This window comes from Rattus norvegicus, chromosome 7, assembly GCF_036323735.1.
Source record: "Rattus norvegicus strain BN/NHsdMcwi chromosome 7, GRCr8, whole genome shotgun sequence".
NCBI classification, from domain to species: domain Eukaryota; kingdom Metazoa; phylum Chordata; class Mammalia; order Rodentia; family Muridae; genus Rattus; species Rattus norvegicus.
Genome location: NC_086025.1, coordinates 108,571,675 through 108,642,108, shown reverse-complemented (window position 1 = coordinate 108,642,108; position 70,434 = coordinate 108,571,675). Strand labels below are relative to the sequence as shown.

Below are 70,434 nucleotides of genomic sequence, written 5' to 3'. Positions count from 1 at the left end.
ATTGGTGGGAGAACTGGGCTCTGACGATGCCAAGTAGTCCTGGATTCTGTTGCTGAGTATCCTGGGCTTGGCTCTTGCCATCTGGTTGTCTCTGGTGTTAGCTGGTCTTGCTGTCTCTGACAAATCCTTGTTCCTCTTGTGAGCCTGTGTGTCAGCACTCCTGCAGACATGTTTTCTCCCAACAGTTTCTGGGTGCAGAGAGCTGTGTAACAGGGTCAGCTGTGGGTGCAGGTGGAAGCCAGAAGGATCCTGTACCAGACTGCTCCTCAGTTCCTGTGACCAGAGGGCTCCAGGCGGGTTCCTCTTGGGCCAGGAATGTGAGCAGAAGTGGTGGTCTTCCCTGAGCCCTCAGGATTGTCTGTCCATCTGAAAATTCAGTTCTCTTTCCCAAGGGATTTGGCTATAGAGAGCTGTGGGACCGGGTCACCTTCGGGCACAGGCAGAAACCCTACCTTTTTTTTTTTTTTTTTACATTCCAGGTGTTACCCACTCCTTGTCCACCCTCCTACAGTTCACATCTAATTCCTCCCCTCCACTGTCTCCAAGAGGATGCCCCACCCTTGCCCTGCATCCCCACTCCCTGGGGCCTCAGGTCCCTCAGGGGTTATGCTCATCGTCTCTGAGACCAGACCAGGCAGTCCTCTGCTGTATATGTGTCAGGGACCTTGCAACAGCTGGTTTATGCTGCCTGGTTGGTGCCTCGGTGTCTGAGAGATCTCAGGGATCCAGGTAAATTGAGCCTTCTTGTCTTCCTATGGAGTACTGTCCTCCTCAGTTTCTTCCAGCCTTTCCCTAATTCAACTACAGGGGGCCCTGGTTTCTGTCCTTGGTTGGGTATAAGAACCTGCATCTGTCTTCGTCAGCTGCTTGTTGAACAATGCTAGGCTCATGTCTGAAAGCACATAAAAGCATCAGTAATAGTGTCAGGCTTAGAAACCTCCCCTTGAGATTGCTCCCAAGTTAGGGTGGTTACTGGACCTCCTTTCCCTCATTCTCTTCCCCATTTTTGTCCTTGAAGTTCTTTTAGACAGGAACAATTCTGGGTCAGAAGTTTTGACTGTGGGACCGCAACCACATACTTCCACTTGATGCCCTGTTTTTCGAATGGAAACTCTACAAGTTCCCTCTCCCCACTGTTGGGCAATTATGCTCAGGTCACTCCCTTTGAGTGCTGAGAGTCTCTCCACTTCAAGGTCTCTGGTATATTCTAGAGGGCTCCCACCTCAAACCCATTCTTTCTGCTGGCTCTCGGAGCTTCTCTCCTGTTCCTGTCCCAACCCTCAATACTCATCATATTACCCCTTCCCCCTGCCCTTCCCTCTCCTACCCAGATCCTTCCCTCCCTCCCTCTGCCTCCTCAAAATTAAATGAATGATTCCTTAAAAATGTTTTACACAAAAGCCAATGGTAGAAAAACCTTAGTAACCATTGGTTGGGTCCTTGGGATAAGGCAAGTGTTGCCCGAAGGCATACAATGTTAGTCAGCAGAGAGGATAGATTTACAGAATGTCGACCTGTGCTGTAGTGTATTTTGACAAATTGACAAACAGCAGACTAAGTTCACACTACAAAAACAGTTGTATGTGAATTAAGTGTGTGTGGTAGCCAATTCTCTTGTTATACTTTATTAGAAGATCTTATAAAAGCAACTTAATGGAGGGAAAACCATTTCCGTTCATGGCTTGAAAATTGTTTTAGCTTCATTTCTGTTGCTGTTATAAAATATTCTGACACACAAGAAAATGAAACTTAGGGCATAGAGGGTTTATTTTAGCTCAGAATTTCAGGTTGCAGTCCATCACTGTGGGGAAGTCAAGGCAGGAACTTCAAGCAGCTGGTAAATCACGAGAAAAAAAAAAACAGATGCTATACTTAATTCACTTGTTTGCTTCGCTAGCTCATCTTGATTTATGCAGTTTTATACAGTGCAGGACTCTCTGCCTTGGTCATGGTTCTTCCCACAGTAGACTGGTTCTTCCCACATTATTGAACCTGAGAAAGACGTTCACCCATAGATTAGCCCACAAGCCAACTGAATTCAGAAAATCCCTCATTGAGATCCTCTTTATAGCTGACTGTAGATGTTGGCAAGTTGACAAAGCAACTCTCTCAAGGGCTAATGTTCACTGTGGTAGGGAAGACATAGAAACAGATGACACCATGGGGGCAGGAGCTCAAGGCTTGGCTCTTTACCTCTTTACATCTGGATGGAACAATAACTGAAAACATGCATAAGACACAGATGGTCCACGCTATAAATCTTAATACCTTTCCTTCACATAGCCTCTTTCTCTAGCGAGGCTTTACCCCCCCCCCCAACATTCTACAACCTCCAAATCCAGAGCCATGAACTGAAGACCAAGTGTTCAAATACATGAGCCTGTGGAGACATTTAACAGCCAAACCATAACACTCTGTCCCTGTCTCTGAAAAAGCCCATAGCTCACAAACGAAATGTTTGCATTTCACTTTAAAAGTCCCTGCGACTCAGCAGTCACAGTGCTGTACAAAAGCTCAAAGTCTCTTCTGGGACCCAAGACCATCTCTTAATTGTGATCTCTTATGAAAATTAAGCACCAAGTGATACACTTCTCACGTACAAAGGTTCAGAGTAACTGTCCCTGTTCTGAAGGGAGATATTCAGGCTGCCTTAGTTTCATTTCTGTTGCTGTGATCAAATAGCCTGACCAAAAGCAACTTGAGAGGGAAAGTGTTTACTTGGCTCTCAATTCCTAGTTACAACTTTCCATTGAGGGAATGGACTTAGGGTAATCACATCATATCCACCATCAAGAGCTGACCCATGGACACGATTGTTCACTTGCTTTCTGTCAGCTTGATCTCTTCACAATTTTGGCTTCCTGCCTAGGGAGTAGTACTGCCCACCGAAGTCTGGGCCTTCCTGTATCAATGAATTTAATCAAGACACATTCAGCCATAGATCTGCCCACAGGGCAATCACATGTGCACAAGACCTCATTGAGATCCTCTTCTCAAGTGGTTTCAGGGAGTGTCAAGTTGGCAATTATAGGTAAACACCACTGGGACGCAGTTAATGTAGATCAAGCCAAAGCAAGAGTAGTATTCAGCAGGGTAAACATCAAATACTAAGTTGTATATTTGGTTGGCATCTTTAGCTCATGATGACATCACCTGGGCTTAGCGGGCCTGGCAAGCACCACTTCTCTAGGTCTATCGACTGTAGTACATGATCTCTACTGACCAGGCTCTACTCAGCACCTGTAGCTTTCCTTGACAGACCTTGACATTTCTGGTATCTCTTATATCCTGAGGTTGCCACTCTATTGTGGAATTCCTCCTCACTGTTTCCTGAACAGCTCACTCAAGAGTTTCATATTGTCTGGAATCAGCAACTTTTTGGAAACGTGGCACCGTCTCTTTTACCTTCATACTGGTACATGCTGCATGCCTACTAAATCAGCATCTTGCCAAAGTTCTGCTGCCAGCTTGAGGTAGAACCAAGGTTCCCTTTTATCCCAGCTATAATAGTGTCTGAGCATCTCCCCGCATGGAAACTGGAAACTTTTCCCTAGATGATCTCCTGGAGAAGGATGCTCTGGGAACCCTCTGTAGAGTCCCGTTGGTTTGGAGTGAAAGCCTCCAAATGAGTTTGCATCTATCCCGAGTCTCAGAAAACACTGGACTTTTAAGCTCTCCAAGGGTTGGGTCTTAGCCTCTAAATGCTGCTCCTATTCTTCAAAAGCAAGAGTGAGGATTCTCCTGTGTGGATCTCTAACAGGCATGTGTGTTCTGACCAAATTAAACTTGTCTCCCCTGTGCGCGACATTAACTCCAATTATGCCCCTTTCTTTCATCAAAAACAAAATTTTCACATTTTTTCTTCTTCTCGTACTGGAACTCCAAGAATAGTGAGCAACCTACCCAGCCTGGATGCTATGCTGTCTTGAAGTCGCTTCACTGGACAACTTAGTCTATTACTCTTGATTTGGTTACCTTCAAATTTCCAAGCCATGAGTAGAAATAGCCATATACTTCCTAGAACACATAATACAATAGCCTCTGACTTCAGTCACAGCAATACCATGGTCTTCTCCAGAGCCTCATTAGCTTGGACCTCATTACCCTTATACTAGAGAACATGAGACAGGTTTTATTTTAACATTCTGCAGGAGTGTTACTGTACCGGAAATATAAGAGTAACGGGCATCAAATTGTGCTTTCTATAGTCCCTAAACCAAAATCTATTCCTACTGTCTTTTATCCCAAAAGGGTAGTACACCAGAGAGTTATGAGCATCCCATGCTGGACCAGCATAGCCCGATACCCAATGTCCTGACCTCTGGGGCTGAAGATTCCCTCCCTCCCTTCTTGGCCTGCAACTCTTCAGTGCTAAGATGAACTTCGAGCAGCTACCCAGGCAGACAGCGGGCGCTAGCTAGGGACGTCAGGAAGCTAGCACCTCCCACTTATTTGTGATTCTCTGATGGGTTCTAAATGTATCTCGTCTTGCAAGCAGGCCATAAAGAGTCACTTCTGGTTTTAGTAGAGAAAACCCAGACACCAGAGTGGTTATGGTTGTGGCTTTAAGTGGGGAGATTGGGGAAGCGACAGAGTCAGGTCAGAAGACAAGAGCTGATGTCACTGGAGCTGAAGGGGAAATTGAGGCTTTCCTTCACAAGTCTGGAGAATGGCTCCATCAGAATCTTAAAGTAGGATGAGAGAGGCAGCTGTGACATGCAGGAGGTGGGGCTGAAGGGGGGAGTCTGAAAGGGAACCTTCAGAGACACCCCCTGAGCAAAAGAAAGGCCTGACTTCTAAAGGTTTCAGAGTGGAAATGGGAAATAGCACTGATGAACTCTGCCAAGGACCCAGATACTGGACAAGACGACAGATTGATCTTGCAGCTCTGAGGGAGAGGGTCAGGGCTTGCATGACTCCCGTCTTTTACTGGAGCTGAATGCTCTTCCAGAGTAGCAACGTTCTTTCTCCTCCCCAGGGTGAGAGTCCTCACATGCACATATTTACTTTTATTGTGGAGCCTTGACTGATTCATCCTGACTTAGAAATCACTAGCCATATACGGATGGTGGGATTTTCTAACTGTCCCGATTTATATTTAAGGGTCAGCTCCTATATTTTTTGAGGAACCCGTTTGCCTCAGGGGCATAGCTTAATCTGTCTGGGAGCAGGGTAGCTACACCATCTGTGATCTAATGGAGCCTTGCAGTAAGCAGCTTAAAACGTAGCAAGCAGCCAGGTCCACAAAGCAAGTTCCAGAACAGCCAGGGTCACACAGAAAGTCCTCGTCTGGCAAGAACAACAACAAAAATCTCTTCTTTATCAGAAACATCAGAACATCAGAAATGTGTTTGCAAATACCCATGTATACACATATGTGCTTGTGTGTGTGTGAGCAGGTGTGCACATGCGTGTGTACATGTGTACATTTGCTGTCGGAAAGCTCTGGTATCTGTCCCTCTCGGCTCTCACAATGCTGGGCTTAGACTCCCACATTAATGGCCTAGCTTTTTACAAGACTCTGAGAGATCTGGACTCAGGTTCTCATAGTTGACCAACTAAGTCATCCTCTTACCCTATGGCAAATGGAGTTCATTGTTATTTCTCAATTTGAAGAGAAATGAGAAATTCTAAAAGCCAACACTTAACCGTAAATCACGACAGTGAGTAAAGACCCACTCCCTAAATCTGGCTAGGGAATTTTAAACTAGGATGAATCATTCAAGGTTCCACAAAGGGAAAATATGTGCATCTGACGGCTCTCACCATGGGGGAGGAGAAAGAAGGCTCTGACCACCATTGGACTATTTTTGAGTGTTAAAGTAGAGTCTGCACCCTCCCACCCACCAGCAGGCATTGCAGAGGTAGGAAAAGGGAGAAAGCCTCTACCTCCAGAAGAACCATCAGCTCAGTATACATTTCTAGGGCAAGTCCAGGGACACATCCTGCAGTGACATTATCAGTCAGCGATTTATATCCTCAAGACAAGATAAAAGGCCACGGACTAAACACAGGAAGAGAGGAGGATGGCAATGGCTCTCAGGGTGACAGCAGATGTGTGGCTGGCAAGACCCTGGCAGTGCCTGCACAGGACGAGGGCACTGGGCACTACGGCAAAAGTGGCCCCCAAGACACTGAAGCCCTTTGAAGCCATACCACAATACTCCAGGAACAAGTGGCTGAAGATGATACAGATCCTGAGAGAGCAGGGCCAAGAGAACCTACACCTGGAGATGCACCAGGCCTTCCAAGAGCTGGGGCCCATTTTCAGGTAAGGGCTTTCCTTCCCCATAGCCAAGCACAGATATAGCTTGCTGTCCTCTGGTTGCCCAGGCTCTGCAGGGTAGGAGGTGCTGCATTCTCCTGTAGGCACTCGGCATTCCTTCTTTAGGAAGACAGGGAGGGAGAACAGGAGGTTCTGGGACTGACTCGTGGGCTCTCCACAGGGACAGAGAAAGGCACTTCTCACTGCTGAGAGGACAGAGTGCTGAAGTGGAGTGCAGACACTGGGAGAGTCCTCCTGTGGGGGAAGCAAGGGCTAGGAGAGGATGAGATGAGAGAGCACACTGACAGGGCTGGCTGTGCAGCGAGCTCAGGTGGAGGACACTCCACTTACAGCAGGGCTGTGTGCTTCACCGCAGGCACAGTGCAGGGGGAGCACAGATTGTGTCTGTGATGCTGCCTGAGGACGCTGAGAAGCTGCACCAGGTGGAGAGTATCCTCCCGCATCGGATGCCCCTGGAGCCGTGGGTGGCCCACAGAGAACTCCGTGGCCTGAGATGTGGTGTGTTCTTGCTGTGAGTGGACATTGGGAATGAGGAGGGAGGTGAGATTGGAGTCCTGAACACAGGATGCAGAACTGGCTGGGGTGGATATGAAGACCAGTCTCTGACAAGCATAAATTTGTAGTATGTCATGAGGTTTTGAGGGGTCTGGGGAGGAGGGAGATGGCCAAACAGCACTTGCTCTCAACATCCCTTTCCCAGTCTCCTTCCCTTAGGTCAAAACACTGCTCCAGGAAGGTGGGGGTAAAAGACCCCTGGATGAAGGTCACAGCCAGCTTCCTCCATAGCCTGATATCCAACAACATGGATTTGTTTCCCTAGGGGATGCTTTACTCACAGAGATTTGGGCTAGACGGTCCTGGGGACGAAGGGGAGGAGAGAGGGAGTTGGCAGCTCTTGTGGGCTCACAATCAAACATTAAATAAGGTGGTGAGAGAGGGGCTCCTATTGGCTTAGTCTGTGTGAACTGCAAAGGTGTCCTTCCTGCTGAGAATGAAAAAGGAGGTGATGGACAGCTACCCGAGACCACATAAAGAGCAGTGTTTTCTCAGTAATGGCTAGAGAGATGAGGACCTTGGAACCTTGTCTGAAATCACCCGGAAGCATGGAAATGCTCAAGAGGCACTGGGGACACGAATGTGCATGTGTCATATATGTTGTATACTTGGGGTACTTGACTTGTATTTTTTTGAAAGCGTGACCCTGTGACGTGTCCAGATATAGAACTTGACTCTCTAAAGGAATATGTATGGCTGCTCAGAGTACTAGGATGTTCACACATATTTTTGAGGTCACGTGTGGCTGCACACACAGATGTACATATGGTCACTGTAAATGGTTGCAGGCTTTAGCACACAAACGTACATGCTTCCTGCTTGTGGGGTTCAGTGTGCAAACTCCTGCCCACTGTGTACTGGAGAATCTTCATGGGAGTCCAACAGCCTGGACCTCATTTTGTGGATGTTCTTAGTGGTCCTCTGCGGAGGTTTCTGCCCCAGGGAAGATGGGATCCCTTAGCTGAGTCAGGCACAACTGACGTCTCAGAGACCACACACTACAGCATGGCAGGGCCAGTGAGCTCAGCTAGGCTTCTCTTCTGTGGGGTGGTAGTGTAGGCCAGGTAGGCAGAGCTCTACAGCAGAGTCTCTTTTCTACCTTGCTATGGATGTGCTAATCCACTTCAGACTTAGTGATATCTGCCCCAACACAGGGAGGCTGCTTTGGAAGAAAGGAGTGGGGTCAGGACCTGCAGAGCCTGCCTCTGAGACCAACACTTCTTTTCCTGGATTTCTTTGAGAGTCAAGGAGATGGACATAGGCTTGGGGCCAGGTCTTCCCATGGAGGTGTCTGTAGCTCTGCTCTGTGTTCTGCAGAAATGGGGCAGACTGGCGCTTCAACCGACTGCAGCTGAATCCAAATATGCTGTCACCAAAAGCCATTCAATCTTTTGTCCCCTTTGTGGATGTGGTAGCAAGGGACTTTGTGGAAAACCTGAAGAAGAGAATGCTGGAGAATGTTCATGGAAGCATGTCTATAAACATTAAGTCCAATATGTTCAACTATACCATGGAAGGTATGTATGGGGAAGGCTCCAGCTTGAGAGAGGCAGGGACGGCAGAGGCCAGGAAGGAGGAAAAATATTGAGAGCAATGACTGCCTTGGTTCATTGATAATATTCTCTCTGCAGCCAGCCATTTTGTTATTTCCGGAGAGCGTCTGGGCCTCACAGGCCATGACCTGAAACCTGAGAGCGTGACATTCACTCATGCTCTGCACTCAATGTTCAAGTCCACCACACAGCTCATGTTCTTACCCAAGAGCTTGACTCGTTGGACAAGCACCCGGGTGTGGAAAGAACACTTTGATTCCTGGGATATCATCTCTGAGTATGGTAAGGACCCCTGCCTTGAGCTCAGCCACGGGCAGTGGACGATGGTCCCCTGAGACCCCGTTCACTAACTTCAAGAGCTGTGGCTGCTCTTGGAGGAATTAGAGACAAAGGGAGTCAGGAACCCTTTGTGTGGTTCCACTGTGACTTTAGGATTGCCTAACCCAGCAATGGTAGAACAGCACCAGGAAGACTGAGGTTCTGGGGATACAACATCTGGGGGATGAAGCAGTGGTTTATCCCAGGATTATGACTCCACGTTTCCTCTTCCGCAGTCACAAAATGTATCAAGAATGTGTATCGCGAACTGGCAGAGGGTCGCCAACAGTCCTGGAGTGTCATATCCGAGATGGTAGCACAGAGTACTCTGTCAATGGATGCCATCCATGCCAACTCAATGGAACTTATTGCTGGAAGTGTTGACACGGTCAGGATCCCAGGGTGCATGAATCCTACAATGACACCCCAGAGTGTTCCCCAAAGCGCAGTCACTCACAGTTCCTCCCTCCCCAGGGCCATCTAATACGATTCCTCTATTGTGTTTGTTTGCTGTGATGCTAGTAAAATGTCTGAGCAAAAGGAAAGGGGTGACCTGACTAGATAGTGCGTAGACAAGGCCTGCATATCCAAGATCCAGGCACAAGTTAGGTGACAGGCAGCAGCTTACCCCTCATGTCCCCCAATGCATGAGCATGCTGTGGGCCAGGAAGGCTCAGGGTCCTCTCTATTGGACTGTAGAGCAGGCCTCCAGGTCAGTGTGTACTCGAGGCCGATCAAAGGAAAGACAAAACCAAAGGAGTGATAAGCACTCAGGGTAACCAGTGGAGCAGAAGGGAGAATATGGCTGTGCAATTTAGTAAGGAATGTGGGCCCAGGTCAGTTTTCCTGCCTGTCCTTGGGTCTAGGCTGTGCTAAGCTTTTTGATTAGGAACAGAGGCCTCAAGTTCTAGAGAAGAATGAATAAGGACAGAAGCGACTGTGCTCCTACCATGGAGTAGTACTTGAGAGAGGATGAAGACCAGCCTAAGGCCTTGGGAATGAGAAGCCAGAGGCATGGGAACAGTGCAAAAAGGGACCAGGGAGCCCATGAAAGGGAGTCTGACAAGTGAGAATTGTATGCCTACACTCCAGGGCAGCAAGCTACCTGAAGCAGGGACACACGGCCAGATGAGGCCAACAAGAATCTGGGCCCCATAAGGAAGGGCCATGTACCATGTCCAATGCCAATCAGGCAGCATAAACCCAGGTTGATATGTTCAGTGTACAGCATAGAAACCTAATGGTGACTTGAGAGAGAGAGAGAGAGAGAGAGAGAGAGAGAGAGAGAGAGAGAGAGAGGGAGAGAGAGCTCTCAGAGACTGTTTTGTGGATCTAGAGGCTCAGGGCTTACACAGGTCAGGAGGGGTCAATGTGAAATGTTGTGACCAATTAGAGATATGGACCATAAGGGCAATTCCAAGGGGCATATGGAAGGCCAAGTCCCTCTTAATGGGCACCAGATCAGGTCTAAATCACAAAAACTCTGAAGTTGCTGAGGTGTTGGTGGGGAATACCATGTGAGGGATTTTTTCCCCTCAGGATGTAGGGCAAGGAGTTCAGGTGAATATTAGAGTGGGTCAGAGTCCCACTTTGCTATGCCCATGCTCTTTCCTCAGGGGAGGGCATCTTTGTAGTAGCAATGCCCTTTGTGAGGCTGTCTGAGATTGCTCTCTGGCTCCTGCAGACAGCAATCTCCTTGGTAATGACCCTTTTTGAGCTGGCTCGGAACCCAGATGTTCAGCAGGCCCTGCGGCAGGAGAGCCTAGCAGCTGAGGCCAGCATCGTTGCTAATCCCCAGAAGGCCATGTCAGACCTGCCCTTGCTGCGGGCTGCCCTTAAAGAGACCTTGAGGTAGGTGCTGACTGCCCTTCCTTCCCTGCTGTCCAGTATTCTCTATTATCTGGGGCAGAAGACTGCCATGTTCTCTACACTCCTTCCTGTGGTTGGTGCCGTTGTTCCTTTGGAGGTTGGCTGAGCTCCACAGAAGTCTGAGCCACACCTCTCAAGGATCTGAGGGAGGAAGGTGCAGATGTGGGCAGGAAAAGCCCTCATTTCTGAGGCCTTTGCTGCTTCTCCTTCATCTCCAGGCTCTACCCTGTTGGTAGCTTTTTAGAGAGAATCGTACACTCAGACCTGGTGCTTCAGAACTATCATGTCCCTGCTGGGGTGAGTGATCTTCATGCCCTTACCAACTGCCCTTCCCTCTATCTCCTCAAAAAAGCAGCTGAACTTACCCTTGGCCTCTGCCCACAGACATTCGTCATAATTTATCTGTACTCCATGGGCCGAAACCCTGCAGTGTTCCCAAGGCCTGAGCGCTACATGCCTCAGCGCTGGCTGGAGAGGAAAAGGAGTTTCCAGCATCTGGCCTTCGGCTTTGGGGTGCGCCAGTGCCTGGGGCGGCGCCTGGCAGAGGTGGAGATGCTGCTCCTGCTTCACCATGTGAGCACCTCTGGGTGGGCCTGTGAGTTTCAGGGTGCTGATGGGCAGTATTTGGAACAAAAGCATAGGCCTTCAGGCGTCTATTTGGTCTTCCTGTGTTTGGTGAACTCTCTAGAGCAGGACTGGACCCTCAGACCTCCACAGGAAGTACTAGTTTCAGCATGGTGGCTGCACTAAACAATTTAGCAGTAGATGGGCCAGTGCTCTGCCCTGCTGAGGAGGCCATAAGGACCCCCCTTTGTGTTCCAGATGCTGAAAACCTTCCAAGTGGAGACACTGAGACAAGAGGATATGCAGATGGTTTTTCGCTTTCTTTTGATGCCCAGCTCTAGTCCTTTCCTTACTTTCCGGCCTGTGAGCTAGTCACCTTACATCTGGGGCCCTAGTCAGTCCACCAGCCTACCTCTGTCCTGACACCCAAGGTCACACTTCTCTGCCAGCAGAATTTTTTGTGGGGAGGAGGTCACACTGTCATCATTCAACACAACTGTACACAGTTTACAGCTGAAGACCTCCAGCATCAGGTACAAGCAAGGCCAGGGAAGAGATTAGGACTATCTTCAGGGCAATAGGTAGTCTCTCCTGAGCGGTCTTCCCCATTCTTTCCAACGGTCACTCCAGGTGGCCACGGCCTTTAAAGGGTCTCAGAGTAAAGCCAGAAGTCAACTCCTCCTTATGTCCTCATTATTATGACATGACCCACCAAAACATTTTCACACACAGATGGGAATTTTTGGGCAAAAGATACATAGATGATAGATAGATATATGATATATTACATATGATAGATGATAGATAGATAGATGATAGATAGATAGATAGATAGATAGATAGATAGATAGATAGATAGATAGATGATGGATGACCAGTCATTTATGTCTGTGTTTTGTTTGAAGCCTTTCACAGTGGAGCTGGCACATACGAGCTGGTGAGTCTACAGTGTTTTAAGAGTAGACACAGCTGCACTTGCTAAGGACTGGGTGGTTGTGGTATCAGAGATGCAGGCAGGAGGACCTGCTGGAACCCAGATACTGTGTGAAGTCCCCACAGGGACAGTGGTCTTCCATGAGGTCAAGGTGTTTCCTGACTTCTGCCAGTGCATGCTGCTTGGGCAAAGGTAATTCTCTTGACTTGTGAAAGTGGCCCAGAGCATAAGATTTTTTCAGGTCTCCTTTCAGCTGCAAGTCGGTAGGGCGAAAAGTTTTGGCCAAGAACAACCACTTCACAGGGTCTCCTGTGCTCAGCACTAAAGCACAAATCTACTGGAGATGTGTGTGCCAAATTCCAAGGTCTTAGACCTTTGAGTGTGAGGCAGTATAGAGTCAGGGCCTTTAATGATATAATTCGTGTGAAATGAGATTACTGGGTTGTGCCTACTCCAGTGCCCAGAGAGCCTCCCAAGAAGAGAGTGAGGTGCCAGGTCACAGAGACAGACCCAAGTGGAAGACAGGAAGTCAGACTTCTGTAAGCGGAGGAAAGCAGTTGGAACTCCTACAGTCTTGGCTCCATCACTCAATCACTTCCCTGGCTGTGAAAAATAAACTTGAGTTGTTGAAGTCCCGGTTTGAAGTCTTTTGCCATGATGGTCTGTTTTATGGGGGTATAGCTCAGTGGAAGGAAGCCTGGTCTTCACTGTTGTGTTCTTGATGGGGCTGTAGGATCCAGGACTCAGCTCTTCCATTTCCTGAGACCACAATGTGAGCTCCCTCCTCTGCCTGTCCCCCGCTTAGAACATGCTGTCTCAAGGCAACTGGCCTATTGCTATATTGATTAATTCTTCAAGATTAATACCTTTTAAGTCAGTACGCAAAGCATTGACTGCATTGTGATGTCCTCATACGTGGTTGACCTCAGTCTCCACTGTGAGATGCGGCTCTATACCTGGGAAAACCCCAGAGACTTCACACAGCTCTGAGCTGATCGTTGCTTCTAGGAGTCTGACAAGAAGAGTGTGCATCGATTCTTAACTTCCTCAGGCAAAAATCACAATGACTTTTCACTCACAGTCATTCACAATACCCCTTAGCAATACAGTAGCCAGGGAAATGAAAACTGACAACAGTGTAGATTACATAAAAAGTTGAAGAGAAACCAAGGTCAGTGATCTGCTCGTAGATTTCCCTCTGGGTGTTGATTTCGTTCCTCACTGGGTTTACAATGTTGTGTTTTCATTTCCTTCCAGGTTAGACATTTTCTGACTTCCCAGCTCCTACATTTAACTATTGTGGTCAAGTGTGCTTTGAATATGTTATTTGTGTTTTAGGAATTCTATCCTCACCTGCAGCACTCACTCCTATCCTGATTCTCTGTGTCTATAAAGAGGTTTCCGTAGACATCAGTGTTCTTGACCTTGGAATGTTCATCAGCTGAAGATGTCATCCACAAATATCTAGTTTAAATCTCCTGGCCCATGAATTTTGTGAAACAGCATATACAAGCTACTATGTCAACTGATATGCATGCCATGTGGTAGGGGAACAGAAAGCAAAATGAATCATTTCCCTTCCTCCCTTGTCATCTGGGCACTGATCCATGGTTCAGTGACCATAACCAGTCACTTCAATCTCATACTTCTCCATAGGAACCAGACAACACAAATTGAATTCACAAACAAAAGTATAGTAAACTAAAAACACCTATAGGATCACAGGGAACCGACCAAAGGCTGTAGAGACAATCTAGAGACTTGAAGAAAAATAGAAGCAAACCACATGCCCTATATCCTCACATAAGACACATCAACACACACACACACAGTCACATACATACATACATACACACACACATACACACACACACACGCACACACACACATGCACGCGCGCACGCACACACACACACATGCACGCGCGCACGCACACACACACACACACACACACACACACACACACCTCTTCCAAAGTATGACAGCCTCTAAAGGCAGCACAGTCAACTGGGGACCCAGTGTTCAATCAACTCAATTAGCAGGAAAACAAAGGAGAGAGTTAGCAAATGGGAGAAAGGTCTGAACAGATAGTCTTAAGAGAAAACACACAAGTCAGAGAGGGGACATAAAGGACATTCAACCCTACTAGTCATCCAGACTCAACCAACTGTGAGAAACATCTGATGTTGGAAGAATGGCAAATGAAAAAATGATAATAGACCAGAAACACCGAGAAGGGAGGGAGGAGGTAAGAGGAACCTCTGAACACAGTTGGTGGGAAACCAAATTGTCACTGGCACAAGGAAGAGCAGGAGGACCTCAGAAAGTAAGCCCATGGCTTGCTCTCTCAATCATGTGCTGGTCTCACAGTTTACACCCAAAGGAAACAAACTCTTTATATCAAAGGGAGCTCTTTCTCCACCATAATTGTAGCATAGTCACAGAGCGAAGATGCTCAATCAAACTCGTCAGTAGAGAAAATAATCCAAGCCAGACAATAGGTGACACAAGCCTTTAGTCCCAGCCCTCAGGAGGCAGAAGCAGGAAGATGTCTGTGGGTTTGAGGCCAGCCTGGTCTACAAAGTGACTTCCAGGACAACCGGAGCTGTTACACATAGAAAACCTGTCTCAAGAAACCAACCAACCAAACTGACCAGGCAACAAATAAATAAGTAAATAAATAGATAAATAATAAAAGTGGTCCACACATTAGGGAATACTACGTACCCTGAGCAAAGAGGGAAGGAAGCATAGCAATTGTGTCAACTGGAAGGACCTAGGGGGTGTTATATTAGGTAAAGCGAGTGAAGCACAGGGAAACTAAGAGTGGGCAGGTGAGTTGAAGAAAGCTACACTTAAAATAGCAAAAGGTAGAGGACTTGAGAGATAGCTTAGCAGTTAAAGAGCACTGACTGCTCTCCCAGAGGTCCTGAGTTCAATTCCTAGCAACCCCATGGTGGCTCACAACCATCTGTAATGGGATCTGATGCCCCCTTCAACTCTGTCTGAAGACAGCTACAGGGTACTCATGTACATAAGATGAATAAATAATTTTTAAATCCTTTTTAAATATTGATATTTTTAGTTTACATTTCAAATGTTATCCCCTATCCCCCACCTAACCACCTACCACATCCTGCCTCCCTGCCCTGACATTCCCCTACACTGTGGGGTCCAGCCTTGGCAGGACCAAGGGCTTCTCCTCCCTTTGGTACCCAACAAGGCAATCCTCTGCTACATACACAGCTGGGGCCATGGGTCTGTTCATGTATAGTCTTTGGATGGTGGCTTAGTCCCTGGGACCTCTGCTTGGTTGGTATAGTTGTTCTTATTGCAAACCCCTTCAGCTCCTCCAATCCTTTCTCTAACTAAACTAGTGGTTGAGCTTCTCAGTTCAATGGTAGGCTGAGAGCATTCGCCTCAGTATTTGTTATACTCTAGCAGAGCCTCTCAGGCAACAGCTATAGCAGGTTCCTCTCAGCATGCACTTCTTGGCATCAGCAATATTATCTGGGTTTGGTGGCTGTATGTATATGAGCTGGATTCCCAGGTGGGGCAGGCTCTGAATGGCCATTCCTTCAGTCTCTTCTCCAAACTTTGTCTCCATACCTTCTTCTATGAATTTTTCTTCACCTTTCTAAGAAGGACTGAAGCACTCACACTTTGGTCATTGGTGTATGGAGTGTATGTCTGGTAATCCAAGCTTTGGGGCTAATATCCACTTATCAGTGAGTGCATACCATGTGTGTTTTTCTGTGATTGAGTTACCTCACTCAGGATAATATTTTCCTGTTCCATCTATTTGCCTATGAATTTCATAAAATCATTGTTTTTGATAGCTGAGTAGTACTCCATTATGCAGATATACCACATTTTCTGTATCCATTCCTCTGCTGAAGGACATCTGAGTTCTTTCTAACTTCTGGCTGTTATAAAGAAGTCTGCTATGAACATAGTGGAGCATGTGTCCTTGTTATATGTTAGAACGTATTTGGGTATATGCCCAGGTGTTGTATACCTAGGTCCTCAAGTAGTACTATGTCCAATATTCTGAGGAAACTCCAGACGGATTTCCACAATGGTTACAGAAGCTTGCAATCCCACCCAAAATGGAGGGATGTTCCTCTTTCTCCACATCCTTGTCAGCATCTGTTGTCACCTGAGTTTTTGATCTTAGCCATTCTGACTGGTGTGAGGTGGAATTTCACCACTGTTTTGATATGCATTTCCCTGATGACTAAGGATGTTGGACATTTCTTTAGGTACATCTGATAATCCTCAGCTGAGAATTCTTTGTTTAGCTCTGTATCCCATTTTGTGATAGGGTTATTTGATTCTCTGGAGTCTAACTTCTTGAGTTCTTTGTATATTTTGGATATTCGCCCTCTACCAGATGTAGGATTGGTAAACATCTTTCCCAATCTATTGGTTGCTGTTTTGTCCTAATGACAGTGTCCTTTGCCTTACAGAAGCTTTGCAATTTTATGAGGTCCCATTTGTCCATTCTTCATCTTAGAGCATGGTGTTCTAAAACATTGGTGTGCTCTTCAGGAAATTTTCCCTGTGCTCATGTGTTTGAGGCTCTTCCCCACTTTTTCTTCTATTAGTTTGAGTGTATTGGTTTCATGTGGAGGTCCTTGGTCCCCTTGGACTTGAGCTTTGTACAGGGCAATAAAAATGGATCAATTTGTGTTCTTCTCCATGCTGATCTCCAATTCAATCAACACAATTTGCTGAAAATGCTATGGTTTTAGCTCCTTTGTCAAAGATCAAGTGAACAAAAGTGTATGTATTCATTTCTGGATCTTCAATTCTATTCCATTGAGCTACCTGTCTGTCTCTGTACCAATACCATGCAGTTTTTATCACTGTTGCTCTGTAATACATTTTGTGGTCAGGAATGGTGACTCCCCCAGAAGTTCTTTTATTGTTGAGGATAGTTTTCACTATCCTGGGTTTTTTGTTATTCCAAATGTATTTGCAAATTGCTCTTTCTAACTCTATGTAGAATTGAATTTGAATATTGATAGAATCACATCAAATCTGTAGATTGCTCTCTACCGTATGGCCATTTTAATTATATTAATCCTGCCAACCCATGAGCATGGGAGATCTTGCCATCTTCTGAGATCTTCTTCAATTTCTTTTTTCAGAGACTTGAAGTCCTTGTCATACAGATCTTTTACTTGCTAGGTTAGAGTCACACCATATTATTTGTGACTATCGTGAAGGGTGTCATTTACCTAAATTCTTTCTCAGCCAATTTATCATTTGAGTAGCGGAAAGCAACTGATTTGAGTTAATTTTATGTCCAGCCATTTTGCTGAAGTTCATTATCAGCCTTAGGAGTTCTCTGGTGGAAATTTTGGGACCACATAAGTATACTATCATATCATCTGCAAATAGTAATATTTTGAGTTCTTTCTTTCAAATATGTATCTCTTTGACTTCCTTTCGTTGTCTGATTGTTCTGGTTACGACTTTGAGTGCTACCTTGCATAAGTAAGGAGAGGGTGGGCAACCTTGTCTAGTCCCTGATTTTAGTGGGATTGCTTCAAGATTCTCTCTATTTAGTTTGATGTTAGTTACTGGTTTGCTATATATTGCTTTTACTATGTTTAGGTATGGACCTTGAATTCATGATCTTTCCAAGACTTTTACCATGAAGGGGTGTTGAATTTTGTCAAATGCTATCTCAGGATCTAATGAGATGATCATGTGATTTTTCCTTTGAGTTTGTTCATATAGTGGATTACATGGATGGATTTCCATATATTGAACCATCCCTGAATCTTTGGGATGAAGCCTGTTTGATCATGATAGATGATCATTTTGATGTATTCTTGGACTTGTTTTGCAAAATTTCTATTGACTATTTTTGCATCAATATTCATAAGGGAAATGGATCTGAAGTTCTCTTTCTGTGTTGGGTATTTGTGTGGTTTTGTACTAAGCATAATTGTGGCTTCATAGAAGGTATTGGGAAATGTTCCTTGTGTTTCTATTTTGTGGAGTAGTTCGGACAATGTTGCTATGATGTCTTCTATTAAGGTCTGAGAGAATTCTACGCTAAACCCTTCTGGTCCTGGACTTTTAGGTTGGGAGACTTTTAATGATTGCTTCTACTTCTTGAGGGGTTATAGGACTGTTTAGATGGTTTATCTGATCCTGATTTATTCCTCCCATATTTATTACCTTTGATATTTCTTATTTACATTTCAATTGCTATTCCCTTTCCCAGTTTCCGGTCCAACATCCCCCTATCCCCTCCACCTCTGCTTCTATATGGGTGTTCCTCTCCCCATTCTCCCCCCATTACCAACCTCCCCCCAACAATCATGTTCACTGGGGGTTCAGTTGTGGCAGGTCCAAGGGCTTCCCCTTCCACTGGTGCTCTTACTAGGCTATTCATTGCTACCTATGCAGTTGGAGCCCCAGGTCAGTCCATGTATAGTCTTTGGGTAGTGGCTTAGTCCCTGGAAGATCTGGTTGGTTGGCATTGTTCATATGGGGTCCCAAACCCCTTCATGCTCTTTCAGTCCTTTCTCTGATTCCTTCAACGGGGGACTCATTCTCAGTTCAGTGGTTTCCTGCTGGCATTTGCCTACGTATTTGCCTTATTCTGGCTGTATCTCTCAGGAGAGATCTACATACGGTTCCTGTCAGCCTGCACTTCTTTGCTTCATCCATCTTATCTAATTTAGTGGCTGGATATGTATGGGCCACATGTGGGGCAGGCTCTGAATGGATGTTCCTTCAGCCTCTGTTCTAAACTTTCTTCTCTATTTCCTCCCAAGGGTATTCTTGTTCCCCTATTAAAGAAGGAGTAAAGCATTTCCATTTTGGTCATCCTTCTTGAGTTTTATGTGTTCTGTGCATCTAGGGTAATTTGAGCATTTGGGCTAATATCCACTTATCAATGAGTGCATACGGTATTTGTTTTTCTGTGATTGGGTTACCTCACTCCGGATGATATTTTCCAGTACCATCCGTTTGCCTATGAATTTCATAAAGTCATTGTTTTTGATGGCTGAGTAGTATTCCATTGTGTAGATATATCACATTTTCTGTATCCATTTCTCTGTCAAAGGGCATCTGGGTTCTTTCCAGATTCTGGCTATTATAAATAAGACTGCTATGAACATAATGGAGCACATGTCTTCATTATATGTTGGAGCATCTTTTGGGTATATGCACAAGAGTGGTATAGCTGTGTCCTCAGGTAGTTCAATGTCCAATTTTCTGAGGAACCTTCAGACTGATTTCCAGAATGGTTGTACGAGTCTGCAATCCCACCAACAATGGAGGAGTGTTCCTCATTCTCCATCCACATCCTCGCCAGCATCTGCTGTCGCCGGAGTTCTTGAACTTAGCCATTCTGACCGGTGTGGGGTGGAATCTCAGCGTTGTTTTCATTTGCATTTCCCTTATGACTAAAGATGTTGAACATTTCTTTAGGTGTTTCTCAGCTATACGGCATTCCTCAGCTGTGAATTCTTTGTTTAGCTCTGAACCCCATTTTTTAATAGGGTTATTTGACTCCCTGTAGTCTAACTTCGTGAGTTCTTTGTATATTTTGGATATAAGCCCTCTATCAGTTGTAGGTTGGCAAAAATCTTTTCCTAATCTGTGGGTTGCTGTTTTGTCCTAACAACAGTGTCCTTTGCCTAACAGAAGCTTTGCAGTTTTATGATATCCCCTTTGTCCATTCTTGATCTTAGAGCATAAGCCATTGGTGTTTCGTTCAGGAAATTTTTTCCAGTGCCCATGTGTTGGAGATTCTTTCCCACTTTTTCTTCTATTAGTTTGAGTGTATCTGGTTCGATGTGGAGGTCCTTGATCCACTTGGACTTAAGCTTTGTACAGGGTAACAAGAATGGATCGATCTGTATTCTTCTATTATGCTGACCTCCAGTTGAACCAGCACCATTTGCTGAAAATGCTCTTTTTCCATTGGATGGTTTTGGCTCATTTGTCAAAAATCAAGTAACCATAGGTGTGTGGGTTCATTTCTGGGTCTTCAATTCTATTCCATTGGTCTATCTGTCTTTCTCTGTACCAATACTGTACAGTTTTTATCACTATTTCTCTGCAATACTGCTTGAGTTCAGGGATAAGGATTCCCCCAGAAGTCTTTTTATTGTTGAGGATAGTTTTAGCTATTCTGGGTTTTTTCTTATTCCAGATGAATTTTTCTTATTCCAGATGAATAAGCACACACTTCATAGAGTTGCAAGTCTAACTCTATGAAGAATTGGGTTGGAATTTTTGATGGGGATTGCATTGAATCTGCAGATCGCTTTTGCTAAAATGGCCATTTCTACTATATTAATTCTGCCAATCCATGAGCATGGGAGATCTTTCCATCTTCTGAGATCTTCTTCAGTTTCTTTCTTCAGAGGCTTGAAGTCTTATCCTACAGATCTTTTACTTGCTTGGTTAAAATTACACCGATGTATTTAATATTATTTGGGACTGTTATGAAGGATATCATTTCCCTAATTTCTTTCTTGGCTTTTTCTCTTTTCTGTAGAGGAAGGCTACGGATTTATTTGAGTTAATTTTATACCCAGCCACTTTACTGAAGGTGTTCATCAGGTTTAATAGTTCTCTGGTGGTACTTTTGGGATCACTTAAGTATACAATCATATCATCTGCAAATTGTGATATTTTGACTTCTTCCTTTCCAATCTGTATCCCTTTGATCTCCTTCTGTTGTCTGATTGCTCTGGCTAGAACTTCGAGAACTATATTGAATAAGTAGCCTTGTGTAGTCCCATATTTTAGTGAGATTTCAAGTTTCTCTCCATTTAGTTTAATGTTAGCTGATGGTTTGCTGTATATGGCTTTTACAATGTTTAGGTATGGGCTTTAAATTTCTGTTCTTCCCAAGACTTTTATCATCAAGGGGTGTTGAACTTTGTCAACAGCTTTCTCAGCATCTAATGGAATGATCATGTGGTTTTGTTCTTTCAGTTTGTTTATATAATGGATCACGTTGATGGTTTTCCGTATATTAAACCATCCCTGCATCCCTGGAATGAAACCTACTTGATCATGGTGGATGATTGTTTTGATGTGCTCTTGGATTCAGTTTGCAAGAATTTTATTGAGTATCTTTGCATCGATATTCATAAGGGAAATTGATCTGAAGTTCTCTTTCTTTGTTGAGTCTTTGTGTGGTTTAGGTATAAGAGTAATTGTGGTTTCATAGAAGGAATTCGGCAGCACTGCATCTGTTTCAATTTTGTGCAATAGTTTGGATAATATTGGTATGAGGTCTTCTATGAGGGTCTCATACAATTCTGCACTAAACCTCTCTGGACCTGGGCTCTTCTTGGTTGGGAGACCTTTAATGACTGCTTCTATTTCTTTAGGAGTTATGGGGTTGTTTAAATGGTTTATCTGTTTCTGATTTAACTTCAGTACCTGGTATCTGTCTAGGAAATTGTCCATTTCCTGCAGATTTTCAAGTTTTGTTGAATATAGGCTTTTGTAGTAGGATCTGATGATTTTTTGAATTTCCTCTTATTCTGTAGGTATGTCTCCCTTTTCATTTCTGATTGTGTTAATTTGGACACACTCTCTGTGTCCTCTCGTTAGTCTGGCTAAGGGTTTATCTATCTTGTTACTTTTCTCAAAGAACCAACTTTTGGTTCTCTTGATTCTTTGTATAGTCCTTTTTGTTTCTACTTGGTTGATTTCAGCTCTGAGTTTGATTCCTGCCTTCTACTCCTCCTGGGTGTATTTGCTTCTTTTTGTTCTAGAGCTTTTAGGTGTACTGTCAAGCTGCTGATATATGCTCTCTCCTGTTTCTTTCTGCAGGCACTCAGAGCTATGAGTTTTCCTCTTAGCACAGCTTTCATTGTGTCCCAGAAGTTTGGGTATGTTGTACGTTCATTTTCATTAAATTTTAAGAAGTCTTTAATTTCTTTCTTTATTTCTTCCTTGACCAGGTTATCATTGAGTAGAGCATTATGCAACTTCCATGTATATGTGGACGTTCTTTCCTTATTGTTATTGAAGATCAGCTTTAGCCCATGGTGGTTTGATAGGATGCATGGGATTATTTCTATCTTTCTGTATCTGTTGAGGCCTGTTTCATGACCAATTACATGGAGAAAAGTACCATGAGGTGGTTAGAAGAATGTATATCCTTTTGTTTTAGGATAGAATGTTCTATAAATATCTGTTAATTCCATTTGGTTCATGACTTCTCTTAGTCTGTCTATGTCTCTGTTTAATTTCTGTTTACATGAGCTATGCATTGATGAGAGTGGGTTGTTGAAATGTCCTACTATTATTGTGTGAGGTGCAATGTGTGCTTTGAACTTTAGTAAGGTTTCTTTTATGTATGTAGTTGCCCTTTTATTTCGAGCATAGATATTTAGGCTTGAGAGTTCATCTTGGTGGATTTTTCCTTTGATGAATAAGTAGTGTTCTTGCTTATCTTTTTTGATGACTTTTGGTTGAAAATCGATTTTATTCAATATTAGAATGGCTAATCCAGCTTGCTTCTTTAGACCATTTCCTTGGAAAGTTGTTTTCCAGCCTTTCACTGTGAGGTAGTGTCTGTCTTTGTCTCTGAGGTGTGTTTCCTGTAGGCAGCAAAATGATTAGTCCTCATTGTGTGTCCAGTTTGTTAATCTGTGTCGTTTCAATAGTCCACTGATGTTGAGAGATATTAAGGAATAACGATTGTTGCTTCCTGTTGTATTCGTGTTTGGATGTGAGACTATGTTTGTGTTTGTCTTCTCTTTGTTTTGTTGCAAAATGATTAGTTTCTTTCTTTTTCTAGGGTGTAGCTTGCCTCCTTGTGTTGGGCTTTACCATTTATTATCCTATGTAGGGCTAGATTTGTAGAAAAATATTGTGGAAATTTGGTTTTGTCATGGAATATCTTGATTTCTCCATCTATGTTAATTGAGAATTTTGCTGGATAATGTAACCTGGGCTGACATTTGTGTTGTCTTAGGTTGTGTGACATCTGTTCAGGATCTTCTGGCTTTCATAGTCTCTGGTGAGAAGTCTGGTGTAATTCTGATAGGTATGCCTTTATATGTTACTTGACCTTTCCCCTTACTGCTGTTAATATTCTGTCTTTGTTTTGTGCATTTGGTGTTTTGACTATTATGTGATGGTAGTAGTGTCTTTTCTGGTCCAACCTATTTGGAGTTCTGTAGGCTTCTTGTATGTTTATGGGCATCTCTCTCTTTAGGTTAGGGAAGTTTTCTTCTATGATTTTGTTGAAGATATTTACTGGTCCTTTGAGTTGGGAGTCTTCACTCTTTCTTCTATACCTACTATCCTTAGGTTTGATCTTCTCTTTATGTCCTGGATTTCCTGTATGCTTTAGGCTAGGAGCTTTTTCCGTTTTACATTATCTTTTACAGTTATGTCAGTGTTTTCTATGGTATCTTCTGCACCTAAGATTCTCTCTTCCATGTCTTGTAGTCTGTTGATGATGCTTGCATCTATGTCTCCTGATCTCTTTCCTAGATTTTTCTATCTCCAGGGTTGTCTCCCTTTGTGATTTCTTTATTGTTTCTATGTCCATTTTCAGATCCTATATGGTTTTGTTCAATTCCTTCACCTGTTTGGTTGTGTTTTCCTGTAAATCTTTTTTTTTTTTTTTGGTTCTTTTTTTTTTCGGAGCTGGGGACCGAACCCAGGGCTTTGCACTTCCTAGGTAAGCGCTCTACCACTGAGCTAAATCCCCAGCCCCTTCCTGTAATTCTTTAAGGGATTTTTGTGTTTCCTCTTGAAAGGCTTCTACTTGTTTACTGGTGTTGTCCTGTATTTCTTTAAGGGAGTTATTTATGTCCTTCTTAAAGTCGTCCATCATCCTCATAAGTTTGATTTTAAACCCAAATCTGGTTTTTCTGGTGTGTTTAGATATCCAGTATTTATTGGTGGGAGAACTGGGCTCTGACGATGCCAAGTAGTCCTGGATTCTGTTGCTGAGTATCCTGGGCTTGGCTCTTGCCATCTGGTTGTCTCTGGTGTTAGCTGGTCTTGCTGTCTCTGACAAATCCTTGTTCCTCTTGTGAGCCTGTGTGTCAGCACTCCTGCAGACATGTTTTCTCCCAACAGTTTCTGGGTGCAGAGAGCTGTGTAACAGGGTCAGCTGTGGGTGCAGGTGGAAGCCAGAAGGATCCTGTACCAGACTGCTCCTCAGTTCCTGTGACCAGAGGGCTCCAGGCGGGTTCCTCTTGGGCCAGGAATGTGAGCAGAAGTGGTGGTCTTCCCTGAGCCCTCAGGATTGTCTGTCCATCTGAAAATTCAGTTCTCTTTCCCAAGGGATTTGGCTATAGAGAGCTGTGGGACCGGGTCACCTTCGGGCACAGGCAGAAACCCTACCTTTTTTTTTTTTTTTTTTTTACATTCCAGGTGTTACCCACTCCTTGTCCACCCTCCTACAGTTCACATCTAATTCCTCCCCTCCACTGTCTCCAAGAGGATGCCCCACCCTTGCCCTGCATCCCCACTCCCTGGGGCCTCAGGTCCCTCAGGGGTTATGCTCATCGTCTCTGAGACCAGACCAGGCAGTCCTCTGCTGTATATGTGTCAGGGACCTTGCAACAGCTGGTTTATGCTGCCTGGTTGGTGCCTCGGTGTCTGAGAGATCTCAGGGATCCAGGTAAATTGAGCCTTCTTGTCTTCCTATGGAGTACTGTCCTCCTCAGTTTCTTCCAGCCTTTCCCTAATTCAACTACAGGGGGCCCAGGTTTCTGTCCTTGGTTGGGTATAAGAACCTGCATCTGTCTTCGTCAGCTGCTTGTTGAACAATGCTAGGCTCATGTCTGAAAGCACATAAAAGCATCAGTAATAGTGTCAGGCTTAGAAACCTCCCCTTGAGATTGCTCCCAAGTTAGGGTGGTTACTGGACCTCCTTTCCCTCATTCTCTTCCCCATTTTTGTCCTTGAAGTTCTTTTAGACAGGAACAATTCTGGGTCAGAAGTTTTGACTGTGGGACCGCAACCACATACTTCCACTTGATGCCCTGTTTTTCGAATGGAAACTCTACAAGTTCCCTCTCCCCACTGTTGGGCAATTATGCTCAGGTCACTCCCTTTGAGTGCTGAGAGTCTCTCCACTTCAAGGTCTCTGGTATATTCTAGAGGGCTCCCACCTCAAACCCATTCTTTCTGCTGGCTCTCGGAGCTTCTCTCCTGTTCCTGTCCCAACCCTCAATACTCATCATATTACCCCTTCCCCCTGCCCTTCCCTCTCCTACCCAGATCCTTCCCTCCCTCCCTCTGCCTCCTCAAAATTAAATGAATGATTCCTTAAAAATGTTTTACACAAAAGCCAATGGTAGAAAAACCTTAGTAACCATTGGTTGGGTCCTTGGGATAAGGCAAGTGTTGCCCGAAGGCATACAATGTTAGTCAGCAGAGAGGATAGATTTACAGAATGTTGACCTGTGCTGTAGTGTATTTTGACAAATTGACAAACAGCAGACTAAGTTCACACTACAAAAACAGTTGTATGTGAATTAAGTGTGTGTGGTAGCCAATTCTCTTGTTATACTTTATTAGAAGATCTTATAAAAGCAACTTAATGGAGGGAAAACCATTTCTGTTCATGGCTTGAAAATTGTTTTAGCTTCATTTCTGTTGCTGTTATAAAATATTCTGACATACAAGAAAATGAAACTTAGGGCATAGAGGGTTTATTTTAGCTCAGAATTTCAGGTTGCAGTCCATCACTGTGGGGAAGTCAAGGCAGGAACTTCAAGCAGCTGGTAAATCACGAGGGAAAAAAAACAGATGCTATACTTAATTCACTTGTTTGCTTCGCTAGCTCATCTTGATTTATGCAGTTTTATACAGTGCAGGACTCTCTGCCTTGGTCATGGTTCTTCCCACAGTAGACTGGTTCTTCCCACATTATTGAACCTGAGAAAGACGTTCACCCATAGATTAGCCCACAAGCCAACTGAATTCAGAAAATCCCTCATTGAGATCCTCTTTATAGCTGACTGTAGATGTTGGCAAGTTGACAAAGCAACTCTCTCAAGGGCTAATGTTCACTGTGGTAGGGAAGACATAGAAACAGATGACACCATGGGGGCAGGAGCTCAAGGCTTGGCTCTTTACCTCTTTACATCTGGATGGAACAATAACTGAAAACATGCATAAGACACAGATGGTCCACGCTATAAATCTTAATACCTTTCCTTCACATAGCCTCTTTCTCTAGCAAGGCTTTACCCCCCCCCCCAACATTCTACAACCTCCAAATCCAGAGCCATGAACTGAAGACCAAGTGTTCAAATACATGAGCCTGTGGAGACATTTAACAGCCAAACCATAACACTCTGTCCCTGTCTCTGAAAAAGCCCATAGCTCACAAATGAAATGTTTGCATTTCACTTTAAAAGTCCCTGCGACTCAGCAGTCACAGTGCTGTACAAAAGCTCAAAGTCTCTTCTGGGACCCAAGACCATCTCTTAATTGTGATCTCTTATGAAAATTAAGCACCAAGTGATACACTTCTCACGTACAAAGGTTCAGAGTAACTGTCCCTGTTCTGAAGGGAGATATTCGGGCTGCCTTAGTTTCATTTCTGTTGCTGTGATCAAATAGCCTGACCAAAAGCAACTTGAGAGGGAAAGTGTTTACTTGGCTCTCAATTCCTAGTTACACCTTTCCATTGAGGGAATGGACTTAGGGTAATCACATCATATCCACCATCAAGAGCTGACCCATGGACACGATTGTTCACTTGCTTTCTGTCAGCTTGATCTCTTCACAATTTTGGCTTCCTGCCTAGGGAGTAGTACTGCCCACAGAGGGCTGGGCCTTCCTGTATCAATCAATTTAATGAAGACACATTCACCCATAGATCTGCCCACAGGGTAATCACTCATGGACAAGACCTCATTGAGACCCTCTTCTCAAGTGGTTTCAGGGAGTGTCAAGTTGGCAATTACAGGTAACCACCACAGGGACACAGTTAATGAAGATCAAGCCAAAGCAAGACTAGTGTTCAGCAGGGTAAACATCAAATACTAAGTTGTATATTTGGTTGGCATCTTTAGCTCATGATGGCATCACCTGGGCTTAGCGGGCCTGGCAAGCCCCACTTCTCTAGGTCTATAGACTGTAGTACATGATCTCTACTGACCAGGCTCTACTCAGCACCTGTAGCTTTCCTTGACAGACCTTCACATTTCTGGTATCTCTTATATCCTGAGGTTGCCACTCTATTGTGGGATTCCTCCTCACTGTTTCCTGAACAGCTCACTCAAGAGTTTCATATTCTCTGGAACCAGCAACTTTTTGGAAATGTGGCACCGTCTCTTTTACCTTCATACTGGTACATGCTGCATGCCTACTAAATCAGCATCTTGCCAAAGTTCTGCTGCCAACTTGAGGTAGAACCAAGGGTCCCTTTTATCCCAGCTATAATAGTGTCTGAGCATCTCCCCGCATGGAAACTGGAAACTTTTCCCTAGATGATCTCCTGGAGAAGGATGCTCTGGGAACCCTCTGTAGAGTCCCGTTGGTTTGGAGTGAAAGCCTCCAAATGAGTTTGCATCTATCCCGAGTCTCAGAAAACACTGGACTTTTAAGCTCTCCAAGGGTTGGGTCTTAGCCTCTAAATGCTGCTCCTATTCTTCAAAAGCAAGAGTGAGGATTCTCCTGTGTGGATCTCTAACAGGCATGTGTGTTTTGACCAAATTAAACTTGTCTCCCCTGTGCGTGACATTAACTCCAATTATGCCCCTTTCTTTCATCAAAAACCAAATGTTCACATTTTTTCTTCTTCTCGTACTAGAACTCCAAGAATAGTGAGCAATTTACCCAGCCTGGATGCTATGCTGTCTTGAAATAGCTTCACTGGACAACTTAGTCTATTACTCTTGATTTGGTTACATTCAAATTTCCAAGCCATGAGTAGAAATAGCCATATGCTTTCTAGACTACATAATACAATAGCCTCTGACTTCAGTCACAGCAAGACCTTGGTCTTCTCCAGAGCCTCATTAGCTTGGACCTCATTACCCTTATACTAGAGAACATGAGACAGGTTTTATTTTAAGGTTCTGCAGGAGTGTTACTGTACCGGAAATACAAGAGTAACGGGCATCAAATTGTGCTTTCTATAGTCCCTAAACTAAAATCTATTCCTACTGTCTTTTATCCCAAAAGGGTAGTACACCGGAGAGTTTCGAGCATCCCATGCTGGACCAGCATAGCCCGATACCCAATGTCCTGACCTCTGGGGCTGAAGATTCCCTCCCTCCCTTCTTGGCCTGCAACTCTTCAGTGCTAAGATGAACTGCGAGCAGCTACCCAGGCAGACAGCGGGCGCTAGCTAGGGACATCAGGAAGCTAGCACCTCCCACTTGTTTGTGATTCTCTGATGGGTTCTAAATGTATCTCGTCTTGCAAGCAGGCCATAAAGAGTCACTTCTTGTTTTAGTAGAGAAAACCCAGACACCAGAGTGGCTATGGTTGTGGCTTTAAGTGGGGAGATTGGGGAAGCGACAGAGTCAGGTCAGAAGACAAGAGCTGATGTCACTGGAGCTGAAGGGGAAATTGAGGCTTTCCTTCACAAGTCTGGAGAATGGCTCCATCAGAATCTTAAAGTAGGATGAGAGAGGCAGCTGTGAAATGCAGGAGGTGGGACTGCAGGGGGGAGTCTGAAAGGGAACCTTCAGAGACACCCCCTGAGCAAAAGAAAGGCCTGACTTCTAAAGGTTTCAGAGTGGAAATGGGAAATAGCACTGATGAACTCTGCCAAGGACCCAGATACTGGACAAGACGACAGATTGATCTTGCAGCTCTGAGGGAGAGGGACAGGGCTTGCACGACTCCCGTCTTTTACTGGAGCTGAATGCTCTTCCACAGTAGCAACGTTCTTTCTCCTCCCCAGGGTGAGAGTCCTCACATGCACATATTTACTTTTATTGTGGAGCCTTGACTGATTCATCCTGACTTAGAAATCACTAGCCATATACGGATGGTGGGATTTTCTAACTGTCCCGATTTACATTTAAGGGTCAGCTCCTATATTTTTTGAGGAACCCGTTTGCCTCAGGGGCATAGCTTAATCTGTCTGGGAGCAGGGTAGCTACACCATCTGTGATCTAATGGAGCCTTGCAGTAAGCAGCTTAAAACGTAGCAAGCAGCCAGGTCCACAAAGCAAGTTCCAGAACAGCCAGGGTCACACAGAAAGTCCTCGTCTGGCAAGAACAACAACAAAAATCTCTTCTTTATCAGAAACATCAGAACATCAGAAATGTGTTTGCAAATACCCATGTATACACATATGTGCTTGTGTGTGTGTGAGCAGGTGTGCACATGCGTGTGTACATGTGTACATTTGCTGTCGGAAAGCTCTGGTATCTGTCCCTCTCGGCTCTCACAATGCTGGGCTTAGACTCCCACATTAATGGCCTAGCTTTTTACAAGACTCTGAGAGATCTGGACTCAGGTTCTCATAGTTGACCAACTAAGTCATCCTCTTACCCTATGGCAAATGGAGTTCATTGTTATTTCTCAATTTGAAGAGAAATGAGAAATTCTAAAAGCCAACACTTAACCGTAAATCACGACAGTGAGTAAAGACCCACTCCCTAAATCTGGCTAGGGAATTTTAAACTAGGATGAATCATTCAAGGTTCCACAAAGGGAAAATATGTGCATCTGACGGCTCTCACCATGGGGGAGGAGAAAGAAGGCTCTGACCACCATTGGACTATTTTTGAGTGTTAAAGTAGAGTCTGCACCCTCCCACCCACCAGCAGGCATTGCAGAGGTAGGAAAAGGGAGAAAGCCTCTAACTCCAGAAGAACCATCAGCTCAGTATACATTTCTAGGGCAAGTCCAGGGACACATCCTGCAGTGACATTATCAGTCAGCGATTTATATCCTCAAGACAAGATAAAAGGCCACGGACTAAACACAGGAAGAGAGGAGGATGGCAATGGCTCTCAGGGTGACAGCAGATGTGTGGCTGGCAAGACCCTGGCAGTGCCTGCACAGGACGAGGGCACTGGGCACTACGGCAAAAGTGGCCCCCAAGACACTGAAGCCCTTTGAAGCCATACCACAATACTCCAGGAACAAGTGGCTGAAGATGATACAGATCCTGAGGGAGCAGGGCCAAGAGAACCTACACCTGGAGATGCACCAGGCCTTCCAAGAGCTGGGGCCCATTTTCAGGTAAGGGCTTTCCTTCCCCATAGCCAAGCACAGACATAGCTTGCTGTCCTCTGGTTGGCCAGGCTCTGCAGGGTACGAGGTGCTGCATTCTCCAGTAGGCACCAGGCATTCCATCATTAGGAAGACAGGGAGGGAGAACAGGAGGTTCTGGGACTGACTCGTGGTCTCTCCACAGGGACAGAGAAAGGCACTGGTCACTGCTGAGAGGACAGAGTGCTGAAGTGCTGAAGTGGAGTGCAGACACTGGGAGAGTCCTCCTGTGGGGGAAGCAAGGGCTAGGAGAGGATGAGATGAGAGAGCACACTGACAGGGCTGGCTGTGCAGCGAGCTCAGGTGGAGGACACTCCACTTACAGCAGGGCTGTGTGCTTCACCACAGGCACAGTGCAGGGGGAGCACAGATTGTGTCTGTGATGCTGCCTGAGGACGCTGAGAAGCTGCACCAGGTGGAGAGTATCCTCCCGCATCGGATGCCCCTGGAGCCGTGGGTGGCCCACAGGGAACTCCGTGGCCTGAGACGTGGTGTGTTCTTGCTGTGAGTGGACATTGGGAATGAGGAGGGAGGTGAGATTGGAGTCCTGAACACAGGATGCAGAACTGGCTGGGGTGGATATGAAGACCAGTCTCTGACAAGCATAAATTTGTAGTATGTCATGAGGTTTTGAGGGGTCTGGGGAGGAGGGAGATGGCCAAACAGCACTTGCTCTCAACATCCCTTTCCCAGTCTCCTTCCCTTAGGTCAAAACACTGCTCCAGGAAGGTGGGGGTAAAAGACCCCTGGATGAAGGTCACAGCCAGCTTCCTCCATAGCCTGATATCCAACAACATGGATTTGTTTCCCTAGGGGATGCTTTACTCACAGAGATTTGGGCTAGACGGTCCTGGGGACGAAGGGGTGGAGAGAGGGAGTTGGCAGCTCTTGTGGGCTCACAATCAAACATTAAATAAGGTGGTGAGAGAGGGGCTCCTATTGGCTTAGTCTGTGTGAACTGCAAAGGTGTCCTTCCTGCTGAGAATGAAAAAGGAGGTGATGGACAGCTACCCGAGACCACATAAAGAGCAGTATTTTCTCAGTAATGGCTAGAGAGATGAGGACCTTGGAACCTTGTCTGAAATCACCTGGAAGGCCATGACCTGTACCCTGAGAGCCTGAAGTTCACTCACGCTCTGCACTCAATGTTCACGTCCACCACACAGCTCATCCTCTTACCCAAGAGCTTGACTCGTTGGACAAGCACCCAGGTGTGGAAAGGACACTTTGAGTCCTGGGATATCATCTCTGAGTATGGTAAGGACCCCTGCCTTGAGCTCGGCCACGGGCAGTGGACAATGGTCCCTTGATACCCCGTTCACTAACTTCAAGAGCTGTGGCTGCTCTGAGGAATTAGAGACAAAGGGAGTCAGGAACCCTTCGTGTGGTTCCACTGTGACTTTAGGATTGCCTAACTCAACAATGGTAGAACAGCACCAGGAAGACTGAGGTTCTGGGGATACAACATCTGGGGGATGAAGCAGAGGTTTATCCCAGGATTATGACTCCACGTTTCCTCTTTCGCAGTCACAAATGTATCAAGAATGTGTATCGAGAACTGGCAGAGGGTCGCCAAAAGTCCTGGAGTGTCATATCAGAAATGGTAGCACAGAGTACTCTGTCAATGGATGCCATCCATGCCAACTCAATGGAAATTATTGCTGAAGTGTTGACACGGTCAGGATCCCAGAGAGCATGAATCTCACACTGATAACCCTAGAGTGTTCCCTAAAGCACAGTCACTCACAGTTCCTCCCACTACAGGGCCATCCAGAGAAGCCAGAGGCATGGTAATAGAGCAAAAAGGGAACAGAGAGCCCATGAAAGGGAGTCTAAAAAGTCAGAATTGTATGCCTACACTCCAGGGCAGCAAGCTCCCTGAAGCAGGGACACATGGTCAGATGAGGCCAACAAGAATCTGGGCCCCATAAGGAAGGGCCATGTACCATGTCCAATGCCAATCAGGCAGCATAAACCCAGGTTGATATGTTCAGTGTACAGCATAGAAACCTACTGGTGACTTCAGAGGAGAGGAGAGGAGAGAGGGGGGGGGCGCTCAGCTCAGGACTTACACAGGTCAGGAGGGGTCAATGTGAAATGTTGTGACCAATTAGAGATATGGACCATAAGGGCAATTCCAAGGGGCATATGGAAGGCCAAGTCCCTCTTCATGGGCACCAGATCAGGTCTAAATCACAAAAACTCTGAAGTTGCTGAGGTGTTGGCGGGGAATACCATGTGAGGGATTTTTTTCCCTCAGGATTTAGGGCAAGGAGTTCAGGTGAATATTAGAGTGGGTCAGAGTCCCACTTTGCTATGCCCATGCACTTTCCCCAGGGGAGGGCATCTTTGTAGTAGCAATGCCCTTTGGGAGGCTGTCTGAGATTGCTCTCTGGCTCCTGCAGACAGCAATCTCCTTGGTAATGACCCTTTTTGAGCTGGCTCGGAACCCAGATGTTCAGCAGGCCCTGCAGCAGGAGAGCCTGGCAGCTGAGGCCAGCATCGCTGCTAATCCCCAGAAGGCCATATCAGACCTGCCCTTGCTGCGGGCTGCCCTTAAAGAGACCTTGAGGTAGGTGCTGACTGCCCTTCCTTCCCTGCTGTTCAGTATTCTCTATTATCTGGGGCAGAGGACGGCCATGTTCTCTACTCTCCTTCCTGTGGTTGGTGCCGTTGTTCCTCTGGAGGTTGGCTGAGCTCCACAGAAGTCTGAGCCACACCTCTCAAGGATCTGAGGGAGGAAGGTGCAGATGTGGGCAGGAGAAGCCCTCATTTCTGAGGCCTCTGCTGCTTCTCCTTCATCTCTAGGCTCTACCCTGTTGGTAGCTATTTGGAGAGAATCCTAAACTCAGACCTGGTGCTTCAGAACTATCATGTCCCTGCTGGGGTGAGTGATCTTCATGCCCTTACCAATTGCCCTTCCCTCTATTACCTCAAAAAAGCAGCTGAACTTACCCTTGGCCTCTGCCCACAGACATTCGTCATAATTTATCTGTACTCCATGGGCCGAAACCCTGCAGTGTTCCCAAGGCCTGAGCGCTACATGCCTCAGCGCTGGCTGGAGAGGAAAAGGAGTTTCCAGCATCTGGCCTTTGGCTTTGGGGTGCGCCAGTGCCTGGGGCGGCGCCTGGCAGAGGTGGAGATGCTGCTCCTGCTTCACCATGTGAGCACCTCTGGGCGGGGTTTTTGGGATGGGGTGGGGTGACTAAAACAGTTCTTCTGGATTCATATGAGCCTGGCATGCCTGGGTCACCAGTGAAGGCACCCAGTGGTGGATGGCGGGGAAGGGAGCTTAAGAATAAAGTCAAATAGGATGGAACTTGCAAAGTAGTGGGCAAGCTACTACTAGAGAGAACCTAGAGAGGTCCTTAGTGGTGGCTTAGTAGGTGCATATGATCCCCAAGGTGCTTTCCTTTGCAGCATGGGGGCAGTATTGGCCAGCTCAGCAGAAGATGGGCCAAGGTTTTGCTCTGGTTTGCCAAGGAGACCAAATGCAGCCCCAGTGCCCCCTTTGTCTTCCAGATGCCGAAATCCTTCCAGGTGGAGACACAAGAGAAAGAGGATGTGCAGATGGCCTATCGATTCATTTTAATGCCCAGTTCCATTCCCCTCCTCACTTTCAGGCCTGTCAGCTAGTCACACAACCTTTTTCTTTTGGTGTTTCAAGATGTCAGTATCCTCCTCCTCTTCTGATGACATTACTCTTTTCTTCCTTAAGGCACTACGCTGTGGTCATGCTTAGCCTCTTGTCTAGGATCTGACAGGTTGTGATTCAAGGCCAAGGAATGGCTCTGGATGATTGCTGTCCCTTTCCTGTCACCTCCCAACCTCCTCACGTGGTCATCCAAGTGAGCCCATATGCTGGCTTCCTCTCTGGTTTTAATCACCCCTGCCACTCTCTCCCTGACACCTCTCCTAAAATTTCTTTGTTTGAATGTTGTACAAGAGGAACCCAACATCAGAAAGGACATCTTATGTCAGCAGTGAAAGCCCATGACCACTCATTACTCATTGTCATATGTGAGGAAAGACAGAATTGACCGTGCAACTAATGTGTATGTTGCACTCCTCAGATGCCATGTGGTACTGCTCAGACCTCACTGGAACATTTAGTGCTCAGTGATCATTGTCCAGTCCACACTATGTCCCAACCCAGGGGATGCTGTGGAGTGCCAAGGGCCTCAGGTGTGGCAGAACAAGCTGTAGATTTGGGGTGGCAACATATGGGCCAGAAATTTGCTAGTGAATTTCATAATGGCTTTTGTCCACATCTTCTCTGGTCAACAGATAAAACATACCACAAGAGATACTCACTTGGGACATTTGGAACATCAGCATGTAATGCCTTTCAGCCCTCATGTTTTGGACTACATACACCACTGGCCAAAGCACAGTGCACCATGCAGCGAGAGGATGTCCCTTGTGTTACAATCATACCTAGGCACTGTCTTTGCCTCATTGTTTGTTAACTACCCTGATAAAATATAAACTATGTCTCTTACATACAATAGAAACAGGTCTGTTTTTTACATTGAAAGAATCAATCCACTCATCAATCAATCAAAATCCAACTGATGAATTAGTTGAAAATGCTTATAACGTTCAGTATAGGGTTTTAAAGTCCTCAATATAAAAATAACTTTAAGGGCTGGAGAGTTGGCTTAGTGGTTAAGAGCATTTGCTGCTCTTGCAGAGGACATGGCTCTGGGTGTCCAGCAACTAGGCAAAGCACCTTATAACTGTCTGTACCTCTTGCCCTTAAGGATATGACAAACCTTCTGAACTTCTTGGACACCCATCACAAACATCTAAATAAATAGCAAAGAGAAGGAGAGAAAATATCAACACCCTTGGTAAAACAATAAAAAAAATCCATGAACAGATAACAGAGAGAGAGAGAGAGAGAGAGAGACAGAGAGAGACAGAGAGAGACAGAGAGACAGAGAGACAGAGAGAGACAGAGACAGAGACAGAGAGAGACAGAGAGAGAGAGAGAGACTGGTCCTTTTTGTAGTGTTCTCTCCCAGACATGAAAACAGGCCACTCAGGAGAAAACACCAGATGAGTCTACATCCACTGATGTGCTTCAGAACACCGGAGCAGATACCTAATGTGTCGGTCCGAGCACTCAGGAGAGAAGAATCCAATGACATACACTGACATACACCACAAGAGTTATCTTAAGTTGGATCCTAGAAGCAAAACTAATAGAAGTCACTGGAAAAACGAGTGAAGATAACTGTGTTCTATGATTCAATTAGTATCATTGTATAAAAGGGTATTGAGAGCACACACATTTGTGCACACATGCAAAGACACAATTGGGTGCTGGGTGTCTGCCTATATCATTCTCCACTTTATTTATTGAGACAAGGTCTCTCACTGAGCCCAAATTACATTCCCAATCAGTGAGTGCCAGGGATCCAACCAACCCACATTCAGCTTGTATGCAGGTGCTAGGGATCCAAACTCAGGACCTCATGATAGCCCGGCAGGCATTCAGCAAACTGTGCCATCTCCTCGGCATATCAAAATTCATCTTTCTGTATTGATAAACACCATGTAACATTACGTGAGATGTCAGCTCCAGAGAAAATTAGCAAGAAATGATAGGGAAATGCAGCTCTTGAGTAACTCTCAAATGACTTCCAAGTGCGTAAGAAGAAACACACGCATGGGCTATGTCCTCATCACAGATTAGTAATATGAGCCACATGTTTATAAAAGGGGAGAGTGGGTCAATAAACTATGGTTTGTCCTCATGTGGCTAGTCTCCTCAGCTTCTCCCTGTGGGTAGCAAGATGAGGTAGGACACAGAGGACAAAGCTTCCCCTTGTTCTTGCTTTTCTCTCAGTTTTACATTCCCAATCAGAAACCTGAGGGAAATGAGAGACGGCTCAGCAATTAAGATCACTGGCTGCTCTACCACAGGACATGGATTCGGCTCCTAGTATCCACAGAGCAGCTCAAAAATATCTGTGACTCCAGTTCCAAGTGATCAACACCCAATTTTGAAAACTCTAGCCACTGAATACACGTGGATCACAGACATACATGCAGACAAACCATCTACACCTATAAAATAAGAGAAGTTTAAAAATAAAATATGTATGTACAAACATACATATACATAGGCACAGGACAACTCCACGCTCAGAGCACTTTATAATTGCAGCAGTGTCCAGGTTTTATGACACAACTTACTGTTTAAAACGCCTACCAAATATAATGACCTCCGTGTGACAATCAGACACAGCTTAGACAAAACCCCACAGCTTTAAATATGTAAATCTCAACTTGTCCACTTCATAACTCACCATCTCAAAGGCTTTTAAGTCAGAGTTCGTTGATGTTACTACAGGAAAGTTAAAATTACCTGTACTAAGTTAGCGTGTGTCGACTCATAACTACTGGTGGCATGAACTGGACAATCCTGTCATTGTTTTTTAAACATTTGACCCTTTTAAATTAATTTTAATACAATGAGACCTAGTGACATTAGCAAATGAACATATGGACCAATTAAAAGGAAGTTGCACCCTAACTACAGTCTTCAAGATAGGGCCATATGAGAGACGTTAAAAAATGTTGGATCACGAATCATCTTGTTACCAAGAAAGGTACAAAACCTGCCTGTGATAACCCTGCACTTGTTGATCAATTAAAAATTTTTGAAAACAAGTTGTATGAATAAAACCATTAAATTATTTAAAAAAATAAAACTCAAAAAGTCAGTACTGAAACACCTAATGTACTTATTTTAAAATTTGTTTGTTTGGGGGTTTTTTTGTTTGTTTGTTTGTTTTCATTTTGTTTTTCAACACAGGGTTTCTCTGTGTAGCCCTAGCTGTCCTGGAACTCACGCAGTAGACCAGCCTGGCCTCGAACTCAGAGATCTGCCTGCTTCTGTTTCCCTAGTGCTGCGATTAAACATTACATACTGCCCACCTGGCAAATGGTTTATGAGCTTAGAACTGATCATGTCTTATCATCCATATTAACTTTTTAAAGCATAAAATATAAATAGTAAACATAAAACAATAAATCACATATCATGTGTTGAATACTGGCGAGCAGACAGAGGACAGTTGATAAAATTTACTTACTTTGTAGTATGGATAAAATTCCAGAAGAGAAACTGTGTCAACAAAGATGATTAAAACTGTCATTGGTACTAAAGAAAGGACCCAATGGGAGAGGACGCAATGGTTAAGAGCATGGGTTGATGTTCCAGAGGACCTAGGTTCAAATCCCAGCACTTTCTGACCTCCATTGGCATTGTACACACATGGTGTACAGACATACATGCAGGCAAACTACCCATACACATAAAAATAAAACAACCAACACACACACACACGCGCGCACACACACACACACACACACACACACACACACAACAATACAAACGACCCTCCACTTGTGTAGAGAGTTTGAATGTTGCAGTTCCAGAGACAGATTACTTTATCTTGACCCTAAAAGAACAGAACTTTGACCACCTTTGTGTCTGAATTACTATCCTGTGATGAATAGACAGAAACTTTGGAATCCATTAACTTAGCAAACCAACACAAAAACCTAAAATGTTATCAGAGAGCATCGTGGCCCAACAGCAATGCTTCTTCCCCCATACAGATATATGCACCTCCATGCTGCGCACATCTAGATATTTTAAGCTTGCCTTAATTTATGACTTCCTTTGCTATGTTAAACTATAAAGCCATCATGAAACAACTTCCATGATGAAACATGAAATTTGGGATGACCTCAGGATGTCTTCCAAGGATATGGTCACCAAAATGGCTCCAAAATAAAGCTTTATTCTCTTTAACATGAGAGCTATGGTTTTTTTCCAGTTGAATGTGGTTTTTTTTTTATTTTGGCAGCAAGAAGACCAATATTCTTTAAAAAAACTTAAAATGTAATGATTAAGAGACCTTACCTGGACCTGGGAGAGGTAGACTTGTTTTCATGTAATCACAGCTCTTCAACTTTTTATTTTTTATTTTTCCTGGTAAAATCACCACTCCATCAATTATGTATGTATATATATATATATATATATATATATATATATAAGATAGGATACATCATAAGAATGTGATGACAGATTCTAACAGCTGCTAAGGCCACAAGGAAAGCATTCACAACTCGCAGGTATGACAGGCAGCTTACAGTGACACCGCCTGTGGCCCCTAGCTAATAGACTTAATAGACTTACATGTGCCAGGACTTGTCACTTGGGAAAGTGAGTTTACATACAAGTAGATATTAGTGGCTGCCAGGAGACATCAAGTAGAAGCTGAAAACTAGCAGGTGATCTTCCTGAGATGGTTCTGCCTTGGACATTCAAAGTTAATTTAATTATTTAATTAGAATTGCTTCTCTAGGCAAAGTTGAGAAGGATTCCATTTTAGGAAAGATTCCTGTTAATTTGCATTTATATCATTAGGTGTTATACCAACACTGGAGCAGATCTCTACAGAACAATGAAGATGTACCGTCTTATAGTGGTGCTGTATAGACAAATAGATGATTTCTTCATTCTTGATGACGATCCTATAAGAATTCCTAAAGTTATATTAGTAATTATTAAGCTCTTTTATAATAGGACTGCTATTAAACCTTTTCTGGTGTCAAAACAGCAAGGAGATCTCTGCCAGTCTTCAGTGTCATGCGTTGATTGTTCCTGAGATAGCAAGCAGGCACCTACAACTTAGAGCACATGCCAAGAGGTTGTAACAATTAACCAAAGGTCACAAAAAGGGAACAGACTATTTACTACAGGTGCAAGAACAGATGACTGGCTGGTTTTAACTATACAAAACTTCAGTGATGACTTGGTTATAGTCATTAACTCTCTGTGAATCGGTAGAGCTCGTGAGAGGTGATGAATGTTTAGCCAGAAAATTACTCTTAATGGATATGCATGTAAGCATTCCCTGTTGTAAACGTCTCATTCACGTTATGATTGGAATTTATGCTTGAACTTCTGGTGAACTTTTTTAAAAATGAAGGAGAGAGGAGGGTTTCCTTGGAAAGACCATGTTATCTATTCTCCTAGAAAATGTAAAGAAAAAACTAGGAAACATTACATTGGAGAGGGCATAACATTGATAGCACGTGAGAGCATAGTTTTAGGAGTAAGGCAATGGGAGCAAGGACATTATTACATCAGAGCAGGAGACGAGAGCAAAATTAGAGGGAGAATGCAGAGTGGAATAACTTAGGAATTATAAGGCAACCTAAAAAATTAAGGGAGCTACCTGCAGCACGCAGAGGCAAGAGCGAAAAGAAAGCTGCAGAGAGAGCAGGAGCAGGCAGGCTTCTCCTTACATGGGAAGGAGCACAGTGGGTCTTTTCTTAATAACAAGGCAGTCTCGATCTTACTAAAAAGAACAAAGTTTTCTTCTTGCAGACCTGGGTTTAATTCATTTAGCAATAAAAGGGTAGAAACTCTTTCTCTATGCAGTAAAGATTGGAGTTTGTTTGTAATCCAGAATGAGGGAGTTCTTTAGGCACAGGTGCTTGGTCTTTTGCTTCAATACATGTGGCGAGTGTGGATATGTGAGTTAAACATATAATTATGAGATAGCATGAAGCTAGTTTGAATTAAATTCATATAGGTGTATGCATGAATCTGTACATGTAAATTCATAATATATGTGAGTTTAATCCCTATTTGCTTGTGTAACATTTTTTCTTCTTGGAAGCTTGGAAAATCTTCTCCTGCTTCAATCGAAGTTTATTGCTGTAAAGTTTCCCCTAACCTGACAAGCAAGAGGCATCTGATAGAAAGGGGAAAGACTCCAGGATTAATCCTTCACCTTATTCCCTGCGGTTTTAGAGTTTTAACTCCCTTGGTGCACTTTATTTGGGGTTCTGAGCGTCTCTAGTAACCCATTCGAGCTCCAACGGTCTTTTAGTGCACTTCCGCAGAGGCTCTGACTCGGTCTTGGTTCCCTTAATCCATGTTCCGACCCTCAAGGTTCCCAGGTTCTTCCCTCAGGGTTCAGGCACTTGCTTGGTGTTCTATAGGAACCTTGAGGCGCTGGGAGTCGGAACCTGGAATAAGGGAACCAAGACCGAGTCAGAGCCTCTGCGGAAGTGCACTAAAAGACCGTTGGAGCTCGAGTGAATTACTAGAGACGCTCAAACCCCAAGGTAAGTGCTCCAAAGGAGTTAAAACTCTGAAGGAGAGGTGCCAAGGGGACACAAAAGCAGATCCCAAGACTAAGTTAGAGTCCTGAGGTAGGTGCGCCAGGAGATGTCTTAAGAGAGTCTTAAAGGGAGCACCAGAAAAGATGGTTGGAGCCCAGAGGCAAGATTGAAAAAGGAGGATCTGAACCCTGAGGGTAGGGAGTTAGTTACCGTGAAGGAAGGGCATCGAAGAAAGGGATAGAGTCTTGGGGGGTAGCAAAAAAGATTAGGAGGCACTGAGATAGGGCATTAAGAGAAGGAGAGAGAGGGGTTGGGGATTAAGCTCAGCGGTAGAGCACTTGCCTAGAGGCCCTGGGTTCGATCCCCAGCCCCCCAAAAAAAAGAAAAAAGAGAAGGAGACAGACAGAGAGAGGCAGACAGAATGACAGACAGAAAGACAGAGACAAAAGAGACAGAGTCAGAGAGAGACAGAGACAGAGACAGAGAGAGACTTAAATGAAATGCACCAAGATGGATTTGGAACCCTAATAGAGTCATGAGGGTTGGAGAGTTTGAACCCTAAGGAAAGATCGTTCAGAAGCTTGGGACCAAAAAGGAGGGACACCAAAAGAAGTGTAGAGCTTGAGAGAGGCACCAAGAGATGTTGGGTTGAGGGGGGGGGCACTGAAGGAAAGGTACCAAGAGAAAGTTGGAGCTTTGGAAGTAGGGTTCCTGTCCTGGCCAGTTGTCCCATCCTGCAGAACAGCAAACAAGGGTGCAGAGGGTACCTGGAAAAGAATGGGGGACAAGAGACGCTAAGAAGGATGCCAAGACAAGAGTCTGATCAAGGTGACAATTTTATTTTTTCTCAAGGCTGAATTTATACCTTAACAGGGGTAACAGAGAGGGGGGGGGGAGTGGGAAACATTTACACAGGCCAAGGACACAGATTATGTCAACAGGATGTTGGTTTTTCAAAAAGGTTACAGGTTTGTCATATCATTAGTCAGTAGGATGTTGATTTCTCAGAAAGGTTACAGGTCATATCATTGGCTCTGATGTCAGATGTATTTCTCAGCAGGTCACAACTTTGTCATATCATTATTCATCCTGACCACCAGATTTGTATTAGTCTACTGCAGCTGGCTGGGGATTTTCCATGAACCCAGTCATACTTAACCCTAACTATACTATTAACATCAATAATGGAGGGTTTTAAGGGCATTGCTCCCAACAGGTTCCCAGAGATTTGAAGTACAGAAAAAGGGGCCCAAGAGAGACTTGGAACCCTGAGAAAAGGTACGGGAGAGTCAGAGATCATCTAAAAGGGACCGAGAGAGGTTCACAGAGATAGTAGGAGCCTTGAAGTACACTAAGAAATGGTCGCAGCCCTGAGGAAGAGATGATATGGGAGGTGGGAAACCTGAGGAGATGGTACTCAGAGTCAGCACCAAGAAAAGGTCAGAGCCCTGCATGAGAAGTACCAAAAGAGGTCCAGAACACTGAAGGTAGGGTCCCTAGGTTGGAGTTCTGAAGTAAGGGTACAAAGAGGGAGCTGCATCCCTGAGTGGAGGGAGGTAGAAGTCTGGAGGGAAGGGCCTCAGGAAGGGACCTGAACTTAGGAAGGAGAGAAGGATGCCAAGAGACGGTCATAAGCCCTGACTGAAATGGTCCTAGAGAGTTTCTGAACACTGAGGGAAGGGTGCCAAGAGAAGGTTGTAAGTCTGAGGAGGATCCCAAGAGTCTTGAGAGGAGTGCATGCAGAGGGGGGTTCATTCAAAAAGAGGATTGGAACCTTAAGGGAAGTGTACCAAGAGAGAACTGGAATGTGGAAGATGGGTGTGGGGCCCAAGAGCCTAGACATAAGGACCACAAGAGGAGTTTTGATCACTGAAGGAGGGGTCCAAGATAGTTAGATCCCCGAGGGAAGGACCTGGGCCCCAAGAGAGTTGGAGCATTGGGAAGGGATGGAAGGTCTGAGGGAAGGACATAAGGTGGGTGTGAGAACTTTAAGAGGAAGGTGTCAAGAGAGGATGGGAGACTCTTGAAAAGGCACCATGTAGGGTTCAGAACCCTGAAGAAGGGTCACAAAGAGAGAGGTTAATGAGGGAAGAGAGCCAAGAAAGGCTCAGAGCCCCAAGAATCCCAAAAGGTCAGATACTTAGAGGAAAGCTGCTCAAGAGATGTCCTGAAGCCCAAGGGAATGGTGTCAAGAGAGTGTGAAGCCTGCGGGAAGGGTGTCAGGAGCTGCTTAGAGCTCTGAAGGAAGGGCTCTAAGAGTGGGTCTCAGCACAGAGGGAAGGAGCAAGAATGGGCTGAATTTTTAAAGGAGGGGCACCAAGAGAGGGTCAGAATCCAAGGAAAGGGGAGAGAGGGAGAGAGAGGGAGAGGGAGAGGGAGAGGGAGAGGGAGAGGGAGGGAGGGAGGGAGGGAGAGAGAAAGAGAGAGAGAGAGAGAGAGAGAGAGAGAGAGAGAGAGAGAGAGCTGCAAGAAAGGGTTGGGGCTCTGAAGGAGTGGTGACAAGAGTTGGTAAGAAGCTTGAAAGAAGGGTAGAACTGTAGTACTGAGTTCAGAGGCCTGAGGAAAGGGCACGAAGAGATGGTCAGTGATGACCAGAGCCTAGGAGCAGAGCTCCAATAGAAAGTAGCCTTAGAGCAGAGGCACCCAGGTAGTGTCCCTGAGGGAGCACCACCAACAGAGGACAGGGCTTGAGGGGTGACCACAATCAGAGTCAGAGCCCTGCAGGAAGAATGCCTGGTGAGAAGTTTCAGTCTTGGGTGAATCACTCAGATTGGTGGTCAGAGTTGTGAGTGAGGGGGAATGGTGCTCCAGTGCTTGAAGCCTGAAAGAAGGAGAGTAGGCACAGAGAGAGACTTTTTATGGGGGACAGTCTTCAGGATGGTCTCCAGAAGGAGGACGTTGGCCCTCTTCCTCAGAAAGAGCCTTCTATAACATTCTCGTGAGTACAAACAAGCCCAGTGGGGCCAGCGACTGAGAGGGGCTATCAGAGTTTGAGTAACTAGCCTGGAAGATTCCAGAAGAGTACATTAGATTCCAATTAAGCAGCCAAGTACCAGTTATGAGAGAATAAGCTCCAGCCCAGTGGGGCAGCTCCATGAAGAAACCTCAGAGGAGACAGTAGGATGAGTCTAGATCGGGGAAGTGGGAAGATGAGGAAAGGTTTCTAACATGGGGAGGATGTGGACTACGTTCATGGGAGCAAGAAGATCTAGAAGGGGGAAGCTGTCAGAGCCACCAGGACAGAGCAGGGTGGAATAGGCAAGGACCTGAAGCTCCTGTGGTAGAAGCATGAGGGCAGGCTGTCGAGGTGGAGGCCATGGGCACTCCTCAGTTCATTGCTGCTGGGGATGTGGACCTGGAGCAAGGAGCCTGACCCTCACTGATGGGGACATAGTTCTCTTCACTTTCAGGTTCACCTGCCTGTTGGAAATGATGCTCCCCTTCTTCTTGCTAATTCTCCTGAGTCTCCCATGGGTGGATACTACTGTCAACAATACCAGTGGGTTCGGCAACAGTACTAGTGACTTGGAAGATCCAAACAAAGCTAGATGTAAGTATGATCCAAAGACTCCCAGGGTGTCAGATGTAAGGAGAAACCACTTAGAGTGAACTAGGGTTATAAGAAGACTTGTTTGGAATTGGGCTCACCAGAACTAAGTGGCACGGGTATTGTGTTAACTTGGGACTCCAAGATACTCCTGAGAGTCAACAGGGTTGAGTGGACCGAAGGCTCCCACAGAGAGCTGCTGACCAGGAGACCCAAGAGAGCATCTGGCCACAGCACTGCCCCAGCAGGGACAGCAGATGCAGAGTCCAGAGAAGCCCCGGAGGATTGTGGTGTTCTCGGTGGCCACCGTTCCACAGAGGGATAGACTTGTTTGAAGAGGACAGCTGTTTTATATGTGACTTGCCTTTCAGAACAAGGAAAGGTCTGTGGTGGGCTCGTTGCTATCCTGGGAGCTGGCCTAGCCCTGCCTTTAGACCATGCCAGGATCTGAGCTCTGCAGGCCTTGGGGTGTGTGTGGCTTGTGTAGAGAACTATACTGGGGAGCAGCCGTGAGGGGATGTGGGGTGAGTGAAAGGGAGTTTAATGGCCAAAAGGCTTCTTGGGGTAAAAGTCCAACACTGGTTTTCCCTTCTTCAGGGGTTGCTCATTTGACGTGCAAACGGTGCACAGTCACTAACAGCTTCTCGTGTTCACCTACTCGTGAATGTCCGGTAAATATCAGACGCTGCCTAACAATCGCTATACGTAAGTATCTGCATTTTGGTCACTTAGAGTGATAAGTCTCTCTGTTCCCTCTTAGGGGGTAGGGTCAGTCTCTTCTCTCTGGAGGCAGATCCACCACTCTTTCTGTAGCTCCTCCAACTGAGAGCCTGTTCACAGGCACTGGGTTCAGCCCACCGATTGGGCGGTGTGCATCAGCTCATGGCGCCAAGAGCCGGTGGTTGGTGGTAGACTGACAGTCAGCATGCCCTGGATATCCAGGGAATGAGACTACTCTGGCCCCTTCCAGGCCTCTGTCCCTGATGGCCTCTCTATGCAGGTGGGCAGACATTCCAGTTCAGCTTTTGTAATCTTTGCCAGCGTGTGTTGATTCCTGGTCTTGGACAGTCATATCCTGTATTAGTTACTTTTGTATTGCTCTGATACAACAGCATGCCCAGGACAATTTCTAAAATAATTGGGCTTTTAATTGGGCTTATGTTTTCAGAGGGTCAGAGTCTATAATGGTGGAGGGAAGGCACGGTGGCAAGAACAGCTGAGAGCTCACACCCAGATCAGCAACTGAGAGATAACTAACTTCAAAAGGTGCTATGCTTTTGAACTCTCAAAGCCTGTCCCCAAGTGACACACCTATGTCAATAAGGCCATACCTTCTAATCCTTCCCAAACAGTTCTACTAAGGAGAGGGGGAGGGTTGCGGGGCGGGATGGGGGACAAATATTCAAACATATGAGCCTATGGGGGCCATTCTCATTCTAACCACCATACCCCCCCAGCTAGTCAGGTTCAAGCAATGAGGTGCCTCGATTCCTCAGGGTGACTCCTGCCTTTTGAGATGGCAAAGCTAGGGCTGGATCGGGGCACACATAAATAAATAAAGGCAAAACAAATATCGCTTAAATGAGCAGTGATCCTTTGTGGAGGTGTCAGGAATGGTTGCAATGGAGATGTAACTACTGTCAGTACACGTACATCAAGTAACATGGATGAACACAGCCACTGGGCTGGTGAATGCCCAGGCAAAGGGGCAGTAATTCTAAAAGGCAGTCCATCCAGCAGTTCTGAAGTTTCAATTGTAGGTGTCTCCTGCCACACCACAGAGTCTAAACTCACAATGGCTCTAGATCGAGGATGGTAGAACTTGGTCTGGAAAGGAGCAGATAGCAACGGTCTTAGTGCTTGTGCCTCTGTCTGGGATGAAGTCGCTCTGGATAACACATTGCTGACTTGTCCAAGGGTGGTTTGTTCCCAGGGGTTGGTGAGGGACTGGATTGCCCCCTCCCCTGCCTTTACTTTGTCCACATCTGCAACAGATGATCTGATAACATCTTTAACAAGTGGGAATCACCATATGAATCCACCAAGAGAGAAATGGGCAGGTGACACACTTCCCATGGGCTCACAGAATGGATGGGCCTCACAAATGGAGCTCGGTGGAGTCCTATCTCCATGGCAGTACCATGGTGCTGTAAATTGTTGTGTGGGAAGGAACTGCCAGCTCCCTGACAGGAAAGAACCTTTCTAGACAGTCCACTAGCCGACAAGGAAGCCACCCTGGGACAAGGAAACATCAGGAGTTGGGTGATCTGCAAAGAGAGGACTTATCAAAGCCAGGAGAGAGCCGTGACAGAGAGCTGAAGTCCAACTGCCCATAAACACAGTTTGTGTGTGAGAGACGGATATTTGGTTTATGATCCATAACGAAGCCCTTCTGATGTCCGGCAGAAGACAAGACTCAGGGCTGTGAATGGTAGACTTTGGGATGAGTTCCACAGCACAGGAACTAAATCATGGCTGCAGACTACAAGGGGAACAAGCAGCATCAGTAGCAGCAGGGGACAGCATCGACAGCAGGGGCAGCAGCGGCAGCAGCAGCAGCAGCAAGGCCTCAAGCCTTCAGCCCAGGGGTGTGGTCAGTGGGACTCATGTCAGACAAGCTTAGTGGGCTGAAGCCACTGGAGATAGTGGTCTTGTTCTCCATTGAGCCTTGCTTGGAATGGGCCATATAATCTGTGGTAGAAAATGTGTCAGTCATCAGGGGCCCCCATGATTTGTACATAGGTGCCAAAGCTTGGGAAACCAGGTTGACAGATGGAGCTTCTGGTCATTGTTTCATTCTAGACTTGGGGAGTGCTCAGGGGAACGGCAGAGCTCAAACTGAAGAGGACATTTCCTTTGCCTCCCTGAGTGTACTGAGGCTAAGAAGTCAACTGGGGAGGGACAGGGACAGGGACAGATGTAAAGATGGTAGTGTGCACAGAAAGAAAGGTAAGTATGGGCGTTGGTACCGAGCAGTCGGGCCATCTTGCTTCCTAGCAGTTTTTTGTTTTTTTTTGTTTTTTGTTTTTCATTTTTTTATTTTGTTTTTTTTTTTTGTTTTGTTTTTTTTTTTTTTTTTTTTTTTTTTTTGGTTAGGCAGATGTCTGGTATGAAGCTAGTTGTATGGCCGACTGTGGTGGTGAGTGTACAGCAAACCTGTGAAGGTGGTAATTCTCCTGATGGCTTCTTTTGTAGGTGTGACCACTCGGGAGCTCCTTGTCTACAAGGAGTGCACAAGGGATTGCTCCTTTGTGTACAAACAGCATGTGCCTCCAGAATTCCCTAGAATGCTTAAAACCACCAATAGCTTTTACTTTGCCCTGTGCTGTGCGGGCGTACTTTGCAATGATGGAGGACCCAGTAATGTAGAGAGGGACTTGTTAACTGACACGGCGATCGAGGAAGAGAACATTTCGAGAGCTGCGCGTCTGGGGCAGTTCAGCCTTCTCCTGTGCCTTGCCTCAATTCTCTCCAGCAGCAAGCTGACCTGAGAGCCGCTCTTTGGGGTATACTCATCTTTCCACAGTTGAAAGCAACTTTGTACTTGCTGCTTACATGTGAAGCAGAAACAGTGTCCAGGGCATCTTTTGGTCCCATTCATCGCTTTCCTGTAGGAAAGTAATAAAGGTGTTGCTTGTTGAAAATGCCGCTGGCCATTGTCTTCCTGCTGTGCTGGAGCACTTAGCCTCGGCTCTCTGTTCAGACTAGCTCATTCCTACTCCACAACCTTAGGAGTTTCTTCATGGCATCATGGTGTGTGTTGTTTCAGCAGCCTTTAAACACTGTGGGCTAAATACTCATCACATGGGTTGGTCCAAAGCATCTGAAAACCTGGGCGAGTGAGTGTTTTGAACGAACGGCAGAAATGTTCTGAGGCTAGTCAGTATGTGGGCTGATAAGGCAGGAACTCAGCGGAGCTTGGATGACCTCATCCTTTCACCGGTCCATTCATTCCTCTGGTCATAGTAGGAGGGAAGAGAGACGCTGCCTGGCAATGAGTGGCACCTGGGCCTCGGGCCCTGATAGTAGCATCTGTGATTTCCCCAGTCTTTTGGGACAAATTCCGGAACAACTGCTTTGTCTCTCCCACACCACTTGCTTTTGCTGAAGTGACAGGATGTTCCCCCATTGCTAACCCCTGGCGGTTTCTACTAATGTCCAAAATTGTATTGCACTTCTATTTTTATGTGGATATGTGCACACATATGGCCCTGTGCATCTGGGGTGGGGTCTTTTCATGTCTCAAATGCTCAGCAACTATGCACATGTTCGCACACAAGCTGTGGAGTGTGGCAGAGAGAGACAGAGGATCAGTGACGTAGAGGAAGAGATTTGCCTTAAGGAATAATAGGCTAGATGGAGTGTCTAGGTGGCGGTGTCCAGACGGCAATCTCATCTGAAGTTTCTCACCAGACCCTCACCAGACTGCACTGAAGATACCCACATTCAGGAAATCCACTGATATAAAGGTCAGACACATTTCCAAGATACCATTGCAAGAGCATTTACACTGAGGGCACCTCCATGCTTAGGGAACATACCACAGTGAACATATACATGCACTGTCATTTTTCTCACTGAGTACCTTGGTGGCCTCTAAGTCTGGCTTCTGGCTTCTTGCTTGCTTGCTTTCTTTCTCTCTTTCTTTCTCTCTTTCTTTTTTCTTTCTTTCGTTTTTCTTTCTTTTTTCATTTCTTCCTTTCTGTTTTTGAATAGTACATGTGTGCTCTCCATGCCTGTTTTGTGGTATTGTAGTCATTATATGATTGCTTTGTTAGATACAAATTACATAACACACACTCACTCATGTAGTTCATCAAATTCAGGTGTTTTGTACAGTGTCTGTATGGACGTCTCCTTTACCGTCATAGTCATTTCTCGAATGTTTTTTCCTCCAGATGAATTCAGGGCCATTTGTGACTCCTGTTCTGACTCACCCAGGCTGTCCTTACCCAGTCACCAGCCTGTCTGATTGTACTTTCTGTCTCTATACATTTTTATTTTCTGAACATTGCTAAAAATTGAACTTTCATCAAGTTTTGTGGTACCTGATATATATGAACATAACTGCATTTATACATATACATGTGTACATATAATTGTCTTTGAACTTGCATCACGTTTTCAAGTCTCACCTGTTGGAGGTGTAGCCGGTCATAGGGACAGGCCTGGCTGTTCTTCTTTCTTCTTGGTTCCTCTTGAGGCAGGATGGTGGTGAGAATTGGTCTTAAGATATATTTAGGGTGTTTGGACCATAAGAAAATATTTACCTATCTTAAATCTAAGTCACTCATCTACTCTAGTTGATCTGCCTGAGTTCCCTTGAGACCAGAACCTGCAGTTTCTGGCATTAGCATCTCACCACAAAACCGCAGGGAATAATGAAGGATTAATCCTGGAGTCTTTCCCCTTTCTATCAGATGCCTCTTGCTTGTCAGGTTAGGGGAAACTTTACAGCAATAAACTTCGATTGAAGCAGGAGAAGATTCTCCAAGCTTCCAAGAAGAAAAAATGTTACACAAGCAAATAGGGATTAAACTCACATATATTATGAATTTACATGTACAGATTCATGCATACACCTATATGAATTTAATTCAAACTAGCTTCATGCTATCTCATAATTATATGTTTAACTCACATATCCACACTCGCCACACGTATTGAAGCAAAAGACCAAGCACCTGTGCCTAAAGAACTCCCTCATTCTGGATTACAAACAAACTCCAATCTTTACTGCATAGAGAAAGAGTTTCTACCCTTTTATTGCTAAATGAATTAAACCCAGGTCTGCAAGAAGAAAACTTTGTTCTTTTTAGTAAGATCGAGACTGCCTTGTTATTAAGAAAAGACCCACTGTGCTCCTTCCCATGTAAGGAGAAGCCTGCCTGCTCCTGCTCTCTCTGCAGCTTTCTTTTCGCTCTTGCCTCTGCGTGCTGCAGGTAGCTCCCTTAATTTTTTAGGTTGCCTTATAATTCCTAAGTTATTCCACTCTGCATTCTCCCTCTAATTTTGCTCTCGTCTCCTGCTCTGATGTAATAATGTCCTTGCTCCCATTGCCTTACTCCTAAAACTATGCTCTCACGTGCTATCAATGTTATGCCCTCTCCAATGTAATGTTTCCTAGTTTTTTCTTTACATTTTCTAGGAGAATAGATAACATGGTCTTTCCAAGGAAACCCTCCTCTCTCCTTTATTTTTAAAAAAGTTCACCAGAAGTTCAAGCATAAATTCCAATCATAAAGTGAATGAGACGTTTACAACAGGGAATGCTTACATGCATATCCATTAAGAGTAATTTTCTGGCTAAACATTCATCACCTCTCACGAGCTCTACCGATTCACAGAGAGTTAATGACTATAACCAAGTCATCACTGAAGTTTTGTATAGTTAAAACCAGCCAGTCATCTGTTCTTGCACCTGTAGTAAATAGTCTGTTCCCTTTTTGTGACCTTTGGTTAATTGTTACAACCTCTTGGCATGTGCTCTAAGTTGTAGGTGCCTGCTTGCTATCTCAGGAACAATCAACGCATGACACTGAAGACTGGCAGAGATCTCCTTGCTGTTTTGACACCAGAAAAGGTTTAATAGCAGTCCTATTATAAAAGAGCTTAATAATTACTAATATAACTTTAGGAATTCTTATAGGATCGTCATCAAGAATGAAGAAATCATCTATTTGTCTATACAGCACCACTATAAGACGGTACATCTTCATTGTTCTGTAGAGATCTGCTCCAGTGTTGGTATAACACCTAATGATATAAATGCAAATTAACAGGAATCTTTCCTAAAATGGAATCCTTCTCAACTTTGCCTAGAGAAGCAATTCTAATTAAATAATTAAATTAACTTTGAATGTCCAAGGCAGAGCCATCTCAGGAAGATCACCTGCTAGTTTTCAGCTTCTACTTGATGTCTCCTGGCAGCCACTAATATCTACTTGTATGTAAACTCACTTTCCCAAGTGACAAGTCCTGGCACATAGAGTCTATTAAGTCTATTAGCTAGGGGCCACAGGCGGTGTCACTGTAAGCTGCCTGTCATACCTGCGAGTGGGGGCAGGCTCTTCTGGGTATGCACTTGTGGTCTCAGCAGCTCCTGGAGTCTAAGATCACATTTTTATATTCCCAGCCTTTTGTTTATAGAAAAAGTGGTGGACGTATTGGTTTCACAGAAAAGCGTAAAGCTTTGTCTTCATAGGACCCCTTTCACCCTTCCCAGACGTTCTGGTGTTTTCTTGTTTGCATTTAATCCCAGTGAAAGTTTTTCATTCTTGAGTTCTTCTTTTCCCCTTTTCTCTTTCACTAATGACTTGTTTTATCTCCATGAGTTTACTTTCTTGGGTATTTTTGATTGCTTCCAGTTTTAAGTTTTATGGCATTCTTGTCTGATATTATATTTGGTGTTATTTTAATCTTTCTGAATTAGTTAAAATTGGTTTTTTTTCCCAACATGTGGTTTGTTTTAGAGAAACTCTGTATGCTGCTGTGTAGAATGCTGTGGGGTGGGTGTGTGTGTGTGTGTGTGTGTGTGTGTGTTGTGTGTTGTGTGTGTGTGTGTGTGTGTGTGTGTAATATATAGTAGATATTTGTAAGACCCATTTTATGTATAGTACCTTTTAATTCTAATGTTTTTCTGCTTATTTTTGTCTAGATGATCGGTTGAAGATGGTGGTGTACTGAAATCATATATCATTATTATTATTATTGTTATTATTATTACTAATCTGTGTCTTTAATTCCAGCACTACAGTTTTTGTCAAATTGGGTGTAGCGGAGTATGGTGCATGCATAGTTACAGTAGCAATGTCTTGTTTGTTAACTGTCCAGTGGTTATAGTCACATGCCCTTCGTCTCTTCAGATTAGTTTCAGTTTGAAGTCTGTTTTGTCAGATATTAGGATAGCAGGGCTTTCTTCCTTCCTGGTCCCATTGGGTTGGAGTCCTTTCATGCATCTGCTCACTCTAATGACATATTTATGTTTCAAACTAGAATGTATTTCTTGTAGACAACAGATTTTTGTTTTTGAATCCTTTCAGCTAGCCTATGTCTTTTTTTTTTCTTTTTTAGAAGTTCTTCTAATTCTTGAGGCTAAGAGGTAGTTCAGGGTCAAGGAGCCCTTCTTGCTGCACATCCCATTGTGGGAAGAAAAGGGGAAGTGTATAAATGGGAAAGAGAAGGAAGAAGGAAAGTCCCTCTTTTTATCCAGAGCTCATGATATGGTATTAGTTGCTGAGGGAGTACTTCTCATGATCCACCCAACTCTTTTTTTTGTTTAATTATTAACTTGAGTATTTCTTATTTACATTTCGAGTGTTATTCCCTTTCCCAGTTTCCAGGCCAACATCCTCCCCCTAACCCCTCCCCTCCCCTTCTTATAGTGTTCCCCTCCCCATCCTCCCCCCATTGCCGCCCTCCCCCCAACAATCACGTTCACTGGGGTTAGCAGGACCCAGGGCTTCCCCTTCCACTGGTGCTCTTACTAGGATATTAAATGCTACCTATGAGGTCAGAGTCCAGGGTCAGTCCATGTATAGTCTTTAGATAGTGGCTTAGTCCCTGGAAGCTCTGGTTGCTTGGCATTGTTGTTCATATGGGGTCTCGAGCCCCTTCAAGCTCTTCCAGTTCTTTCTCTGATTCCTTCAACGGGGGTCATGTTCTCAGTTCAGTGGTTTGCTGCTGGCATTTGCCTCTGTATTTGCTGCATTCTAGCTGTGTCTCTCAGGAGAGATCTAGATCCAGCTCCTGTCTGCCTGCACTTCTTTGCTTCATCCATCTTGTCTAATTGGGTGGCTGTATATGTATGGGCCACATGTGGGGCAGGCTCTGAATGGGTGTTCCTTCTGTCTCTGTTTTAATCTTTGCCTCTCTAACCCCTGCCAAGGGTATTCTTGTTCCCCTTTTAAAGAAGGAGTGAAGCGTTCACATTTTGATCATCCGTCTTGAGTTTCATGTGTTCTAGGCATCTAGGGTAATTCAAGCATTTGGGCTAATAGCCACTTATCAATGAGTGCTTACCATGTGTGTTTTTCTGTGATTGGGTTACCTCACTCAGGATGATATTTTCCAGTTCCAACCCTTTGCCTATGAATTTCATAAAGGCATTGTTTTTGATAGCTGAGTAATATTCCATTGTGTAGATGTACCACATTTTCGGTATCCATTCCTCAGTTGAAGGGCATCTGGGTTCTTTCCAGCTTCTGGCTATTATAAATAAGGCTGCTATGAACATAGTGGACCACGTGTCTTTTTTATATGTTGGGGCATCTTTTGGGTATATGCCCAAGAGAGGTATAGCTGGATCCTGAGGCAGTTCAATGTCCAATTTTCTGAGGAACCTCCAGACTGATTTCCAGAATGGTTGTACCAGTCTGCAATCCGACCAACAATGGAGGAGTGTTCCTCTTTCTCCACATCCTCGCCAGCATTTGCTGTCACCTGAGTTTTTGATCTTAGCCATTGTGACTGGTGTGAGGTAAAATCTCAGGGTTGTTTTGATTTGCATTTCCCTTATGACTAAAGATGTTGAACATTTCTTTAGGTGTTTCTCAGCTATTCGGCATTCCTCAGCTGTGAATTCTTTGTTTAGCTCTGAACCCCATCTTTTAATAGGGTTATTTGTCTCCCTGCGGTCTAACTTCTTGAGTTCTTTGTATATTTTGGATATAAGGCCTCTATCTGTTGTAGGATTGGTAAAGATCTTTTCCCAATCTGTTGGTTGCTGTTTTCTCCTAACCACAGTGTCCTTTGCCTTACAGAAGCTTTGCAGTTTTATGAGATCCCATTTGTTGATTCTTGATCTTAGAGCATAAGCCATTGGTATTTTGTTCAGGAAATTTTATCCAGTGCCCATGTGTTCGAGATGCTGCCCTAGTTTTTCTTCTATTAGTTTGAGTGTATCTGGTTTGATGTGGAGGTCCTTGATCCACTTGGACTTAAGCTTTGTTCAGGGTGATAAGCATGGATCAATCTGCATTCTTCTACACGTTGACCTCCAGTTGAACCAGCACCATTTGCTGAAAATGCTATCTTTTTTCCATTTGATGGTTTTGGTTCCTTTGTCAAAAATCAAGTGACCATAGGTGCGTGGGTTCATTTCTGGATCTTCAATTCTATTCCATTGGTCTATCTGTCTGTCTCTTTACTAATATCATGCAGTTTTTATCACTATTGCTCTGTAATACTGCTTGAGTTCAGGGATAGTGATTCCCCCTGAAGTTCTTTTATTGTTGAGGATAGATTTAGCTATCCTGGGTTTTTTGTTATTCCAGATGAATTTGCAAATTGTTCTGTCTAACTCTTTGAAGAAATGGATTGGTATTTTGATGGGGATTGCATTGAATCTGTAGATCGCTTTTGGTAAAATGGCTATTTTTACTATATTAATCCTGCCAATCCATGAGCATGGGAGATCTTTCCATCTTCTGAGGACTTCTTCAATTTCTTTCTTCGGAGGCTTGAAGTTCTTATCATACAGATCATTCACTTGCTTGGTTAAAATCACACCGAGGTATGTTATATTATTTGGGACTATTATGAAGGGTGTCATTTCCCTAACTTCTTTCTCGGCTTGTATCTCTTTTGTGTAGAGGAAGGCTACTGAATTATTTGAGTTAATTTATACCCAGGCACTTTTTATCAGGTTTAGTAGTTCTCTGGTGGAACTTTTGGGATCACTTAAATATACTATCATATCATCGGCAAATACTGATATTTGTCTTCTTCTTTTCCAATCTCTATCCCTTTGATCTCCTTTTGTTGTCTGATTGCTCTGGCTAGAACTTCAAGAACTATATTGAATAAGCAGGGAGAGAGTGGGCAGCCTTGTCTAGTCGCTGATTTTACTGGGATTGCTTCAAGTTTCTCTACATTTAGTTTAATGTTAGCAACTGGTTTGCTGTATATAGCTTTTACTATGTTTAGGTATGGGCCTTGAATTCCTATTCTTTCCAGGACTTTTATCATGAAGGGGTGTTGAATTTTGTCAAATGCTTTCTCAGCATCTAATGAAATGATCGTGTGGTTTTGTTCTTTTAGTTTGTTTATATAATGGATCATGTTGATGGTTTTCCATATATAAAACCATCCCTGCATGCCTGGGATGAAGCCTACTTGATCATGGTGGATGATTGTTTTGATGTGCTCTTGGATTCGGTTTGCCAGAATATTATTGAGCATTTTTGCGTCGATATTCATAAGGGAAATTGGTCTGAAGTTCTCTTTCTTTGTTGGGTCTTTGTGTGGTTTAGGTATAAGAGTAATTGTGGCTTCATAGAAGGAATTCCGTAGTGCCCCATCTGTTTCAAATTTGTGGAAGAGTTTGGATAGTATTGGTATGAGGTCTTCTATGAAGGTCTGATAGAATTCTGCACTGAACCCCTCTGGACCTGGGCTGTTTTTGGTTGGAAGACCTTTAATGACTGCTTCTATTTCTTTAGGAGTTATGGAGTTGTTTAAATGGTTTATCTGTTTCTGATTTAACTTCAGTACCTGGTATCTGTCTAGGAAATTGTCCATTTCCTGCAGATTTCCAAGTTTTGTTGAATATAGGCTTTTGTAGTAGGATCTGATGATTTTTTGAATTTCCTCTGATTCTGTAGGTATGTCTCCCTTTTCATTTCTGATTGTGTTAATTTGGACACACTCTCTGTGTCCTCTCGTTAGTCTGGCTAAGGGTTTATCTATCTTGTTAATTTTCTCTAAGAACCAACTTTTGGTTCTGTTGATTCTTTGTATAGTCCTTTTTGTTTCTACTTGGTTGAGTTTGATTATTTCCTGCCTTCTACTCCTCCTGGGTGTATTTGCTTCTTTTTGTTCTAGAGCTTTTAGGTGTGTTGTCAAGCTGCTGATATATGCTCTCTCCTGTTTCTTTCTGCAGGCACTCAGAGCTATGAGTTTTCCTCTTAGCACAGCTTTCATTGTGTCCCATAAATTTGAGTATGTTGTACCTTCATTTTCATTAAATTTTAAGAAGTCTTTAATTTCTATCTTTATTTCTTCCTTGACCAGGTTATCATTGAGTAGAGCATTATGCAACTTCCATGTATATGTGGACATTCTTTCCTTATTGTTATTGTTATTGGGCCGTGGTGGTCCGATAGCACGCATGGGATTATTTCTATCTTTATGTACCTGTTGAGGCCCGTTTTTTGACCAATTATATGGTCAATTTTGGAGAAAGTACCATGAGCACCTGAGAAGAATGTATATCCTTTTCCTTTAGGATAGAATGTTCTATAAATATCTGTTAAGTCCATTTGGTTCATGACTTCTCTTAGTCTGTCTACATCTCTGTTTAATTTCTGTTTCCATGATCTGTCCATTGATGAGAGTGGGGTGTTGAAATCTCCTACTATTATTGTGTGAGGTGCAATGTGTGTTTTGAGCTTTAGTAAGGTTTCTTTTACTTATGTAGGTGCCCTTGTATTTGGGGCATAGATATATAGGATTGAGAGTTCATCTTGGTGGATTTTTCCTTTGATGAATATGAAGTGTCCTTCCTTATCTTTTTTGATGAATTTTAGTTGAAAATTGATTTTATTTGATATTGGAATGGCTACTCCAGCTTGCTTCTTCAGACCATTTGCTTGGAAAGGTGTTTTCCAGCCTTTCACTGTGAGGTAGTGTCTGTCTTTGTCTCTGAGGTGTGTTTCCTGTAGGCAGCAGAATGCAGGGTCCTCAATGTGTATCCAGTTTGTTAATCTATGTCTTTTTATTGGGGAGTTGAGGCCATTGATGTTGAGAGATATTAAGGAATAGTGATTATTGCTTCCTGTTTTATTCATATTTGGATGTGAGGTTATGTTTGTGTGCTTTTCTTCTCTTTGTTTTGTTGCCAAGACGATTAGTTTCTTGCTTCTTCTAGGGTGTAGCTTGCCTCCTTATGTTGGGCTTTACCATTCATTATCCTTTGTAGTGCTGGATTTGTAGAAAGATATTGTGTAAATTTGGTTTTGTCATGGAATATGTTGGTTTCTCCATCTATGTTAATTGAGAGTTTTGCAGGATACAGTAACCTGGGCTGGCATTTGTGTTCTCTTAGGGTCTGTATGACATCTCTCCAGGATCTTCTGGCTTTCATAGTCTCTGGCGAAAAGTCTGGTCTGATTCTGATAGGTCATTTCTTTATATGTTACTTGACCTTTTTCCCTTACTGCTTTTAATATTCTTTCTTTGTTTTGTGCATTTGTTGTTTTGACTATTATGTGACGGGAGGAATTTCTTTTCTGGTCCAATCTATTTGGAGTTCTGTATGCTTCTTGTATGCTTATGGGCATCTCTTTCTTTAGGTTAGGGAAGTTTTCTTCTATGATTTTGTTGAAGATATTTACTGGTCCTTTGAGCTGGGAGTCTTCACTCTCTTCTATACCTATTATCCTTAGGTTTGATCTTCTCATTGAGTCCTGGATTTCCTGTATGTTTTGGACCAGTAGCTTTTCCCGCTTTACATTATCTTTGACAGTTGAGTCGATGATTTCTATGGAATCTTCTGCTCCTGAGATTCTCTCTTCCATCTCTTGTATTCTGTTGGTGAAGCTTGTATCTACGGCTCCTTGTCTCTTCTTTTGGTTTTCTATATCCAGGGTTGTTTCCATGTGTTCTTTCTTGATTTACTTCTATTTCCATTTTTAATTCTTTCAACTGTTTGATTGTGTTTTCCTGGAATTCTTTCAGGAATTTTTGTGATTCCTCTCTGTAGGCTTCTACTTGTTTATTTATGTTTTCCTGTGTTTCTCTAAGGGAGTTCATCATGTCTTTCTTGAAGCCCTCCAGCATTATGATCAAATATGATTTTGAAACTAGATCTTGCTTTTCTGATGTGTTTGGATATTCCGCATTTGCTTTGGTGGGAGAATTGGGCTCCGATGATGCCATGTAGTCTTGGTTTCTGTTGCTTGGGGTCCTGCGCTTGCCTCTCGCCATCAGATTATCTCTAGTGTTACTTAGTTCTGCTATTTCTGACAGTGGCTAGACTGTCCTATAAGCCTGTGTGTCAGGAGTGCTGTAGACCTGTTTTCCTGTTTTCTTTCAGCCAGTTATGGGAACACAGTGTTCTGTTTTCAGGCGTGTAGTTTTTCCTATCTACAGGTCTTCAGCTGTTCCTGTGGGCCTGTGTCTTGAGTTCACCAGGCAGGTTGCTAGGAGCATGAAGGTTTGTCTTACCTGTGGTCCCGAGGCTCAAGTTTGCTCGTGGGGTGTTGCTTATGAGTTCTCTGCGGGGGCAGCAACCAGGAAGATCTGCGCCGCCCTTTCCTGGAGCTTCCGTGCACCAGGGTTCCAGATGGCATTTGGTGTTTTCCTCTGGAATCAGTAATGTGGGCAGAGTGTAGTCTCTTCTTCCAGGCGTGTCTGCCTCTCTGAAGGTTTAGCTCTCCCTCCCACGGGATTTGGGTGCAGAGAACTATTTATCTGGTCGGTCCCTTCAGTTTCTGGCGGTGTCTCAGACGCAGGGGACCTGCTGCTCCTGTGCCCTTATCCAAGGGAACCCAGAGGCCGTATACAATTTCCTCTTGGGCCAGGGATGTGGGCAGGGGTGGGCAGTGTTGGTGGTCTCTTTTGCTCTGCAGTCTCAGGAGTGTCCACCTGTCCAGGCGGTGAGCTCTAGCCTATGTCTTTTGCTCAGTAAATGAGGCCACTCACATTTAAAACCATGACTGAAAGCCAGTGTTGCTGCAGCCACTGTGTTGTTGACTTACATGGTGCTGTTGACATTCCTGGTGGCATTTTGAGGTTCAGTAATTATAGCTTTACTGTCTTTCTACAGTCTCTTGGTTATACTCACTCTTTTCTTCAGCTTGAAATATTGCCTCTCGTGTGTTCCTTTAGTTTGATCTTGTATCTAATTTTTTAGGCTGTTTATATCCTGGAAGTTTTGCTCTTTCTCCTCCTTCAATTATGGTAGATGGCTTTACTGATCAGGTACATGACTATAGGTTGCCATCCATGGTCTTTTAGGCAGGACTGGGAATGCATCGCCCCAGGCTCCTCTGGCTCTCACCACCACAGTGCAAACTCAGTTGTTAAACTTCAGTATGTTTCTATGTTCTGTGCACTTCATGTTTAGACTCTGATATACTGTGGGAGTTTTCTTTTCTAGTGTGCTTTGTTGGGAATCCTGTGTGTTTCTTGTTGTCTTTATGGATATGCCTTTCTTTAGTTTCCGGAAGTTTTTTTCTACTACCCTGTTGAAGATCTACTTATGCCCCTGATCCTCTAGTCTTTCACCTTATCTAGTCCTATAATTGAAGGTTTGGTCTTTTTACCATGTCCCAAATTTCATGTGTGTGGTTCTCTCTCTCTCTCTCTCTCTCTCTCTCTCTCTCTCTCTCTCTCTCTCTCTCATATCCTTTGTTTCATTTATTTAGATCCTCTACATTATTTTCAAGCCCTGATATTCTATCTTCTAATTGATTTGTTCTATTTTTAAGGCTCCACCTCTTGACTTTCTTGGGTTATTGGGATATTAAATTACATATTCATTTCAGTTTGAGCTCTCCTTAATCTTTCTACCTCTTTGTTGAATTTTTTTTCAATTCCTGGACTATCTTTGTCATTTTCACCAGTCTTATGTTTGTATTTTCTTGAGATTCACCCAAGTGTTTATTCCCTTTAAGTTCATTAAGCTGTTTCTTTGTGGCTTTTTAAAGCTCCTTGAAATCTTTGACAATGTTAGGATTTCTCTCTCAAATTCTGTATATTGGGCTTCATATAGGTAATTTTCATTGTCAAACATTTCTATAGTACTGGTGGGTTTTATGGGGAAGATACTGCTCTGATTTTTCATATTTTCTATATTTTTACCATGAAGTTTGAACATGGGCACTTTCTTCAGTCTTGTGTTGGACAGAATGGCTTAGTCCAGAACACAGGATATGTGAACCAGGTTGAGCCTTAAGTTTGGGTAAAACTTAGGCAGAATGAAGCCAAGTAGACACAGGGATGTTTAATATACACCTTTGTCCCAGCCTGGAGTTTTGAGGGTAAATTTGAGGGTTATGAAGTGGGCATGGAGGAGAAGATCAGGAGGATTCACCCAGTTAGATTTTGGTGCAAGATGGACAGCATCTGGTTGCTCAGAGAGGCTGAAGTAGAGTGTAAGAAGGGCCTATATGTTGAGCGTGGGTGGAATGTGTCCTGGTCCAGGCCCAAGCAGAAGTGATCAGACTAAGCCAGGGCACGGGATGAGGGACCCAGACTAGCTCTGGGGAGGGGGAGGAGATTGTGTAGAGATAAGGAGCAGGTGGATTCACCTCTCTTCATTCTGGTGCAATACATTCAGGAACTGGCTGCACAGAAAGAATGGAAAATATGACAGTCTTGTACATTTAAAAAATCTTTATTTTATGTGTATGGGTATTTTGGTTGCATGTATGCTCTTGTAAATATAATACAGTGTACATGAAAATATATCGCCCAGGGAAGCCTGAAGAAGGTATCAGATCCTTTGAAACTGGAGTTATATTTATGATCCACAGTGAGAGTGCTGGGACTAGAATCTGGATCCTCTGAAAGAGCAGCTAGTGCTCTTAACTTCTGAACCACTTTTCCAAGCTAAATATAGACACGTTTTAAGAGAAAAAGATTTTTTTTTTGCTGGAAAAAAAGCCCACATGAAGACTTATTAAAATGTGCAGATAATTAATTTAAATATAACTTCTGTTTACAATATATTTGTAATAGTTAATTTCTGTTATGCACCATGAGTCATCATTTCTTTATGAAGAGATATAAGAATTCCAAGTATTCTGTGTATTTATTTGTAAAAGAGCTTTAAGAGGTGGGATGCTTTTTTACATAAAAGGCGTTTTCATTTAGAAATTGCAAAAAGTAGTTAGTTCCTAGGGTTAAAATCCTCTTATGCTGAGATATAAGTAACATTGACCCTGTTGAAACAACAAGGTGTCTTTTTTGAAGTTTTCATGAACTCTTCACAATGTTTACACAACACTGAGGTTTGGTCTTGCTATACCTATTGTAATACTAAGTGTGGGTTCCCAAGATCTGCAGTCTGCATGTAGACATTATGTGACCCCCGAATCCCCCCCACCCCGAGTTATTTCTGATTGGTAAATAAAGATGCCAACAGCTAATAGCTGGGAAGAAGAGACAGGTGGGGTTTAGGATTCCTGGGCTTGGGGTTGGAGGAGAACCATGAGGAGCGAGAAGAAGGCAAATGAAGCAGAAGCCACCATGGGGTTAGGTGAGTTCAAGAAAGCACAGCCCTGAGGGCTGGCCAATTGAATTTAAGAGTAGCCCAGATAAAACATAGTAAGTAATAATTTGGGGTTATCTATAGAAAAATAGATTCTAATAACATAGAGGATAGATATCGGCTCAGCTTTGATGCTTCCTAATGCATATTATAAATATAAAGGTGGTGTGTGTGTCTTTTATCCAGAAACTAAATTGTCAAAGGTGGGGTAGAAACCCTGAGTTAGGATTAAAAATTTCTACAACAACAAAAATTGACATCAGTGTCTCATTTCACTAAAATAGACATTTGCAACTGGGGTTTAGATTTCTCCAACACTAGCTGTGTTTTCTTCTTGGATAAATCTTCCAGTTGTTAAGCCAACACTGAATAGCAAAAAAAAATAACAAAAGAAATTATTCCTTCTTGACAGACTCCTACTGAATTATTCAATGATGTGCCGAGACTCAGCCATCTCCCTATGCTTTTCCCAATGAAAAGACCAACTGGAGATCATCTTCAGCTGTCTACAGTAGATGAGTATTTAGTGTCCAGTGGTCTTATGGAGAAGCTGGCCACTGGATGTGCTGTTTTCCTGAGGTTGGCCTTAGAAGCAAATGCAGAAGAAATGAATGGGTGATTCCAGGGAAAGGAAATGGACCACATGGATGGGTGCTGCTATTGAGACTGGGCATGCAGTACATGTGGGTCCAGGTAGTAAGACCTATAAATTGGACAATCCAGGAGGCCACTATATTCATTACTTTTTTTTACCGTTATAAAACACCATGTCCAAAGCAACTTATATAAGAGTTTTCTTTTGGTCGTACAGTTCTAGAGGGTTAGGATTCATGATGGTGGAGTGGAGGCAGCAGGTGACATGTCTGGAGCAGCAGCTGTGAGCTCACATCTTGAACTACAAACAGAAAGCAAGAATCACATTGAGGGAGGCAATGAAGCTTTTGAAGTCTTAAACCCAGCCCCAGTGACAGACCTCCACTAAAAAGGTTACGTCATCTAATCCTTCCCAAACAGTACCACCAACTGGGAACCAAGTATTCAAATGCAAGAGACTGTTGGAAGACATCTCATTCAAACCACCACACATGATGTTTCAACTTGCCCAACTTAGCTTGGTGACCTAAGACACAGTGTCACTTATTCTTTTGTGGAGTGAAAAGCCCGTAGCTGGAAGAACTTTGGAGTTCATTGGAAGGACCATCATGAGGAGGAGCTCCACCACCCATAGAGCTACAACATCCCCTTTTCTGACTCCTCTAGAATGGGCCTGCTGGATGGGAGGATGGCAAGAAACCTCCACATTTGCTTCTGTGATTAAAAAGCACATGACTCTTCTAGGACAACGCCTCAGTGTCAGGCTACAGACAGGGCTCAGAGATGGGGCGTCTCAGGAACAAAGTACCTGTTTTCTCCTGCTATCTGCTCTTGGTGGCTTTGTGGGCTGGGCTCAGTCCAACTTTACTCTAGGAAGGTGATCTTTCCTTAGGGACCTGGGGACCAAAGCAAGTCCAAGCCAAGTCTGGTGCAGGTACTCTGTACTTGTTCCTCTGGCTGCCTTTCTTCTCTTATGGTGTCCAACTGTTGGTAAGAGTTTTACCATGATTAATGGGAAGAAACCAGGTTGCTTCCATCTATCCATGATAAATTAATAGTAAAAAGTAGACAGCAAGATAGATAGATAGATAGATAGATAGATAGATAGATAGATAGATAGATAGATAGATAGATATGGGGTGGTTAATATGGCCACATTGGGCAGAGGGATAATGAGATTCGTTAACCTAGTCTAATAAACCTTCAAGGTCCTGAAGTTAAGGTTCACGTGGAGGCCTGCGTTATGCTTCTCTAAGCAGTCCCAGTCAAGGTATAGCTCTGTCCATCACTGTCTGGGCCCCAATATCTCCACTAAGGCAGTCTGACAAGTTGTTGGCACTGTGGGAAATCTCTTTTCTTGTAGGCAAATTCCTCCTTTGTTTTTTACCGGGCTTTAGAATTTTCTTGCTTTCCCAGCATGAGATTGCTGGTGGGCATTCCAGTTGTTCAGGAGTCAGCTGATTCAAGGGTCTGTTAATCAAAAGGAGAGACACAGGAATTTCTTCAAACTAGCTTTGTTCCTGTCAGGTAGGTTACCAGGGCAAGAAGAAGTTCAGTAAGCCACTCATGCTAGAGTGCGTCACAGGCTGTCTTCTAGGTCACGAGCAAACAGTCAATACAGATCATCCTTTTGATGTGGGGACACCCCAGTCCAGTTAGCTTGAAGCAGCTTAGAATCTCCATGCCTAGGGATGTGCTCTTTGTGATCTGGGAAGTGAGGACAACTGAAGGCTAAATGAAAGCAAGAGCAAGGGAAGCTTCAAATCCTGATGTCTATTACCTGCCTGACAATGGCCCTCGAAAGCACATGACTGTTACTGACACACAAGAATCAAATTAAATGGCCTAGATGACCTACAAGTAGCATCAACTACTCCTGCATCTTTTGACCTGTCTACTCAGGGAGGTGACAAAAAGAAAAAAGAAAAAGAAAAGCCTGAATACATCGACAGACCTGACAGCACACTCTCGTGACTGCACGCTGATGATTGTTGTAGAAATTTTTAATTCTGACCCAGGGTTTCTACCCCACCTTTGATCATTTAGTTCCTGGATAAAGGACACACACAACCTTTATAATTGCAATAAACCTTAAACAGTACAAGATACCTACACTCTATGTTATTAGAATCTACTTTCCTATCAAAACCCTGAATTATTACTTACTATGATCTATCTGGGCTGCTCTTAACTCCAATTGGTCAGTACTCAGGGAATGTTTCTATGACTCACCTAACCCATGGTAGCCTCCTTCCCTCTTCACCTTCTTCTCCTGGACCCTAAGCCCAGCTATTGGCTGTTGGCATCTTTACCAATCAGAAATAACTTGGGGGCAGGGTCTCTTAGCTTCTACGTGTGGACTCTCTTGTCTCTGGGACAAGCAATCTTGAGGATTCTATGTTAGCATTAGAATACAAGCAGCATCAGGCCAACCCACCACAAATGATCCGGCTAGAAGCCCAAGGGAATCACCCAGCTTATGTTTTTTTTTTTCATGTGTGCTAGGGTCTCACTCAATGTGGCAGGGCTAGTAGTGTGGTTTAGAGGTAAAATATTCCCCACAGGATCATTAGTCTCCAGCTAGTGGTGCTCTTGGGGGAGGTCGTGAAATCTTTGTGAAGAAAGTTAAAAGGCTTGAGATTTATAGATAGTTCTGACTCTCTCTCCCGTTCCCTGGAGTTGTGGATTCTAGAGGTACATTCTCACCACCGCCATCTTTTTGCCTTCACTTTACCTGCCAGCTGGGAACCCAACTAAAGCCTTTTCTTCCTTTAGTTCAGCAGTTCTCCACCTGCTGTGGAGTTGTAGTTCGAACAATTCTTTCACAGGGTCCCTTAAGACCATCAGAAACATCAGATGTTTACATTACAATTCATAACAGCAGCAAAACTACAGTTATGAAGTAGCAACAAAAATAATTTTATGGTTGGGGCCACCATCCATAGCTTTATTTGCATTTATCAAATATTTGGCCATAGTAACAAGAAAACAGAAGGTCACAGGTAGGGAATTGGGGGTCACTGAACCATTAGTTGGTTTATGTCAGTTCTCTGTTTTCTTCATGCTGTGACTCTCTAATACAGTTTGTCTTGTGGTGACCCCACACACACACACACACCATAAAATTATCTTTATTGCTACTTCATAACTGTACTTTTAGTAATGTTATAAATCGTAATATAAATATCCAATATGCAGGACGTATTTTCATTGTTACAAATTGACCCAAAGGGGTCCCAACCTGCAGCTTGACCACCCGCAAGTCTTCAGTTCCTTGTTGACCGAAGGAATATATAAGACAGGATTATTTCTCATTGTTTGAGAAATGTTTGTGGTTACATTAATTTGGGGGATCCCAGACAATTTCACAGTCAGTCCTGGATCCCAAATTCAAGCTAGGAATGTTCATCAGGACCCAGTCCTTCAAGACGGTCAGCATGGGGGCATCCATACGTGTCACTGACTGTGACTTCAGTGTAGGTGTTATTCCAAACTATACACACAGTCTTAGTGGAGGTATTAAGAGCGAAAGTCTTTGGGACTGGTTATGCCATGAAGGCTCCTCTTGGGCACCGTTTTGCTGAGTGTGAACAGGTTCAACCCTTTCTTCTTTCTACCATATAACCAAAGCTAGCCGGTCCCTGTCCTCAGCAGACATAGAGACTCTTGGCACCTTGATCTTGGGGCTTTCCAGCCTCCACAGTTGTAAGACATAAATCTCTGTTGTTAGCTAGAGCTGTCCAAAGGAGGCTGGGACGCACAGTCCGAAATAAACACTCTACTTGTTAAAAGTACTGGCAGCAAATGGGAAATGGGAGAAAGTGAATTATCATCATCACCACCACCACCACCACCACCACCACCAACAACAACAACAACAACAACAAACTAATCATAAAGAGAGCAATAGGAAAATGGACCACAAACACACAAGGAGGGGTCACAATAAATAGATAGATAGATAGATAGATAGATAGATAGATAGATAGATAGATAGATAGATTGATAGATAGATAGATAGACGCTAACATCCACTAGAAATAAAAATACTTGTTTATCCCAGTTCATTAAAAATGAAGACTAAAAATGACACCGGGATCCTGTTTGCATTGATAAGATAGTGAGACAGCAAAGAATAGATAAGAATGCTCTTTACTTCAAAAAGAAATAGTGCACGGATTATTATCTACGTTTATCATAAGATAGGGACAAAGTTATCCCCTGATAATATGTGGCAACTTGGGAATAGCAGTCTGAGCTAACCCTTTGACTTACCTACCACCTCTGGTGGGAAGCTACCCTTGAGTATGTTTCATACACTGAGAGTGACATTCTAGACAACACAGCACTGCCTAGAACATAAAAATTCTGCCAAAAAGGTTTTTTTTTTATTTTATTTAAAAAGAATAACCGTTTAAACATGCCATGCTAAATTCTGCCTAGGGAATACGTGCAACTGTGAAAAAAATAAAAGCATTATCACAGGATATGTGGAGAAATCAGGGTTAAAAGGAGGCAAGAGAAACTGGAATGGGTTGGCTGGAGTTCTCCATGGGACAGCAGCTCAGTGACAAAGCCACAGACGCGCTTCTTGTGCCAGGTGGAAGTTGCTGTTTTCCGTAAACCTGTTGGGCTAGTAGCTTGCGGACGTGTATTCATTCATGGAACTAATTTGAACACAGTCAGACTCTGGCACCACATCTGCCTCAGCGGCATAAGGAAGATCAGAGTGCGGATGTCTGGTGTCTGACTGCCAGGGAAGATTCTTACTAAGAGATAAGTAATTGTCGTGGGGTCAGGCAGAGGGCGCTATTTGCTGGGTGTCATGCAGACCCTGGGTCGCCTCTCTAGGCAGACATCAATGAGACACCAAGACTGGCTGGGAGCTGGAATGTTCCAGAAAGAGCACCAGCAGCACCCTGTAGAGGGCAGTGTGGGGAGATCGACCCCAAAGGAACTGAGTCTCCGACTTCACCAGTCAGATGGAGGGACCCAAGGGCACGCTGAGGCACGGGCTGCCGAGAAAGTGAGTATGATTGGGGGATGCCAGCAAATTAACCGCTCATTTCAAGAGCCAGCAAGTGGGCCAGAACATCGACTATCTGAGGTAGACAGTGTGAGAAAAATTCCCCATGGTGTGAGGGCTTGGAGGTCAGCCGAACATGGAAATAGGGAGGCCCGGGGCAGCGGCGAGGAAGGGGTTGGGGTGGGATCGGGACCAGGAGAAGGAGTGTTCTGTGCTACACCGGGAACTGGGGGATTAAGTGAGCAGAGCTAGCCACTCCTCTTCTCAACAGGACTAGGCATCCTCTGGAGATGGTGATCCTACTGGCCTTGCTCATAGCTGTGGGCTTACCGTTGGTGAAGACCAACGTGGATGACGAGGAGGAGAGTAAGTGCTGCATTCCTAAGTCCCTAAAATATAAAAGATGGCTAAGGTTAGGGACTCCAGAGAGACCATTGAGGTAAGGTACCCTGAAGTCCAGGAATGTGAAACCCAAGTTCATGAAGCTACAGCTGGAGATTGGGGGTGAGGTGGATTTGCTTCTGATTTGGGGTTTCCCCTAGAGGCAAGCATGGATTACTCATTCCCAGGGGCTCCTGGTCTGTCTCTCCCATCACTCTTGCTTCTTGGGAAGAAGTCCTAGAAAACCAAGGTCACCCTTAGCATGTCCAAGGATGGGGAATTAGTGGGAAAGGGTGCCCCTGGTGTCTTCCCCAAAACTGGAAGCTGCCGTATTCCTGACTCAGGAGAGATTCTATTGCCCATCTAAGATGGAAACAAGCAGGGTGGAGGAGGAAGAGTGGCTGTGGAACTCTGGGATTGAAAGTACAGGGTGGTGTGAGAATGGATGTCCTTTGGTGTCTGCTTGAGAATTTGGGTTCATGTAGTGTTTCCAGATGTGTAAGTCCAAGTGAAACACCCAGTGGAAAGGAGAGGGAGTCTCGACAGCGGCTGAGAACAGAACAGACCAAGGCTCCAAGGCTAGACAGCATGCACGGACTGTGGGCATGGGGAGGGTGGGGCTCACTGGACTTGGTAGCCACTTGGAATGGGATGACCAGTTTGGTACTGCAGGATGAACAATGGTCTTGTTTTCTCTTTTTACTTTCCTCCAATTCCCCATTCTTGGGCTCACAGAGATCACCTGTCACGTTTGTGAGTCTGAGAGCAACCTTAACTGCTCGAATCCAAAGGCCTGTGATTCTGGCAAAAAGTTCTGTTTGTTGGCTGTCACACGTAAGTGTTGGTTCATTCTGGGTTCTCCCTTAGGTTCTGTGGGCAGAACAACAAACACTATCAGGAATAGGAGCTGTCAATTAAAGGTGACCTTTAAAAAACAGAGAAACAAAAAACACTGGTGAGGAAGAGGTCTGAGACTACTTAGAAAGCTTAGCACTAGGTAGCAGGAGCCAGGCAGGGATACAATAGTAGCGGTTGGTCAGATGTATTAAAAATGCTGGGAGAGTAGTAGAGCTTTATCTTTATCCATTTTTATTTTTTTTAAATGAAGCTCTAATGGTGTCAAATGCCTTACTGAGAATAGGATCCAGGTAGGTTTTATGAAGGACTTAATAGGGATAGAGTTACAACTTAATGTATGTTCTTGGAGAAGAGGCTATTGCTTTGATGGCTGCGGACTGTCTTAACCCTTCACGAGTCATTACTGAAATACCGGATACAAGAGTTTCTTAAAGCAGATCCAAGGAACCCATAACATTCTGTCTATGACAGTATCGTCGGCATCTGTGCATTCAAATTCAGCTTCCCACTCCCACTCCCACACAGCCCCATCTCTGTGTTCTGGGAAGTTTACAGGATGCTAAAACAGTAGACGAGAGAAAAACTGTCTTGTACTATGCAAGGTGAGGTTCGAAGACTAGCCTCCCACCTGCATCTAAGTTAGGATGACCAGAAGCCCTCTCTGTATGCTTCTGTCTATTACACTCACTTGAACCAACTCTGTGTTTAAGAAGATCAAGGATCCTGTGTTTGTAACTAGGGCTCCAAATCCTTATAGCATGTGGAGGACTACACAGTCCACCTTGAAATAGCTGGGCCCTGTTCTCTGACTAGTGCTCTCATTTGACAAAGCCCCCAGTGGGTACAGTTAATCCAGAGAGGCTCTGATACTGGTGCTTTGAACTCATAATATCTTTCTCTTTCTTTCCCATTAGGAATATTCGAACGTTTCTTCTACGTGTCAAAACAGTGCACCCAATTGTGTCCAACCCCCCCACTTTTTTTTGCTGAAACACCATCTGAGCCTAAGGGGTTTCTGGTCGAAAAGCCCTTGCCCTTCTTATTTGTAAAGTGCTGTAAATGGGACTTATGTAATGAAAAGTTTCCAGTCTCCATCACTATGCTCAAACAAGAGTCTGGAAAAGCCAGTGAGAGAAGACATAGATACACTGAGCTGTTACTGCCTGGCTTCATGGTCCTTACTGCTAATGGCCTCTCAGCCCTCAGCCTGCTGTAAGCCACAGAAAGACCTGGAGCATGCCCTGTGGGGCATGAATTTTCTGTACCCTGCTGGTCCCTTCTAATTAAATTTTTTTTCCTTTGTTACCTCTTGGTTTGACTTCTGCTGTTTCTGGATGGGCTGTTGGGATGCAAAACCCCATAGCTGTCAGCACCAGCAATATCTTGGCTTCCAGAGAAACCATTCTCAGGTCTTGCTACAGCTGTGCTGGCCAGTATCCCTGGAATTAAGCCAAAGCTCTCCCCTTTCTGTTCCACTGCCTCTGAGCTGATGGGGAAGGAGAACTCACATCTCACCCATAAACACAATATGCAAAGGGACCCTGGATCAAAAGGAAGGATGAAATAATTAGAGGTAAATATTCTGAAGGGAAAACAACTCTGTTATTTAGCTCACTTTCTGACACATGAGCACACTTCGGTAAGTTTTGACCCACAGATTTTTTTGTTTTGTTTTGCTTGGTTTTGTTCTTGCCATCAGAGACTTGGGCCAGATAGACACAGCAGGTATATTCCCTGCACATTTCCAGCGACCTGCTGCCATGTGTAGGAGCAGACGTCTACCAAACAGAGCCTTCCTACCATGGACTTTGCCTAGTTTCAGGGCAGGGTGTACATGTACACTCAATCTCCTCTCTGGTCTTAGGTAGTTGGGTAGAGAGACTTAGAGAATCTACTAGAAAATATGTACTGTTCCTTAGGTATCTCTGTCATATGGGTCAAGGTCTACTTAAGAGACAGGGATTAGGAAGAACCCTTGAGAGATGGGCAGTATCTTCAGGACTGGAGTTGACCTCCACTACCATCTGTCTATCACAGGCTATGAGTTTATGCCCTGACCCTGACCTGAACAATAACAGCAGTCAGGCTATCCCCATAAAAGTTGAATAACTCAAACAAATAAGTTGGGGGGGGTTGGTAAACACATCAGAGAATTAATACAGTGTCCTGGGAAGGATTTTTGTTTATTTGGTTAGATTTTTGTCTTGAAAGAGGAACCTCAATTGAGAAAATGCCTCCATCAGATTGGCCAACATATCCTCATTCAGAGGGATGACGAGGTAGAAGGAAATGAGGACATGTTGTCTGCAAGTGTTACTCTTTCTAGAAGGTTCTGTGCAGAAGGAAGGAGATGTGGAGGTTT

The 70,434-nt window shown here is 44.3% G+C and overlaps 3 protein-coding genes and 1 pseudogene across 8 annotated transcripts; all 4 read left to right on the top strand.

The window, feature by feature from the left end:
* The first annotated feature begins 5,099 nt into the window (after window positions 1–5,099).
* Window positions 5,100–12,715, top strand: Cyp11b2l1 (cytochrome P450, family 11, subfamily b, polypeptide 2 like 1). The gene is made up of 9 exons (NM_001420024.1): window positions 5,100–6,271; window positions 6,642–6,797; window positions 8,159–8,358; window positions 8,473–8,676; window positions 8,949–9,100; window positions 10,397–10,563; window positions 10,800–10,878; window positions 10,966–11,154; window positions 11,404–12,715. Exons 1-9 carry the CDS (start codon window positions 6,033–6,035, stop codon window positions 11,515–11,517), a joined length of 1,500 nt encoding a protein of 499 aa, NP_001406953.1. The 5' UTR covers window positions 5,100–6,032; the 3' UTR covers window positions 11,518–12,715.
* Window positions 12,716–28,295: 15,580 nt separating this feature from the next.
* Cyp11b1-ps1 (cytochrome P450, family 11, subfamily b, polypeptide 1, pseudogene 1) lies at window positions 28,296–34,475 on the top strand (annotated as a pseudogene).
* Window positions 34,476–40,370: 5,895 nt separating this feature from the next.
* Window positions 40,371–63,723, top strand: Gml (glycosylphosphatidylinositol anchored molecule like). 6 transcript variants are annotated; one of them, XM_063263266.1, is made up of 5 exons: window positions 40,389–40,454; window positions 41,192–41,279; window positions 43,846–44,001; window positions 44,596–44,703; window positions 47,194–47,642. In XM_063263266.1, the coding sequence occupies exons 2-5, from the start codon at window positions 41,255–41,257 to the stop codon at window positions 47,487–47,489; spliced, it is 585 nt and encodes a 194-aa protein (XP_063119336.1). In that variant the 5' UTR covers window positions 40,389–40,454; window positions 41,192–41,254; the 3' UTR covers window positions 47,490–47,642. The 6 variants fall into 6 exon arrangements, 5 of the variants coding, with proteins under 5 accessions (XP_063119339.1, XP_063119336.1, NP_001411401.1 ...); XM_063263268.1 differs by having other exon boundaries at window positions 40,429–40,454; window positions 43,862–44,001; XM_063263269.1 differs by lacking the exon at window positions 41,192–41,279 and having other exon boundaries at window positions 40,371–40,454.
* A 2,935-nt stretch (window positions 63,724–66,658) lies between these two features.
* On the top strand, window positions 66,659–69,377 carry Ly6k (lymphocyte antigen 6 family member K). The gene is made up of 4 exons (NM_001395024.1): window positions 66,659–66,833; window positions 67,105–67,199; window positions 67,950–68,048; window positions 68,987–69,377. The coding sequence occupies exons 1-4, from the start codon at window positions 66,790–66,792 to the stop codon at window positions 69,286–69,288; spliced, it is 540 nt and encodes a 179-aa protein (NP_001381953.1). The 5' UTR covers window positions 66,659–66,789; the 3' UTR covers window positions 69,289–69,377.
* The last annotated feature ends 1,057 nt before the right edge of the window (window positions 69,378–70,434 follow it).

Bases quoted from the DNA above. Each gene is read 5' to 3' on its own strand.
- Cyp11b2l1 (NM_001420024.1), top strand. From the start codon at position 6,033: ATGGCTCTCAGGGTGACAGCAGATGTGTGGCTGGCAAGACCCTGGCAG. The intron at 6,272-6,641 runs GTAAGGGCTTTC...GCTTCACCGCAG, and splicing joins GAGCTGGGGCCCATTTTCAG to GCACAGTGCAGGGGGAGCAC. The intron at 8,359-8,472 runs GTATGTATGGGG...TTCTCTCTGCAG, and splicing joins GTTCAACTATACCATGGAAG to CCAGCCATTTTGTTATTTCC.
- Ly6k (NM_001395024.1), top strand. From the start codon at position 66,790: ATGGAGGGACCCAAGGGCACGCTGAGGCACGGGCTGCCGAGAAA. The intron at 66,834-67,104 runs GTGAGTATGATT...TCTTCTCAACAG, and splicing joins AGGCACGGGCTGCCGAGAAA to GACTAGGCATCCTCTGGAGA. The intron at 67,200-67,949 runs GTAAGTGCTGCA...TTGGGCTCACAG, and splicing joins CGTGGATGACGAGGAGGAGA to AGATCACCTGTCACGTTTGT.
- Gml (XM_063263266.1), top strand. From the start codon at position 41,255: ATGCCAAGACAAGAGTCTGATCAAG. The intron at 44,002-44,595 runs GTAAGTATGATC...TCCCTTCTTCAG, and splicing joins AGATCCAAACAAAGCTAGAT to GGGTTGCTCATTTGACGTGC. The intron at 44,704-47,193 runs GTAAGTATCTGC...CTTCTTTTGTAG, and splicing joins CTGCCTAACAATCGCTATAC to GTGTGACCACTCGGGAGCTC.